Here is a 60,835-nt window from a genome sequence, read left to right on the forward strand (position 1 = left end):
ATCGTTCAAATATCTACAGAGAGAGAAAGCGAGGGGGGGGCACAGAGAGACAGGCAGGTGGGGGGTCGACAGTGGCAGTGAAGGAAATAGCGGAGGACAGAGAGAGAGAAAGAAAGCGAGGGGTGGGGGGAGCGACAGAGAGATTCAGACAGAGGGAGACGTTGGGAGAGGGATAGGGAATGAGATAGTGAGGGAGGGGAAGGAACAGGACAGAAAGGGGAAGGGTGATGGGATAAGGAGATACACAAATCATTCAGCAGCTCCACTGGGAACTGACGGTAAATACAAAACACTCACCCTGAAAGCAGCCGCGGTCCAATCAGTGGGACGGCGAGAGAAACCGAAAGCTCGTTCGGAGGCAGGAGCTTTTATTTCCAGCCCCTTGTCTCCCCTCCTCCCTCCGAATACCATTCCGACACTGTCCCCATACACCAAGCACGAGGCCTCCTTCAGCCCCCTGCCCCCTCGGCACTCACCGGCTTCAACTCCAACAGCAACTACTGGCATTCCCCATCACCCCCGAGTTATTGAGGTGTTCGCTCTGTCACCCTGTGACACCAGGTCACTGACAGAGAGAGATGGAGCACTGATCAAAAGCTCAGAGAACCTCAATGGTCGAGTTTGCAACCTCACACTCAAATTCCTCCACTCTCCCCTCCCTATCTCTAACCTCCTCCAGCGCCTACAACCCTCCCTATCTCTGTAACCTCCCCCAGTCCCTACAACCCTCCCTATCTCTGTAACCTCCTTCAAATACCTACAACCCTCCCTATCTCTGTAACCCCCTCCAGCCCCTACAACCCTCCCTATCTCTGTAACCCCCTCCAGCCCCTACAACCCTCCCTATCTCTGTAACCTCCTCCAATCCCTACAACCCTCCCTATCTCTGTAACCCCCTCCAACCCCTCCCATCTCTGTAACCTCCTCCAGCCCCAACAACCCTGCCTATCTCTGTAACCCCCTCCAATCCCTACAACCCTCCCTATCTCTGTAACCCCCTCCAGCCCCGACAACCCTCCCTATCTCTGTAACCTCCCCAGTCCCTACAACCCTCCCTATTCCTGTAACCTCCTCCAGTCCCTACAACCCTCCCTATTCCTGTAACCTCCTCCAGTCCCTACAACCCTCCCCATCTCTGTAACCTTCTCCAATCCCTACAACCCTCCCTATCTCTGTAACCCCCTCCAACCCCTACAACCCTCCCCATCTCTGTAACCTCCTCCAGCCCCAACAACCCTGCCTATCTCTGTAACCCCCTCCAATCCCTACAACCCTCCCTATCTCTGTAACCCCCTCCAGCCCCAACAACCCTCCCTATCTCTGTAACCTTCTCCAATCCCTCCAACCCTCCCTATCTCTGTAACCTCCTCCAGCCCCTACAACCCTCCCTCTCTCTGCCTTGGAAGGGGGAGCTACTCTCTCTCTCCCCCAACTCAAGATTCTGCTGAAACCTGCCCGAGTTTCTCATCGCCTCTGTTCAACGCGTCCTCGTGCGGCACTGGGTTCAAACTCTGTCCCCAGTGAAGTGTTTTGGAACAGGCACTCAGATCCCCGCCTCCTCCTCACACACCCAGGATTCCCCCATTCCTTACCGTGGAATGTTGTTCTTGGGGTCCTCACTGTCATTGGCCAATCCTCCAAACAGGTAGCATTTGTTTCCAACCAGTGAGAAGCTGTGTCCCAGCCGTGGGCATGGCAACGACCCGTTCTTGGGAGGCTTAGGCTTCAGCTTCTTCCACTCCCACCGACTAGCCTGTGCAGAGAGAAGGGAAAGTCCGTTACCCCCAAGAGCTGGACCTCTCACACATTGGGCTCCCAGCAATTGTATATGCGGCTGTCTCTCCCTCTCTCTATGAGGGCAGCACGGTGGCACAGTGGGTTAGCGCTGCTGTCTCTCAGCGCCCAGGAACCCGGATTCAATTCCGGCCTCGGGTCACCCTCTGTGTGGATGGAGTTTGCACATTCTCCCCGTGTCTGCGTGGGTTTCCTTCGGGTTTCTTCCCAGAGTCCAAAGATGTGCAGGTTAGGTGGATTGGCCGTGCTAAATTGCCCCTTAGCATCAGGGGGACCAGTTAGGGTAAATGCATGGGGTTATGGGGATAGCCCTGGGTGGGATTGTGGTCGGTGCAGACTCGATGGGCCGAGTGGCCTCCTTCTGCACTGTCGGGATTCTATGATTCTCACGCATTAGGCTCCCAGCCATTTCTGTCTGTCTCTTTCCCTCTATCTATGCGGGCGGCACGGTGGTTAGCACTGCTGCCTCACAGCTCCAGGGACCCGGGCTCAATTCTGGTCTTGGGTAGCTGCCTGTGTGGAGTTTGCACATTCTCCCCGTGTCTGTGTGGGTTTCCTCCCACAGCTCAAAGATGTGACATGCTAAATTGCCTCTTAGCGTCAGGGGGATTAACAGGGTAGATACGTGGGATAACAGAGATTGGGCCTGGGTGGGATTGTTGTCGGTGCAGGTTCAATGGGCTGAATGGCCTCCACCTGTACTGTAGGGATTCTATTTGCCGTGTTAAATTCTCCCTTAGTGTAACCCGAACAAGCGTGGGAGTGTGGCGACTAGGGGATTCGCACAGTAACTTCATTACAGTGTTAATGTAACCCTACTTGTGACTAATAAACTTTACTGTGTCTGGCACTATTTTGAAACATTCTCCCGTGTTTGGCCATTGGTCAGGTATTTAATGCATCTGTTGCAAACTTTCAAACTCAATTCATTCACTCTTCAAAAAAAAACTCAAATGAGGGCAGGGGAAGGACAGGAACACGCCTCTCCCTCAATGTGGCTGCGGTCGGAACTTCAAACTCGTTTTAATTACAGTCAGTTCAAAATCTAATTAAATATGGGGGAGGGGATGTTCAGAGGGAAAGTTACCGGTAGATAGCGAGAGAATCGCAACATCGAGGCAGGAAGTACAAGAGGGAGGAAAGACAGGAAGGCAGAAAGCACGTCTGGGGGGTTATTGGAGGGACAGAGAGGGAGACGGATGTAACGGGTGAGGTAGAAGAGAGGTATGTTATTGGGGGGGGGGGGGGGTACAGACAGGGAAGAAGCAAGGTGCATGGTGGGGTCAGAGAGGAGAGAGGGCGGCTGGGGGAGGGGGGGAGGAGGGGGGAGAGAGAGGTCGGGGGAGGGATAGAGCGAGAGGGAGAAGAGAGAGGGAGAAGAGAGAGGGAGAAGAGAGAGGGGGAAGAGAGAGGGGGAAGAGAGAGGGGGAAGAGAGAGGGGGAAGAGAGAGGGGGAAGAGAGAGTGGGAGAGAGAGTGGGAGAGAGAGTGGGAGAGAGAGTGGGAGAGAGAGTGGGAGAGAGAGTGGGAGAGAGAGTGGGAGAGAGAGTGGGAGAGAGAGTGGGAGAGAGAGTGGGAGAGAGAGTGGGAGAGAGAGTGGGAGAGAGAGTGGGAGAGAGAGTGGGGGGGGCAGGGAGAGAGAGTGGGGGGGGGGCAGGGAGAGAGAGTGGGGGGGGGGCAGAGAGAGAAAGAGAGCGGTCAGAGGAGGGATAGAGAGAGAGAGAGAGAGCGGCCTGGTTTTTGGGGGGGGGGGGGGGGGGGGGGAGAGAGAGAGAGAGGTGGGGGGGGGGGGGCAGAGAGAGGTGGGGGGGGGGGGCAGAGGGTGGGGGGGGGGGCAGAGGGTGGGGGGGGGGCAGAGGGTGGGGGGGGGGCAGAGGGTGGGGGGGGGGCAGAGGGTGGGGGGGGGGGCAGAGGGTGGGGGGGGGGCAGAGGGTGGGGGGGGGCAGAGAGTGGGGGGGGCAGAGAGTGGGGGGGGGGCAGAGAGTGGGGGGGGGGCAGAGAGTGGGGGGGGGCAGAGAGTGGGGGGGGGGGGCAGAGAGAGAGTGGGGGGGGGGCAGAGAGAGGGGGGGGGCAGAGAGAGAGTGGGGGGGGCAGAGAGAGAGTGGGGGGGGGGGCAGAGAGAGAGTGGGGGGGGGCAGAGAGAGAGTGGGGGGGGGCAGAGAGAGAGAGAGAGACCGGTCAGGGGAGGGATAGAGAGAGAGAGAGCGGCCTGATTTGGGGGGGGGGGGGGGGGGGGGGGGGTGGGAGAGAGAGAGGGGGGGGGGGTGGGAGAGAGAGAGAGTGGGGGGGGGGGGGGGAGAGAGAGAGAGAGTGGTCAGGGGAGGGATGGGGGGGCGGAATAGAGAGAGAGGAGAGAGAGACGACACACAGCGAGGACAGACCGTGATGGCGAACGAGAGCGAGAGGCCAGAGTGAGCCCGCCGTGTGCCAAGTGCAGGAAGCTGGTACCTGGAGCTCGTACAGGTCGTTGCTGTATTTGCCGTATTCCACCATGCCCCCGAAGACCAGCAGGCGGGTGCCGTCACACACGAAACCGTAGGCGGCGCAGCCGGGCGGAATGTCCCCTCGTACTGCCGGGATAAACCACTGGTTCGTGGCTGTGGGAGGAAAGAGAAAGGGAGGAGGTGAAACTGGAACCTGCGCAGAGAGAGAGAGGGAGCTCAGTAAACCCTGCGACACCCAGCGACAGGGTCGGCTCAATCAACAGTGTGCGCAAGAGCACGTGCGTGCACTTGTGTGTGTCCCTGCACGCACGTATGTGTACGTGGGTGTGTATGCGTGCGCGCGCGTGTGTCAGTGTGTGCGCGCGTGCGTTTGTGTGTGCACATACGTGTATTTTGCTGCCACCTTTCCACACCAGCAGAGATATGTCCCCCCCACCTCCCGCCTTACCTGAGGAAGGATATCCTCGCTGCGGAGGGAGTGCAGCAAAGGTTCACCAGACCGATTTGAAATTCCTTCACCCAGAGGGTGGGGAATGTGTGGAATTTGCTACCAGAGAAAGTATTGCCAAAACGTTGTGTGATTTCAAGAAGGAATTAGAGATCCAGCTCTTGGGGCTAAAGGGATCGAGGGGGGAAAGGAGAGGGATCAGGATATTGAATTCGATGATCAGCCATGATCAAAATGAATGGTGCAGCAGGCTCGAAGGGCCGAATGGCCTCCTCCTGCTTCCATTTTCTACATTTCCCCCCCTCGGTGGGCAAGCCTCGAACCAGGGGGCACAATTTCAAAATCGAGGGGATGCCCCTCAGGATGGAGATGAGGGTTGTGAATCTTTGGAATTCTCTACCCCGGAGGGCTGTGGAAGCTCAGTCACTGAGTGTGTTTGAAGCAGAGGTTGATAGATTTCTGATTAACAGTGACGGAGAGAGTAGCGGCGATAGTGTGGGTAAAGGTGCCTGATCAACCACGATCGTATCAAATGGTGGAGTAGGCTCGACGGGCTGAATGGTCTCCTCCTTCAGCACGGGGGAGACACAGCAGATTTACAGTCAGTTTGTAATGACCCCAAACAAGAGAGTCAGATCAAGGGGGCAATTAAGGATGGGCAACAAATCCCTAATTGCCCCAGCGACCCCCCACATCCCCAGGAAGGAATAAAAGTATCACACAGCTCAAACCTTTCTACAGCACGGGGTTAGATACAGAGTAAAGCTCCCTCTACACTGTCCCCATCAAACACTCCCAGGACAGGTACAGCACGGCGTTAGATACAGAGTAAAGCTCCCTCTACACTGTCCCCATCAAACACTCACAGGACAGGTACAGCACGGCGTTAGATACAGAGTAAAGCTCCCTCTACACTGTCCCCATCAAACACTCCCAGGACAGGTACAGCACGGCGTTAGATACAGAGTAAAGCTCCCTCTACACTGTCCCCATCAAACACTCCCAGGACAGGTACAGCACGGGGTTAGATACAGAGTAAAGCTCCCTCTACACTGTCCCCCATCAAACACTCCGAGGACGGGTACAGCACAGGGTTAGATACAGAGTAAAGCTCCCTCTACACTGTCCCCATCAAACACTCCCAGGACAGATACAGCATGGGGTTAGAGCCATCCAGGTGGCAGCTGCTTTGAGGTTCTCATCCAGCGAGTGGGCAGATTATTGAGCCTCTACCTGTGTGTTCACCCTATCTGTAAACAGACAGCCTCTGGTCTGTGTTTAGGAGCAGATAGTGGGAGTGGTGATGGGAGGGTGGGGGGAGAGACACTGCCTCGTAGTCAATGCGTTCAAAGGAAGGGTTTTGTTCACTGATCAATAGATTTCTGTTTGCTGTGCCAGGAAATAAATACTGGGAGTAAATGAGGCTCCCAGAGCAGGTCAGAGGCTGGGAATCCTGCGGAGAGGAACTCACCTCCTGACTCCCTCCCCAAAGCCTGTCCACCATCTACAAGGCACAAGTCAGGAGTGTGATGGAATACTCTCTCCCACTCGCCTGGATGAGCGCGGCTCCGATAACACTCGAGAAGCTCGACACCAGCGACACCCACATCCTGCTCAGGAATCGAGGAATGATAAAAAGGGAGAGATACAGGTCAGCCACAGTCTAATGGAATGGTGGAGCCATTCCGATGGTCTGAATGGCCTCCTCCTGTGCTTCCTGCTGCTCTCAATGTTCTGCCGTCTGCTCTGTCAACATCCAGGTGGCATTAGGGCAGCACGGTAGCACAGTGGGTTAGCACTGCTGCTTCACAGCTCCAGGGTCCCGGGTTCGATTCCCGGCTCGGGTCACTGTCTGTGTGGAGTTTGCACTTTCTCCTCATGTCTGCGTGGGTTTCCTCCGGGTGCTCCGGTTTCCTCCCACAGTCCAAAGATGTGCGGGTTAGGTTGATTGGCCAGGTTAAAAATTGCCCCTTAGAGTCCTGGGATGTGTAGGTTAGAGGGATTAGCGGGTAAATGTGTGGGGGTAGGGCCTGGGTGGGATTGTGGTCGGTGCAGACTCGATGGGCCGAATGGCCTCCTTCTGCACTGTAGGGTTTCTATGATCCCAGCTCCCAGCGAGAAGAGGAAGTGTTCTCGGATGTCCGTATTTAGGCTGGTCAATCCGAAATGGAGTTGGAGGGGGACACGTTGCCTTCAGCACAGTTCCCCGGGTAGCCACCCTGAAGATGTTTCAGTGCAGTTCCCACACTTATAGACGGCCAGCACAGACTAGCTGACCAAGGAACGGCACAGTGGTTAGCACTGCTGCCTCACGGCACCAGGGACCCAGGTTCGATTCCCAACTTGGGTCACTGTCTGTGTGGAGTTTGCGCGTTCTCCCCGTGTCTGCGTGGGTTTCCTCCCACAGTCCAAAGATGTGCGGGTTAGGTGGACTGGCCGTGCTAAATTGCCCCTTAGTGTCCAAAGACGCGGTTAGGTGGATTGGCCATGCTAAATTGCCCCTTAGTGTCCAAAGACGCGGTTAGGTGGATTGGCCATGACAAATTGCCCCTTAGTGTCCAAAGAAGTAGGTTAGGGGGAAGTAGTGGGGTAAACACGGGGTAGGGTTGCAGGTCCTGGGCAGGGGGTAGGTAAGATGCTCTGTCGGAGAATCGGTGCAGACACAATTGGCCGAATGGTCTCATTCTGCACTGTAGGGATCCTATAATTCTACAGGAGAGTGAAAACTCTGACAATCACAATGTGGTAACCACAACAGCAGGTGTGGGTGGTGTCGCAATGTAGGTGAACCTCGTCAGTAAGTAATCATTATAACTGGACGAGCATATCGAGGTTGTAACTGGGTAACTATATCCACCTGACATCAATGAAGTAATCAGGACTATTAGTTGTAATTGGATATCAATGACTACAGAACAAACATACACGTGATTGGTATATGCGAAAAGATAAGCAAAGGTATAATTGCTCATGCCATGTATCACTCAGTCTGTACACCACCTTGTGGAAGACAGAACTCCTCGCTATTGGACATATAAAGGCCAATTTAAAACTCCAAAAGCTTTGTCTGGTCTATCGAGGTTACGAATTTCGCTGCAGACCAGCCAAATTCCATATCATGTGCAGCAGGGTTGTACCTTGCTCACCTCCACCCCGGAGACTTGAGCACAGAAAGCCCCGGCCAGCAGCAAGCGAGTGCCACACGGTCAGAGGTGCCGGGAGCATCGCTGCGGAAAACACCCAGATCCCCGTCCCCATCGACAGAGCTGTCGCTGCTCTGCCCAGTGCCCCACAGTCGTCCCGTACCTACAGAGCGGACACAGACACCCCCTCATATTCACAATACAGCTACATCTAAACGAGGGTGGGGGGATATCAGGGTCAACACAAGCCTCACGGCCAACAGATCCAAATCTTAGAGAACTCTTTATTCCTGAATTTGAAGGCAAACCTTATAAGTAGGCAAACCTCCAGGTCCAGATGAATTGCGCCCTAGTCTGCTGTGGGATGCGAGGGAGGAAATCACCCAAATTTTCAATTCCTTTCTGGCAACGGGAGAGGTGTCAGACGACTGGAGAACAGCTAATGTGGTGCTGCTATTTAAGAAAGATAAACGAGGGAACTACAGACCAGTGAGTCTCACGTCAGTGGTCGGGAAACTATTGGAGAAACTTCTGGAGGAGAGCATCTATTTCCACTTGGAGGGACAAAGCTTGATCAGGGACAGTCAGCATGGCTTCGTCAGAGGGAGGTCATGCCTAACAAATTTGATTGAATTTTTTGAGGAGGTGGCCAGGTGTGTAGGTGAGGGTAGTGCAGTCGATATAGTTTATGTGGATTTCAGCAAAGCCTTTGACAGCGAGCCACATGGGAGTCTTGTAAAGAAGGTAAATTCACATGGGATACAGGATAATTTGATAAAGTAGATTCAAAATTGGCTCCGTTGTAGGAGAAAGAGGGTGATGACAGAAGGCTGCTTCAGTGACCAGAAGCCAGTGTCCAGTGGCGTACCGCAGGAATCTGTGTTGGGCCCCCTATTATCAGTTATTTATATAAACGATATAGATGACAATGTGGGGGAGTAGGATTAGTAAGTTTGTGGATGTTACAAAGATTGGCCGGGTGGTTAACAATGAGGCGGAGTGTCTTGGGCTACAAGAAGATATCGACAGAATGGTCAAATGGGCAGATAAGTGGCAGATGGAATTTAACCCTGAAAAGTGTGAGGTAATGCACTTTGAAAGGAGTAATTTGACAAGGAAGTATTCGATGAACAGTAGGTCACTAGTAAGTTCTGTGGAACAAAGGGACCTTGGTGTGTTTGTCCACTGAAGGCGGAAGGGCATGTTAATAGGGTGATAAAAAAGACATATGGGACACTTGTCTTTATCAATCGAGGCATAGATTACAAAAGCAGGAAAGTCATGTTGGAGTTGTATAGAACTTTGATGAGGCCACAGCTGGAGCACTGTGTGCAGTTCTGATCACCACACAATAGGAAGGATGTGATTGCACTGGAGGGAGTGCAGAGGAGATTCACCAGGATGCTGCCTGGGATGGAACATTTAGGTTATAAACAGAGGCTGGATAGGCTTGGGTTATTTTCATTGGAGCAGAGAAGACCGAGAGGCGACCTGATCGAGGTGGACAAGATTATGAGGGGCATGAAAATACTTGAAGGGTTTGGGATGGCACAGTGGTTGGTGCTGCTGCCTCTCAGCTCCAAGGACCTGGGTTCGATTCCGGCCTCGGGTGTGTGTGTGTGTGTGTGACGTTTGCGCGTTGTGCCCATGTCTGCGTGGGTTTCCTCTGGGTGCTCTCCAAGGGAGTGGATAGGGAGCAGCTGTTGGAGGGTCAGTCACGAGGGGACACAGGTTCAAGGTGAGGGGCAGGATGTTTGGAGGTGGGGGGCTTTGGGCCCAAGTGCTGGTAAATGAGATTAGGCAGGAGGTCAGGTGTTTCTAATGTGCTGATGCTGACTCGATGGGCCGAAAGGCCTCTTCTGCACTGTAAGATTCTATGATTTACCGATCTCGATCGTACACATGCTCAATGACTGAGCGTCCAGGGGTAGAGAATTCCAAAGATTCACCACCCCCTTGAGTGATGAAATTCCTCCTCATCCTTTATTGCGAGATTGTGTCACCTGGTTCTAGCCCAGTCCCTCCAGCCAGGGCAAACACAAACATCCTGCCTGTATCAACCTTTGAGGTATAGAGTCACTACAGTGCAGGAGGCCATTTGTCCTGAGTCTGCACCAACGTTCTGACGGAACATCCCACCCAGCCGCCACCCCCCCAATCCTGTATCCCCCCACAGTATCCACAGCAATCCCCCTAACCGGCACATCTTTGGACACTAAAGGGCCAATTTATCATGGCCAATCCACCTAACCTGCACATCTTTTGGACTGTGGGAGGAAACCGGAGCACTTGGAGGAAACCCACGCAGACACGGGGAGAATGTGCAGACTCCACACAGACTGTGGCCCAAGGCCAGAATCAATCCTGGATCCCTGGCACCCTGAGGCAGCGGTGCTAACCACTGAACAAAGAACAATACAGCACAGGAACAGGCCCTTCGGCCCTCCAAGCCTGCGCCGCTCATGTGCCCACGAGACCATTCTTTTGTATCCCTCTATTCCCAGTCTGTTCATGTGGCTATCTGGATAAGTCTTAAACGATCCCAGCGTGTCCGCCTCAATCACCTTGCTTGGGAGTGCATTCCAGGCCCCCACCACCCTCTGTGTAAAATACGTCCCCCTGACATCTGTGTTGAACCTTGCCCCCCTCACCTTGAACCCGTGACCCCTTGTGTTCGTCACCTCCGACCTGAGAAAAAGCTTCCCACTGTTCACTCTGTCTATGCCCTTCATAATTTTATACACCTCTATTAGGTCGCCCCTCACCCTCCGTCTTTCCAGGGAGAACAACCCCAGTTTACCTAATCTCTCCTCATAGCTAAGACCCTCCATACCAGGCAACATCCTGGCAAACCTCCTCTGTACTCTCTCCAAAGCCTCCACGTCCTTCTGGTAGTGTGGCGACCAGAACTGGACGCAGTATTCCAAATGTGGCCTAACCAACATCCCATACAGCCGCAACATCATATGCCAACTTTTATATTCTATGCCCCATCCAATAAAGGCAAGCATGCCATATGCCTTCTTCACCACCCTCTCCACCTGTGCTGCCACCTTTAAGGATCTGTGGACTTGTACACCCAGGTCCCCCTGTGTGTCTGTACTCCTGATGGTTCTGCCATTTATTGTATAGCTCCCCCTTACATTAGATCTACCAAAATGCATCACTTTGCATTTATCTGGATTAAATTCCATCTGCCATTTCTCCGCCCAATGTTCCAGCCTATCAATATCCAGCCTATTCTGACAATGTTCATCACTATCCGCAACTCCAGCAACTTTCGTGTCGTCCACAAACTTACTGATCACACCAGCTACATCTTCCTCCAAATCATTTATATATATCACAAACAGCAGAGGTCCCAGTACAGAGCCCTGCGGAACACCACTAGTCACAGACCTCCAACCAGAAAAAGACCCCTCCACTGTTACCCTCTGTCTTCTATGGCTAAGCCAGTTCTCCACCCATCTAGCTAGCTCACCTTTTATCCCGTGAGATTTAACCTTTTGCACCAGCCTGCCATGAGGGACCTTGTCAAACGCTTTACTAAAATCCATATAGACGACATCCACGGCCCTTCCTTCATCAATCGTTTTAGTCACCTCCTCAAAAAACTCAACCAAATTTGTGAGGCATGACCTCCCTTGTACAAAACCATGCTGTCTATCACTAATGAGATTATTCAGTTCTAAATGCGCATATATCCTATCTCTAAGAATCTTCTCCAACAACTTCCCTACCACGGACGTCAAGCTCACCGGCCTATAATTACTCGGGTTATCCTTGCTATCCTTCTTAAATAACGGGACCACATTTGCTATCCTCCAATCCTCTGGGACCTCACCTGTGTCCAGTGAAGAGACAAATATTTCTGTTAGAGGCCCAGCAATTGCATCTCTCGCCTCCCTGAGGAGTCTAGGATAGATGCCATCTGGCCCTGGGGATTTGTCTGTCTTAATGTTTCCTAAAAAACCTAACACTTCCTCCCTTGTAATTGAGATTTTTTCTAACGGGTCAACACATCTCTTTGAGACACTACCAGTCAACATGTCCCCCTCCTTTGTGAATACTGATGCAAAGTATTCATTTAGGATCTCACCTACTTCCTTTGGTTCTAAGCATAATTCCCCTCCTTTGTCCCTGAGAGGTCCGATTCTTTCCCTAACAACCCTCTTGTTCCTAACGCATGTATAAAATGCCTTTGGATTCTCCTTAATCCTGTCTGCCAAGGACATTTCGTGACCCCTTTTTGCCCTTCTAAGTCCCTGTTTAAGTTATTTTCTACTTTCTCTGTATTCCTCCAGTGCTCCATCTGTTTTTAGCTGCCTGGACCTCATGTATGCCTCTTTTTTCTTTTTGATTAGACCCACAATTTCACTGGTTATCCACAGCTCCCGAATCCTACCTTTCCTATCCTTCCTCTTTACAGGTACATGCCTGTCCTGCACTCCTATCAACTGCTCCTTAAAAGACTCCCACATGCCAGATGTGTATTTACCCTCGAACAGTCTCTCCCAATCAACAGCCACCAAATCCTGCCTAATCCGGCTGTAGTTAGCCTTCCCCCAATTCAGCACCTTACCCATAGGACAACACTCATCCTTTTCCATTACTATCCTAAAGTTTACAGAATTGTGGTCACTGTTCGCCACATGTTCCCCCACTGAAACTTTGATGACCTGACCGGGCTCATTCCCCAGTACTAGGTCTAGTATAGCCCCCTCTCTAGTTGGACTGTCAACATATTGTTCCAAAGAACCTTCCTGGACTCATTTTACAAATTCCTCCCCGTCCGGACCCACAGCCCGAAGCGATTTCCAGTCTATGTGAGGGAAATTAAAGTCTCCCACTACAACAACCCTATTTTTTCTACACCTGTCCAGAATCTCCTTACATATCCGTTCCTCAACTTCCCGTGGGCTGTTGGGAGGCCTGTAGTACACCCCCAGCATAGTGACTGCACCCTTCCTGTTTCTGAGCTCCACCCACAGTGACTCGTTACCTGACCCTTCCATAAGTGCGCAAACTGATGATAAAGAACACAAGCTTGCAAAATCAAACAAAAGTTGCAAAAATTTAGCACCAGAAATTTGCAAAAACACAGACGAGAATTTGCACGGACGCCGGCGCCAGGATTCTGCAAAAATGTGGATGCCTGGGGGGGGGGGGGGGGGGGGGGGGTTTGCACTGTGTCAGGCAGAGGGGGTTTGCACTGTGCTAGGCTGAGGGGGTTTGCAGTGTCAGGCAGAGGGGGGTGTGCACTGCGTCAGGCAGAGGGGGTGTGCACTGCGTCAGGCAGAGGGGGTGTGCACTGCGTCAGGCAGAGGGGGTGTGCACTGCGTCAGGCAGAGGGGGTGTGCACTGCGTCAGCCAGAGGGGGTGTGCACTGCGTCAGCCAGAGGGGGTGTGCACTGCGTCAGGCAGAGGGGGTGTGCACTGCGTCAGGCAGAGGGGGTGTGCACTGCGTCAGGCAGAGGGGGTGTGCACTGCGTCAGGCAGAGGGGGTTTGCACTGTGTCAGGCAGAGGGGGTTTGCACTGCGTCAGGCTGAGGGGGTGTGCACTGCGTCAGGCACAGGGGGTGTGCACTGCGTCAGGCAGAGGGGGTGTGCACTGCGTCAGGCAGAGGGGGTGTGCACTGCGTCAGGCAGAGGGGGTGTGCACTGCGTCAGGCAGAGGGGGTGTGCACTGCGTCAGGCAGAGGGGGTTTGCACTGTGTCAGGCAGAGGGGGTGTGCAGTGTGTCAGGCAGAGGGGGTTTGCACTGTGTCAGGCAGAGGGGGTGTGCACTGCGTCAGGCAGAGGGGGTTTGCACTGTGTCAGGCAGAGGGGGTGTGCACTGCGTCAGGCAGAGGGGGTGTGCACTGCGTCAGGCAGAGGGGGTGTGCACTGCGTCAGGCAGAGGGGGTGTGCACTGCGTCAGGCAGAGGGGGTGTGCACTGCGTCAGGCAGAGGGGGTGTGCACTGCGTCAGGCAGAGGGGGTGTGCACTGCGTCAGGCAGAGGGGGTGTGCACTGCGTCAGGCAGAGGGGGTGTGCACTGCGTCAGGCAGAGGGGGTGTGCACTGCGTCAGGCAGAGGGGGTTTGCACTGCGTCAGGCAGAGGGGGTGTGCACTGCGTCAGGCAGAGGGGGTTTGCACTGCGTCAGGCAGAGGGGGTTTGCACTGCGTCAGGCAGAGGGGGTTTGCACTGCGTCAGGCAGAGGGGGTGTGCACTGCGCAAGGCAGAGGGGGTGTGGACTGCGCAAGGCAGAGGGGCTTTGCACTGTGTCAGGCAGAGGGGCTTTGCACTGCGTCAGGCAGAGGGGTTTTGCACTGCGTCAGGCAGAGAGAGGTTTGCACTGCGTCAGGCAGAGGGGGTGTGCACTGCCTCAGGCAGAGGGAGGTTTGCACTGCGTCAGGCAGAGGGAGGTTTGCACTGTGTCAGGCAGAGGGGGGTTTGCACTGCGTCAGGCAGAGGGGGTGTGCACTGCGCAAGGCAGAGGGGGTGTGCACTGCGTCAGGCAGAGGGGGTTTGCACTGCGCAAGGCAGAGGGGGGTTTGCACTGCGTCAGGCAGAGGGGGTGTGCACTGTGTCAGGTTGTGGGGGTTTGCACTGTGCTAGGCTGAGGGGGTTTGCAGTGTGTCAGGCAGAGGGGGTTTGCACTGCGTCAGGCAGAGGGAGGTTTGCACTGCGTCAGGCAGAGGGAGGTTTGCACTGCGTCAGGCAGAGGGAGGTTTGCACTGCGTCAGGCAGAGGGAGGTTTGCACTGCGTCAGGCAGAGGGAGGTTTGCACTGCGTCAGGCAGAGGGAGGTTTGCACTGCGTCAGGCAGAGGGAGGTTTGCACTGCGTCAGGCAGAGGGAGGTTTGCACTGCGCAAGGCAGAGGGGGTTTGCACTGCGCTAGGCTGAGGGGGTTTGCAGTGTGTCAGGCAGAGAGGGTTTGCACTGTGTCAGGCAGAGAGGGTTTGCACTGTGTCAGGCAGAGGGGGTGTGCACTGTGTCAGGCTGAGGGGGTTTGCACTGTGCTAGGCTGAGGGGGTTTGCACTGTGCTAGGCTGAGGGGGTTTGCACTGTGTCAGGCTGAGGGGGTTTGCACTGTGTCAGGCTGAGGGGGTTTGCACTGTGTCAGGCTGAGGGGGTTTGCACTGTGTCAGGCTGAGGGGGTTTGCACTGTGTCAGGCTGAGGGGGTTTGCACTGTGTCAGGCTGAGGGGGTTTGCACTGTGTCAGGCTGAGGGGGTTTGCACTGTGTCAGGCTGAGGGGGTTTGCACTGTGTCAGGCTGAGGGGGTTTGCACTGTGTCAGGCTGAGGGGGTTTGCACTGTGTCAGGCTGAGGGGGTTTGCACTGTGTCAGGCTGAGGGGGTTTGCACTGTGTCAGGCTGAGGGGGTTTGCACTGTGTCAGGCTGAGGGGGTTTGCACTGTGTCAGGCTGAGGGCTAGGCAGAGAGGGTTTGCACTGTGTAAGGATGGGGGAGCTGGTTCTGGGTTTGGCGCCAGTCTGTGGCGGCCGCCATCTTGTCGGGCGTGACGTCACGGAGGCCGCTGCTTCCCCCGGGCGCCGCCATGTTGTTACTACAACAACAACAACAAGGGGAATACCAATGATGTGCAGCCGCCTCCCCCCCTTGCAGGAGGTGGTGGGGGAGGGGAGGATTTTGTTATTGTTGCTTCTCCCTCCCTTTTCCCTTCCTTCCCGATTGTGTGTGTTATTCACCCCACTCCTCCTCTCCCCCCCGGTTACCCGTGTTGTAAACGTGCAGCTCGTCCACGATGCCCTCGTTGCCGCCGCCGAAGACCACCATCAGCTCCTTGATGGCCACGGCCCGGTGCCCGTGGCGGGGCCGGGGGACCGGCCCGCTCGAGCCCGCGACGCGCTTCCACTTCAGCATGGAAGCCGCCATCTTTCGGCGCGCGCAACCTGCCGAGCGAGCGAACTGGCGACCCCGCCCCCACCCGCTCCCCGGAGGAGGAGAGGCTGACGGGAATCAGGAGGACTGACGCCCGGAGCTGGAGGACCCAGCGGGGGAAGAGGGTGATGGGATACAGGAGGAGAGAAAGCAAAAAGGGGGCGGGGCTGGAGGACGCTTCCCTGATCACCGGCCGGAGAGGAGGACGGGAATGAGGAGGAATGCGGCGGGGCGGGGCTGGAGGACCTCCCCCTATTTAGTGTGAGATTTGTTAGGTTAATGGGCTATTTACCTTGTGATTACAGTGAGGAGTGTTAAGTGTGAGATTAATTTGACGATAGCAAGGCTGTTTATTGTGATATTTTAGTCAGGATGGTGGGATTCCCGTGACGACACCGAGCTGTTCAGTTCTCTCCCGCGCAGCGGCCAGGGGAGAGGAGGCGGAGTGGATGATGGGATAGAGGAGGAGTCAGGCTAGGGGGCGGGTCTGGAGGAGGCGAAGTGGATGATGGGTGAGGAGGAGTCAGGCTCGGGGGGCGGGTCTGGAGGACCTTCTCCCACCCGCCTCCACCCTCCCGGAAGCTTGAATCAAAAATATATTCAGAATAAAAATAGAAAATCATGCCTATATGCAAATTATATATTCACAAAAATAAAATATATAATCTACATATCTATCCAACCATTAGATAGTTAGTGAGGGGATTATGGGAAAGTGGAGGAATGCCAGCGAGCGGGACTGGAGAACTCAGCTCAGGCCCCGCCCCTTTCCTCTCGACCTGTCTTCAAGCCGCCAAAATTTAAATGTGTCTTCAGAATAAAATTAGGAAATCATGTTGTGTTTACAAATTGCACACGGGGAAGAAATTAAATGTTACTAATTCGTATGATATCTCAAATGGTAAAACATTACTCAAGGGAAGAGGATGGTGGGGAAGGAGGAAGAGTGAGGACAGGGCGCGGGGCTGGAGGACCTACTACTGGCCTCGCCCTCTCTCTCACTCAATGTTAATCCCGACCTCCCCCCAATCAGATCCATTGGAAAATGATATCTGTACATAAATCATATACTTGGAATAATAAAATATTATGTATGTAGATGTATAAGATACATCTCAATAAAGATTTCTCAGGGGTTTTTTTTTGTTTTTATTCCAATTCAATCAAATCAAGTCCAATTCAGAGCCTCAACAAGTTGAGATATTCCCGATCCAAGCTGACAAGACAGGATCTCACCTCCTGTCTTGGGCTTGATCTGCATGATCCAAGCTGATTGGAGTAGACATAGCTCCTCCTCCAAGGCTTGATCTCATTTGCATCTTAGCCAAAAGGCTGAGATGCCGCTTTTAAAAATTGCTTCAAATGAAGTTAAAATGTAACCTAATGACTTCAACCAAGCCCAGCATGTCGATACTACACTTGATCTTAGCCAAAAGGTCGAGAAGCAATAAAATATTGTGTGTGTAGATGTATAAGATACATCTCAATAAAGATTTCTCAGGGGTAAACAGGCGGAATGACAAAAGGGCGGGACTGGAGGATCGAATCCTGACCACGACCTTTTCCTCTCACTCAACCCCTACAAGGCTGGAATAAAAATGATAAATTTCGAAAAAGAATTTGAAACTGATTTATAGATATATATAAGTATAGCCAAAATTAGGAAAATAATTTGGCACATATATTATGTATATGAGGATGAAATAAAATCAGACAAATAGTTTCGACGAGGGGAATGATGGGAGGCGTGAGGTCAGAGGAGGAGCCGGAGGACCAGAGAATGACCCCGCCCCCTTCCTCTCCCTCCAGATCATATAGAAATCATTTCGGAAACAATTAGAAAATCACACGTTTATTTACAAAGCATATGTTTTGGAAAAACAAAATGTGAAATGTGTGTTACATAGATCAAAGAGTGGACATCATATAGAATAAAAGAGGGGACGAGGAATGATGGGAAAGGGGAGGATTGAAGCAAGGGGGCGGGGCTGGGGAATGAGCCTTGACCACGCCCCCTTCTGTACCTCCCACAATCAAAACCTCTCCCACTTTTCGAGTAAAACCACAAACATTCACACCCATTATATAAAAATAACACATTTAGAAACAAAGATCAATAATAAATAATAGCCTTGTGTAAAATAATAAACATTTACTTGGGTCCCTTCATTTTTTGTACTGGCCTTGGCAGAGCCGGATGTGACGCCATCGCCCAGGGCAACCGCTTAAAAACATATTTTTGAAAACATTTACATGTTGACCGCCTCCCGTCAGATGACATTTATTTTAAATTCTACGGCGGGTCAGGGGAGTCATTGGATTTTATTTTTGGTCGGAGGATTTTGTTGTTTTCCGCCTCGAGGACAGTCCGTTAAAAGAACCGGAAGTGCCGCGCGCTTGGCGCCTCTCAAATTTAAATAAAAACGGTTACTCTGTCGGAATAATTATTGTTTTTTTAAGAAAAGATTGAGCTTTGACTACACGGAAATATCGAAGAGGAGGGAATTGCGGGGAGTTAATAAATTAAATGATTTTAAAACTAAAATAAGATTCGAGCCCCGCCTCCTCGGGGCGCTGATTGGTTCGGCCGTTCGACGGTGATTGGTTCAAACCCGCTGTCAATCACAAGCCCCTCCCATTCGCGGACCAAATTCAAAATCCATCACTGTTCTGTAAAAATGTTTATTGCTCTATTTAAAATTCATCAATTCGTCAAAACCCCGGCGTTGAAAAAGCAGCGAACCAGTCCTATTCTTGAACTGGTGACCGTTTGTTTCAGGGTCGTGACCTCATCCCTGGCCACGCCCTTAGCAACCGTCCTGTCACCATGGTAACGGGCAGCAGCCACACGCCTGGGTCGCAGGTTCCAACCTTGGACCACCTCCGGCTCAGTGGGGGGAAAGAGGCCAAAAATTGCTGACGTGTGACAATCAGCATGGCTGGAGAGGGGCGGAGGAGGCGGCGGGGCAGGATTGCGGGTCGGGAAGCTCGGGAGGGATTGACGTCGTTGGACGCCGGACAAAGCGACGGGCGTTAACGGCAACATTAAGGACCAAAGGAGATGCTAATGGCGGCACAACGGCAAAAGACCACAAGATAAAGGAGCAGAAGGGCGGCACGGTAGCACAGTGGTTAGCACTGCTGCTTCACAGCTCCAGGGACCTGGGTTCGATTCCCGGCTTGGGTCACTGTCTGTGTGGAGTTTGCACATTCTCCCCGTGTCTGCGTGGGTTTCCTCCGGGTGCTCCGGTTTCCTCCCACAGTTCAAAGATGTGCGGGTTAGGTTGATTGGCCGTGCTAAAATTGCCCCTTAGTGTCTTGAGATGGGTAGGTTAGGGGGATTGGCGGGTAAATGTGTGGGGGTAGGGCCTGGGTGGCATTGTGGTCGGTGTAGACTCAATGGGCCGAATGGCCTCTTTCTGCACTGTAGGGTTTCTATGATTTCTAATTAGGCCATTCGACCCATCAAATCTGCTCCGCCATTCGATCATGGCTGATAATTTTCTGAACCCCATGAGGAACATAGGAATTAAGAGCCGAAATAGGCAACTTCAGCCCTTTGAGCCTGCTCCAGCGTTCAATCAGATCATGATTGATCTCTCCCTGGTCTCAAATCCACCTCCTCATCTGTTCCCCGTACCCCCTTTCACTTTTTAAAAAAAGAAATACATCTATCCCCTTCTTGAAACCATTCAATGATTCAGACTCCACCGCGCTCTGGGGCAGCGAGTTCCACAAAACCATCGCTCTCTGTGAGAAGTAGTTCCTCCTTATCTCAGTTTTAAATCTACCGCCTCTCAATCTATACCTGTGACCTCTTGTTTGAGATTTCCCCATAAGAGGAAACATTTGGTCTAGTTACCTCATCAAACCCTTTTAAAATTTTATATACCTCGATCAGATCCCCTCTCATCCTTCTAAATCTCAGCGAGTATAAGCCCAAACTGTTCAATCTCCCCTCATACGTCAGCCCCTTCTCCCCTGGAATCATTCTCCCATCTTTTCCCTATAATCTTTCACCCCCATACCAACCAAGAACCTATCTATCTGTCTTAAATACAGTCGATGACCACTCCAAATACGACAAGCTTTTCATTCCCGGGATCATTCTCGTGAACCTCCTCCGAATCCTCTCCAGGGTCAGCACATCCTTCCTTAGATCTTAGCTAACATGGCGGAATGTGTGTCGTGACATGCTCCTTTGTTGGGGTGGGAGGGGGATGGTTTCACGGGTCGCATCAGGTCAATCATGGAGGGGGATTGTTGGAGTGGACAGTTGGGAGTCCGGGAGTTGTTGAGGTTTACAAGCTCTCTTGTGGCTGTTTTTTGTTTTTCCCAAGTGAACCTCGGGAAGGTTCAAATAGGGAAGACAAATAGTGGTATCGTCGCTAGACTATTCATCCAGAAACTCGGCTAATCGTCTGGAGACCCGGGTTTGAATCCCGCCACGGCAGATGGTGGAATTTGAATTCAATTGAAACTAATATACCTGGAATTAAGAATCTACTGATGACCATGAAATCATTGTCAGAAAAATCCATCAGGTTCACTAGTGTCCTTTAGAGGAGGAAGTCTGCCGTCCTTACCCAGTGTGGCCGACATGTGGTTGACTCTCAACTACCCACTGGCAACTAGGGATGGGTAATAAATGCTGGCCAGCCAGCGACGCCCATGTCCCACGAGTGAATTTAAAGAAAACCCAATGATCTGTCTTATTGTTTGTCAATTTTTCACCGCCATCAACAGCAAATACAGATTCTATGAAGAACAAGTGACAGACAGCCCTGTGGGGGGGCGGGGCTGGCATTGAGCCAAACAAAAGAGAAACAGGGTCGAGATGGAGGTGAAAGGTCACAGTCAACCTTGGTCTTTATTGCCTGACTGTGGTTTTCTTGGGATCTTGTTGTGCAGAACATAGGAATTAGGCACTGGAGGAGATTACAGAGATAGGGAGGGTTGTAGGGGCTGGAGGATGTAACAGAGATAGGGAGGATTGTAAGGACTGGAGGTTATAGAGATAGGGAGGATTGTAGGGGCTGGAGGAGGTTATAGAGATAGGGAGGGAAGTAGGGGCTGGAGGAGGTTACAGAAATGGGGAGGGTTTTAGGGGGCAGAAGGAGGTTACAGAGATAGGGAGGAGTGTAGGGGCTGGAGGAGATTACAGAGATAGGGAAGGGTGTAGGGACTGGAGGAGATTACAGAGATAGGGAGGGTTGTAGGGGGCAGGAGGAGGTTACAGAGATAGGGAGAGTTGTAGGGGGAGGGGTTACAGAGATAGGGAGTGTTGTCGGGGCTGGAGGGGGTTACAGAGATAGGGAGGGTTGTAGGGGCTGGAGGAGGTTATAGAGATAGGGAGGGAAGTAGGGGCTGGAGGAGGTTACAGAAATGGGGAGGGTTTTAGGGGGCAGAAGGAGGTTACAGAGATAGGGAGGAGTGTAGGGGCTGGAGGAGATTACAGAGATAGGGAAGGGTGTAGGGGCTGGAGGAAGTTACAGAGATAAGGAGGGTTGTAGGAGCTGGAGGAGATTACAGAGATAGGGAGGGTTGTAGGGGGCAGGAGGAGGTTACAGAGATAGGGAGAGTTGTAGGGGGAGGGGTTACAGAGATAGGGAGTGTTGTAGGGGCTGGAGGGGGTTACAGAGATAGGGAGGGATATAGGGGCTGGAGGAGGTTACAGAGATAGGATTGTAGGGGCTGGAGGAGGTTACAGAGATAGGGAGGGTTCTTGGGGGCAGGAGGAGGTTACAGAGATAGGGAGAGTTGTAGGGGAGGGGTTACAGAGATAGGGAGTGTTGTAGGGGCTGGAGGGGGTTACAGAGATAGGGAGGGATATAGGGGCTGGAGGAGGTTACAGAGATAGGATTGTAGGGGCTGGAGGAGGTTACAGAGATAGGGAGGGTTGTAGGGGCTGGAGGAGGTTACAGAGATAGGGAGGGTAGTAGGGGCTGGAGGAGGTTACAGAGATAGGGAGGGTAGTAGGGGCTGAAGGAGGTTACAGAGATAGGGAGGGTAGTAGGGGCTGGAGGAGGTTACAGAGATAGGGAGGGTAGTAGGGGCTGGAGGAGGTTACAGAGATAGGGAGGGTAGTAGGGGCTGGAGGAGGTTACAGAGATAGGGAGGGTTGCAGGGGCTGGAGGAGGTTACAGAGATAGGGAAGGGTTGTAGGGACTGGAGGGGGTTACAGAGATAGGGAGGGTTGCAGGGGCTGGAGGAGGTTACAGAGATAGGGAAGGGTTGTAGGGGCTGGAGGAGGTTACAGAGATAGGGAGGGTTGTAGGGGCTGGAGGAGGTTACAGAGATAGGGAGGGTAGTAGGGGCTGGAGGAGGTTACAGAGATAGGATTGTAGGGGCTGGAGGAGGTTACAGAGATAGGGAGGGTTCTTGGGGGCAGGAGGAGGTTACAGAGATAGGGAGAGTTGTAGGGGAGGGGTTACAGAGATAGGGAGTGTTGTAGGGGCTGGAGGGGGTTACAGAGATAGGGAGGGATATAGGGGCTGGAGGAGGTTACAGAGATAGGATTGTAGGGGCTGGAGGAGGTTACAGAGATAGGGAGGGTAGTAGGGGCTGGAGGAGGTTGCAGAGATAGGGAGGGTAGTAGGGGCTGGAGGAGGTTACAGAGATAGGATTGTAGGGGCTGGAGGAGGTTACAGAGATAGGGAGGGTTGTAGGGGCTGGAGGAGGTTACAGAAATAGGGAAGGGTTGTAGGGGCTGGAGGAGGTTACAGAGATAGGGAGGGTGTAGGGACTGGAGGGGGTTACAGAGATAGGGAGGGTTGCAGGGGCTGGAGGAGGTTACAGAGATAGGGAAGGGTTGTAGGGACTGGAGGGGGTTACAGAGATAGGGAGGGTTGCAGGGGCTGGAGGAGGTTACAGAGATAGGGAAGGGTTGTAGGGGCTGGAGGAGGTTACAGAGATAGGGAGGGTTGTAGGGGCTGGAGGAGGTTACAGAGATAGGGAGGGTAGTAGGGGCTGGAGGAGGTTACAGAGATAGGGAGGGTAGTAGGGGCTGAAGGAGGTTACAGAGATAGGGAGGGTAGTAGGGGCTGGAGGAGGTTACAGAGATAGGGAGGGTAGTAGGGGCTGGAGGAGGTTACAGAGATAGGGAGGGTAGTAGGGGCTGGAGGAGGTTACAGAGATAGGGAGGGTTGTAGGGGCTGGAGGAGGTTACAGAGATAGGGAGGGTAGCAGGGGCTGGAGGAGGTTACAGAGATAGGGAGGGTAGTAGGGGCTGGAGGAGGTTACAGAGATAGGGAGGGTTGTAGGGGCTGGAGGAGGTTACAGAGATAGGGAGGGTTGTAGGGGCTGGAGGAGGTTACAGAGATAGGGAGGGTTGTAGGGGCTGGAGGAGGTTACAGAGATAGGGAGGGTAGTAGGGGCTGGAGGAGGTGACAGAGATAGGGAGGGTAGTAGGGGCTGGAGGAGGTGACAGAGATAGGGAGGGTTGTAGGGGCTGGAGGAGGTTACAGAGATAGGGAGGGTTGTAGGGGCTGGAGGAGGTTACAGAGATAGGGAGGGTTGTAGGGGCTGGAGGAGGTTACAGAGATAGGGAGGGTAGTAGGGGCTGGAGGAGATAACAGAGATAGGGAGGGGTGTAGGGGCTGGAGGAGGTGACAGAGATAGGGAGGGTTGTAGGGGGCAGGAGGAGGTTACAGAGATAGGGAGAGTTGTAGGGGGAGGGGTTACAGAGATAGGGAGTGTTGTCGGGGCTGGAGGGGGTTACAGAGATAGGGAGGGTTGTAGGGGCTGGAGGAGGTTATAGAGATAGGGAGGGAAGTAGGGGCTGGAGGAGGTTACAGAAATGGGGAGGGTTTTAGGGGGCAGAAGGAGGTTACAGAGATAGGGAGGAGTGTAGGGGCTGGAGGAGATTACAGAGATAGGGAAGGGTGTAGGGGCTGGAGGAAGTTACAGAGATAAGGAGGGTTGTAGGAGCTGGAGGAGATTACAGAGATAGGGAGGGTTGTAGGGGGCAGGAGGAGGTTACAGAGATAGGGAGAGTTGTAGGGGGAGGGGTTACAGAGATAGGGAGTGTTGTAGGGGCTGGAGGGGGTTACAGAGATAGGGAGGGATATAGGGGCTGGAGGAGGTTACAGAGATAGGATTGTAGGGGCTGGAGGAGGTTACAGAGATAGGGAGGGTTCTTGGGGGCAGGAGGAGGTTACAGAGATAGGGAGAGTTGTAGGGGAGGGGTTACAGAGATAGGGAGTGTTGTAGGGGCTGGAGGGGGTTACAGAGATAGGGAGGGATATAGGGGCTGGAGGAGGTTACAGAGATAGGATTGTAGGGGCTGGAGGAGGTTACAGAGATAGGGAGGGTAGTAGGGGCTGGAGGAGGTTGCAGAGATAGGGAGGGTAGTAGGGGCTGGAGGAGGTTACAGAGATAGGATTGTAGGGGCTGGAGGAGGTTACAGAGATAGGGAGGGTTGTAGGGGCTGGAGGAGGTTACAGAAATAGGGAAGGGTTGTAGGGGCTGGAGGAGGTTACAGAGATAGGGAGGGTGTAGGGACTGGAGGGGGTTACAGAGATAGGGAGGGTTGCAGGGGCTGGAGGAGGTTACAGAGATAGGGAAGGGTTGTAGGGACTGGAGGGGGTTACAGAGATAGGGAGGGTTGCAGGGGCTGGAGGAGGTTACAGAGATAGGGAAGGGTTGTAGGGGCTGGAGGAGGTTACAGAGATAGGGAGGGTTGTAGGGGCTGGAGGAGGTTACAGAGATAGGGAGGGTAGTAGGGGCTGGAGGAGGTTACAGAGATAGGGAGGGTAGTAGGGGCTGAAGGAGGTTACAGAGATAGGGAGGGTAGTAGGGGCTGGAGGAGGTTACAGAGATAGGGAGGGTAGTAGGGGCTGGAGGAGGTTACAGAGATAGGGAGGGTAGTAGGGGCTGGAGGAGGTTACAGAGATAGGGAGGGTTGTAGGGGCTGGAGGAGGTTACAGAGATAGGGAGGGTAGCAGGGGCTGGAGGAGGTTACAGAGATAGGGAGGGTAGTAGGGGCTGGAGGAGGTTACAGAGATAGGGAGGGTTGTAGGGGCTGGAGGAGGTTACAGAGATAGGGAGGGTAACAGGGGCTGGAGGAGGTTACAGAGATAGGGAGGGTTGTAGGGGCTGGAGGAGGTTACAGAGATAGGGAGGGTAGTAGGGGCTGGAGGAGGTGACAGAGATAGGGAGGGTAGTAGGGGCTGGAGGAGGTGACAGAGATAGGGAGGGTTGTAGGGGCTGGAGGAGGTTACAGAGATAGGGAGGGTTGTAGGGGCTGGAGGAGGTTACAGAGATAGGGAGGGTTGTAGGGGCTGGAGGAGGTTACAGAGATAGGGAGGGTAGTAGGGGCTGGAGGAGGTAACAGAGATAGGGAGGGGTGTAGGGGCTGGAGGAGGTGACAGAGATAGGGAGGGTTGTAGGGGGCAGGAGGAGGTTACAGAGATAGGGAGAGTTGTAGGGGGAGGGGTTACAGAGATAGGGAGTGTTGTCGGGGCTGGAGGGGGTTACAGAGATAGGGAGGGTTGTAGGGGCTGAAGGAGGTTACAGAGATAGGGAGGGTAGTAGGGGCTGGAGGAGGTTACAGAGATAGGGAGGGTAGTAGGGGCTGGAGGAGGTTACAGAGATAGGGAGGGTAGTAGGGGCTGGAGGAGGTTACAGAGATAGGGAGGGTTGTAGGGGCTGGAGGAGGTTACAGAGATAGGGAGGGTAGCAGGGGCTGGAGGAGGTTACAGAGATAGGGAGGGTAGTAGGGGCTGGAGGAGGTTACAGAGATAGGGAGGGTTGTAGGGGCTGGAGGAGGTTACAGAGATAGGGAGGGTTGTAGGGGCTGGAGGAGGTTACAGAGATAGGGAGGGTTGTAGGGGCTGGAGGAGGTTACAGAGATAGGGAGGGTAGTAGGGGCTGGAGGAGGTGACAGAGATAGGGAGGGTAGTAGGGGCTGGAGGAGGTGACAGAGATAGGGAGGGTTGTAGGGGCTGGAGGAGGTTACAGAGATAGGGAGGGTTGTAGGGGCTGGAGGAGGTTACAGAGATAGGGAGGGTTGTAGGGGCTGGAGGAGGTTACAGAGATAGGGAGGGAAGTAGGGGCTGGAGGAGGTTACAGAAATGGGGAGGGTTTTAGGGGGCAGAAGGAGGTTACAGAGATAGGGAGGAGTGTAGGGGCTGGAGGAGATTACAGAGATAGGGAAGGGTGTAGGGGCTGGAGGAAGTTACAGAGATAAGGAGGGTTGTAGGAGCTGGAGGAGATTACAGAGATAGGGAGGGTTGTAGGGGGCAGGAGGAGGTTACAGAGATAGGGAGAGTTGTAGGGGGAGGGGTTACAGAGATAGGGAGTGTTGTAGGGGCTGGAGGGGGTTACAGAGATAGGGAGGGATATAGGGGCTGGAGGAGGTTACAGAGATAGGATTGTAGGGGCTGGAGGAGGTTACAGAGATAGGGAGGGTTCTTGGGGGCAGGAGGAGGTTACAGAGATAGGGAGAGTTGTAGGGGAGGGGTTACAGAGATAGGGAGTGTTGTAGGGGCTGGAGGGGGTTACAGAGATAGGGAGGGATATAGGGGCTGGAGGAGGTTACAGAGATAGGATTGTAGGGGCTGGAGGAGGTTACAGAGATAGGGAGGGTAGTAGGGGCTGGAGGAGGTTGCAGAGATAGGGAGGGTAGTAGGGGCTGGAGGAGGTTACAGAGATAGGATTGTAGGGGCTGGAGGAGGTTACAGAGATAGGGAGGGTTGTAGGGGCTGGAGCAGGTTACAGAAATAGGGAAGGGTTGTAGGGGCTGGAGGAGGTTACAGAGATAGGGAGGGTGTAGGGACTGGAGGGGGTTACAGAGATAGGGAGGGTTGCAGGGGCTGGAGGAGGTTACAGAGATAGGGAAGGGTTGTAGGGACTGGAGGGGGTTACAGAGATAGGGAGGGTTGCAGGGGCTGGAGGAGGTTACAGAGATAGGGAAGGGTTGTAGGGGCTGGAGGAGGTTACAGAGATAGGGAGGGTTGTAGGGGCTGGAGGAGGTTACAGAGATAGGGAGGGTAGTAGGGGCTGGAGGAGGTTACAGAGATAGGGAGGGTAGTAGGGGCTGAAGGAGGTTACAGAGATAGGGAGGGTAGTAGGGGCTGGAGGAGGTTACAGAGATAGGGAGGGTAGTAGGGGCTGGAGGAGGTTACAGAGATAGGGAGGGTAGTAGGGGCTGGAGGAGGTTACAGAGATAGGGAGGGTTGTAGGGGCTGGAGGAGGTTACAGAGATAGGGAGGGTAGCAGGGGCTGGAGGAGGTTACAGAGATAGGGAGGGTAGTAGGGGCTGGAGGAGGTTACAGAGATAGGGAGGGTTGTAGGGGCTGGAGGAGGTTACAGAGATAGGGAGGGTAACAGGGGCTGGAGGAGGTTACAGAGATAGGGAGGGTTGTAGGGGCTGGAGGAGGTTACAGAGATAGGGAGGGTAGTAGGGGCTGGAGGAGGTGACAGAGATAGGGAGGGTAGTAGGGGCTGGAGGAGGTGACAGAGATAGGGAGGGTTGTAGGGGCTGGAGGAGGTTACAGAGATAGGGAGGGTTGTAGGGGCTGGAGGAGGTTACAGAGATAGGGAGGGTTGTAGGGGCTGGAGGAGGTTACAGAGATAGGGAGGGTAGTAGGGGCTGGAGGAGGTAACAGAGATAGGGAGGGGTGTAGGGGCTGGAGGAGGTGACAGAGATAGGGAGGGTTGTAGGGGCTGGAGGAGGTTACAGAGATAGGGAGGGTAGCAGGGGCTGGAGGAGGTTACAGAGATAGGGAGGGTAGTAGGGGCTGGAGGAGGTTACAGAGATAGGGAGGGTTGTAGGGGCTGGAGGAGGTTACAGAGATAGGGAGGGTTGTAGGGGCTGAAGGAGGTTACAGAGATAGGGAGGGTTGTAGGGGCTGAAGGAGGTTACAGAGATAGGGAGGGTTGTAGGGGCTGGAGGAGGTTACAGAGATAGGGAGGGTTGTAGGGGCTGGAGGAGGTTACAGAGATAGGGAGGGTAGTAGGGGCTGGAGGAGGTAACAGAGATAGGGAGGGGTGTAGGGGCTGGAGGAGGTGACAGAGATAGGGAGGGTTGTAGGGGCTGGAGGAGGTTACAGAGATAGGGAGGGTAGCAGGGGCTGGAGGAGGTTACAGAGATAGAGAGGGTAGTAGGGGCTGGAGGAGGTTACAGAGATAGGGAGGATTGTAGGGGCTGGAGGAGGTTACAGAGATAGAGAGGGTCGTAGGGGCTGGAGGAGGTTACAGAGATAGGGAGGATTGTAGGGGCTGGAGGAGGTTACAGAGATAGGGAGGGTAGTAGGGGCTGGAGGAGGTAACAGAGATAGGGAGTGTTGTAGGGGCTGGAGGAGGTTACAGAGATAGGGAGGGTTGTAGGGGCTGGAGGAGGTAACAGAGATAGGGAGGGTTGTAGGGGCTGGAGGAGCTAACAGAGATAGGGAGGGTTGTAGGGCTGGAGGAGGTTACAGAGATAGGGAGGGTAGTAGGGGCTGGAGGAGGTTACAGAGATAGGGAAGGGTGTAGGGGCTGGAGGAGGTTACAGAAATAGGGAGGGTTGTACGGGCTGGAGGAGGTTACAGAGATAGGGAGGGTAGTAGGGGCTGGAGGAGGTAACAGAGATAGGGAGGGTAGTAGGGGCTGGAGGAGGTAACAGAGATAGGGAGGGTTGTAGGGGCTGGAGGAGGTAACAGAGATAGGGAGTGTTGTAGGGGCTGGAGGAGGTTACAGAGATAGGGAGGGTTGTAGGGGCTGGAGGAGGTAACAGAGATAGGGAGTGTTGTAGGGGCTGGAGGAGGTTACAGAGATAGGGAGGGTTGTAGGGGCTGGAGGAGGTAACAGAGATAGGGAGGGTTGTAGGGGCTGGAGGAGGTAACAGAGATAGGGAGGGTTGTAGGGGCTGGAGGAGGTTACAGAGATAGGGAGGGTAACAGGGGCTGGAGGAGGTTACAGAGATAGGGAGGGTTGTAGGGGCTGGAGGAGGTTACAGAGATAGGGAGGGTAGTAGGGGCTGGAGGAGGTGACAGAGATAGGGAGGGTAGTAGGGGCTGGAGGAGGTGACAGAGATAGGGAGGGTTGTAGGGGCTGGAGGAGGTTACAGAGATAGGGAGCGTTGTAGGGGCTGGAGGAGGTTACAGAGATAGGGAGGGTTGTAGGGGCTGGAGGAGGTTACAGAGATAGGGAGGGTAGTAGGGGCTGGAGGAGGTAACAGAGATAGGGAGGGGTGTAGGGGCTGGAGGAGGTGACAGAGATAGGGAGGGTTGTAGGGGCTGGAGGAGGTTACAGAGATAGGGAGGGTAGCAGGGGCTGGAGGAGGTTACAGAGATAGGGAGGGTAGTAGGGGCTGGAGGAGGTTACAGAGATAGGGAGGGTTGTAGGGGCTGGAGGAGGTTACAGAGATAGGGAGGGTTGTAGGGGCTGAAGGAGGTTACAGAGATAGGGAGGGTTGTAGGGGCTGAAGGAGGTTACAGAGATAGGGAGGGTTGTAGGGGCTGGAGGAGGTTACAGAGATAGGGAGGGTTGTAGGGGCTGGAGGAGGTTACAGAGATAGGGAGGGTAGTAGGGGCTGGAGGAGGTAACAGAGATAGGGAGGGGTGTAGGGGCTGGAGGAGGTGACAGAGATAGGGAGGGTTGTAGGGGCTGGAGGAGGTTACAGAGATAGGGAGGGTAGCAGGGGCTGGAGGAGGTTACAGAGATAGAGAGGGTAGTAGGGGCTGGAGGAGGTTACAGAGATAGGGAGGATTGTAGGGGCTGGAGGAGGTTACAGAGATAGAGAGGGTCGTAGGGGCTGGAGGAGGTTACAGAGATAGGGAGGATTGTAGGGGCTGGAGGAGGTTACAGAGATAGGGAGGGTAGTAGGGGCTGGAGGAGGTAACAGAGATAGGGAGTGTTGTAGGGGCTGGAGGAGGTTACAGAGATAGGGAGGGTTGTAGGGGCTGGAGGAGGTAACAGAGATAGGGAGGGTTGTAGGGGCTGGAGGAGGTAACAGAGATAGGGAGGGTTGTAGGGCTGGAGGAGGTTACAGAGATAGGGAGGGTAGTAGGGGCTGGAGGAGGTTACAGAGATAGGGAAGGGTGTAGGGGCTGGAGGAGGTTACAGAAATAGGGAGGGTTGTACGGGCTGGAGGAGGTTACAGAGATAGGGAGGGTAGTAGGGGCTGGAGGAGGTAACAGAGATAGGGAGGGTAGTAGGGGCTGGAGGAGGTAACAGAGATAGGGAGGGTTGTAGGGGCTGGAGGAGGTAACAGAGATAGGGAGTGTTGTAGGGGCTGGAGGAGGTTACAGAGATAGGGAGGGTTGTAGGGGCTGGAGGAGGTAACAGAGATAGGGAGTGTTGTAGGGGCTGGAGGAGGTTACAGAGATAGGGAGGGTTGTAGGGGCTGGAGGAGGTAACAGAGATAGGGAGGGTTGTAGGGGCTGGAGGAGGTAACAGAGATAGGGAGGGTTGTAGGGGCTGGAGGAGGTAACAGAGATAGGGAGGGTTGTACGGGCTGGAGGAGGTTACAGAGATAGGGAGGGTTGTAGGGGCTGGAGGAGGTTACAGAAATAGGGAGGGTTGTACGGGCTGGAGGAGGTTACAGAGATAGGGAGGGTTGTAGGGGCTGGAGGAGGTTACAGAGATAGGGAGGGTTGTACGGGCTGGAGGAGGTTACAGAGATAGGGAGGGTTGTAGGGGCTGGAGGAGGTTACAGAGATAGGGAGGGTTGTACGGGCTGGACATTAGAGATAAGGAGATCAGTGCTGAGATCAGCGCATGCGCAATGGCCCCGCACTGACAGCCACCTGATTGCTGGCCGGTTCTCCGCCCCCACTCCCCGATTGCTGACTCCCCCTTTCCTGGGCCCAGCCCGACCCCCCCCCCCCCCCAGCGTGCCCTGATCTACAGCAACACCCACATATATCCCCCCCCCCCCCCCCCGATTACTGGCCTCCTTCCACCCCTACCCATCACCTCCTAGGGTCTGCCCCAATAGGTTCTGTTCCCTGGCACTGTCCTATGGCGATGGGCAGTGCCAAAGTGTCCCCTGGGTATTGGCACTTTGTCCCTTGGGCAGTGCCAGGAGCACAAGCTGGCACTGCCAGGGTGCCAATGTCCAAAGGGCCACCTTCCTGCCGCTTGACCCTCTGGGGTTACCCCCCCCCTCCCCCACCACCTTCACTCCAGCGGGGTCAGGCCGCTGGTTCCCCGTTAGTGGGGAGCTACCGTAATCCTCACTGGAGTGAAACTCTCTGGCGTGTGGGGGGAGGTGTGTGGTGATGATTAGTGGGTCTGGAGACTTCAGCCCCGGGCCCACCAATCTCATTTAAATTACATTTGAATGACCATTTTAATGGTCTCTGCACCTCCCGCCGATTTCCAACATGGAACAGACACCGCCGGAAATCCGGCGCTGGGAGGCGCTAGCAGGCCATGAAAACACTTAGTGCAGCAGCAGCGGAGAATTGCACTCACTCTCTCTCGCACACTCACTCAAGCAAAGTCTGAAACGGGAGAATCGGTTAAAGAAAGTCCTGCAATGTTGGTCTGAAGAATCGGATTATCTCCTCCGGGACTACTTAGCGTCTTTGAATGGTCAGTATTTAAAAACTCTGCGGCCTTACTTCATTAGTAAGTGTGTAGAAACTGTGTGCCAAAGAAGCAAATCCACGTGTTTCCCAACTGGAAACCATGGATGAACAGGGATATCCACTGTTTGCTGAAGTCCAGGTCTGAGGCATTCAAGTCAGGCGACTTGAAAGCCGGGTATGATCTCAGGAGATCCATCAAAGATGCCCAAAGACAGTACCGGACCAAGCTAGAGTCCCAGGCTAGCCACAGGGACCCCCGCCGACTATGGCAAGATCTGCAAGGCATAACAGGCTACAAGATGAATGGCATCGTGTAAAATCGCCGGCTCCAACTCACCCCTCCCTGATGAATTCAATGCATGCTACGCCCGTTTTGAGCAAGAGGTTAGTGAGACCCTGGGTGAACCTAGATCTGAGCTCACCATTGTAGATATCAGAGCAGCTTTCTCTAAGGTCAACCCACAGAAAGCGACTGGCCTGGATGGGGACCCGGACGAGCACTCAAATCCTGCACTCACCAGCTGGCGGGAGTATTCGCAGACATCTTCAACCTCTCTTTATAACAATCGGAGGTCCCTATCTGCTCCAAGAAGACAACCATCATCCTGGTACCAAAAACCAAGCAGCGTGCCTTAATGACTATCAGCCGGTGGCTGACATCCATCATTATGAAGTGCTTCGAAAGGTTAGTCATGGCACAAATCAATTCCGGCCTCCCGGACTACCTGGATCCACTACAGTTCTCCTACCGCCGCAACAGGTCCACAGCAGACACCATCTCCCTGGCCCTACACTCAATCCTGGAACATCCAGATAACAAGCTCACCCATGTCAGACTCCTATTTATTGACTACAGCTCAGCTTTCAACATTATTCCTCCAAAATTCATCTTCAAACTCCGTGTCCTGGGGCTCGGCTCCTCCCTCTGTGACTGGATCCTGAACTTCCTAATCCACAGACTGCAATCAGTAAGGATAGGCAATAACACCTCCTCCACGATCATCCTCAACACCGGTGCCCCACAAGGCTGTGTTCTCAGCTCCCTACTATACTCCTTGTACACCTCTGACTGTGGCCAAATTCCCCTCCAACTCGATTTTCAAGTTTACTGATGACACCACAGTAGTGGGTCGGATCTCAAACAATGACGAGACAGAGAACAGGAATGAGATAGAGAATCTGGTGAACTGGTGCGGCAACAATAATCTTTCCCTCAATGTCAATAAAACAAAGGAGATAGTCATCGACTTCAGGAAGCATAGTGGAGAACATGACCCTGTCTACATCAATGGGGACGAAGTAGAAATGGTCGAGAGCTTCAAGTTTCTAGATGTCCAGATCACCAACAACCTGCCCTGGTTTCCCCATGCCAATGCTATAGTTAAGAAAGCCCCACCAACACCTCTACTTTCTCAGAAGACTAAGGAAATTTGGCATGTCAGCTACGACTCTCACCAATTTTTACAAATATACATAGAAAGCATTCTTTCTGGTTGTATCACAGCTTGGTATGGCTCCTGCTCTGCCCAAGACCGCAAGGAACTACAAAAGGTCGTGAATGTAGCCCAATCCATCACGCAAACCAGCCTCCCATCCATTGACTCTATCTACACTTCCCACTACCTCGGAAAAGCAACCAGCATAATCAAGGACCCACGCATCCCGGATATTCTCTCTTCCGCTTTCTTCCATCGGGAAAAAGATACAAAAGCCTGAGGTCACATACCAATCGACTCAAGAACAGCTTCTTCCCTGTTGCCATCAGACTTTTGAATGGACCTACCTCGCACTAAGTTGATCTTTCTCTACACCCTAGCTATGACTGTAACACTACATTCTGCACTCTCTCCTTTCCTTCTCTATGAATGGTATGCTTTGTCTGTATAGCGCGCAAGAAACAATACTTTTCACTGTATACTAATAAATGTGATAATAATAAATCAAATCAAACACACTCTCACAGGAGTTTGGCAGGGTGGTTAGCATTGCTGCCTCACAGCGCCAGGGACCCAGACTCAATTCCAGCCTCGGGTCACTGTCTGTGTGGGGTCTGCACGCTCTCCCCATGTCTGCCTGGGTTTCCTCCGGGTGCTCCAGTTTTGTCCCAGTCTGAAAGATGTGCGGGTTAGATTGGTTGGCTATGCTAAATTGCCCCTAGTGTCAGGGGGATTAGCAGAGTTATGTGTGGGGTTACAGGAATAGGGTGATATTGTTGTCGGTGCAGACTCGATGGGCCGAATGGCCTCTTTCTGCACTGTAGGGATTCTATGATTCCATAAACACACATACAAGTGGAAACATCTTCTCTACGTTGTCCCTGTCGAAACCCCCTTCACTATTTTAAAGACTTCCATTAGTCTTCCCCCACCCTTCTAAAGTTAAAGTTTATTTATTAGTCACAAGTAGGCTTACATTAACACTGCAATGAAGCTACTGTGAAAATCCCTAGTTGCCACACCTGTTCGGGTACACTGAGGGAGAATTTAGCACGGCCAATGTACCTAACCAGCGTGTCATTGGAGCGTGGGAGGAAACCCACGCAGACACGGGGACGTGAAACTCCGCACAGTGACCCAAGCTGGGAATCGAACCGGGTCCCCGACGCTGTGAGGCAGCAGTGCTAACCACTGTGCCACCTTATCTTAGTAAGAAGTCCCACAACACCAGGTTAAAGTCCAACAGGTTTATTTGGCAGCACAAGCTTTCAGAGTCTCAAGCTCCTTCCTCAGGTGAGTGGGGACTTGTGTTCACAAACAGGACATATAAAGACACAAACTCAATTTACAAGATAATTATTTGGTTTATTTGCTAGCACGAGCTCTGGGAGCGCTGCTGAGTGGAGGTAGGTTCACAAACAGGGCATATATAGACATAGACTCATATACAGGGCACTTTAAAGACTTGATTACCTGTAAAGACTCGCATTCCAACCATGATCTTGCAATTCTGGTCACCCTATTATAGAAAGGATATTCTTAAACTAGAAAGAGTGCAGAAAAGATTTACTAGGATGTTACTGGGACTTGATGGTTTGAGTTATAAGGAGAGGCTGGATAGACTGGGACTTTTTTCTCTGGAGCGTAGGAGGCTTAGGGGTGATTGTATAGAGGTCTATAAAATAATGAGGGGCATCGATCAGCTAGATAGTCAATATCTTTTCCCAAAGGTAGGGGAGACTAAAACTAGAGGGCATAGGTTTAATGTGAGAGGGGAGATACAAAAGGGTCCAGAGGGGCACTTTTTTCCACATAAGAGGGTGGTGAGTGTCTGGAACAAGTTGCCGGAGGCAGTAGTAGAGGTGGGTTCAATTTTGTCTTTTAAAAAGCGTTTAGACAGTTACAGGACCATAAAACATAGGAGCAGAATTATGCCACTCGAGTCCCTCCGCCACTCATTCACGGCTGATATTTTTCTTATCCCCATAACCCCTGATTAATGAAGAACCTATCTTTCTTAAAGACACTCAATGAGCTGGCCTTAACAGCCTTCTGCGGCAAAGAGTTCCACAGATTCACCACTCCCCGGCTGAAGAAATTCCTGCTCATGGGTACGATGGGTATAGAGGGATATGGGCCAAACGCAGGCAATTAGCTTCGGGGTTTTAAAAAGGGGGGCGGCATGGACAAGTTGGGCCGAAGGGCCTGTTTCCATGCTGTGAGCCTCTACACATGCCGCGTTTGTGAAGCCAACTCTCCAAGTCAGCTGGTGAAGGGGCAGCGCAGGAAGTTAGACGATGCCAAACAAACCTGTTGAAGCTGCTCCTGGGCCTGGCGAAACGCGCCACTTACCGGTCCAGGCAGCGGGCGATCGAGGGGGCCGTCCATCCTGACAGTCTGCCCCTCTACCGCGGCTATCTTCAAGGCCAGGTGTCCCTGGAGAGGGAGCATGCGGTGTCCACGGGCACGGTTGACGCCTGGTGGGCACCGCAGGGGGTTGGGGTTGCGTTATCGACCCGAATAATCACATTTGATGTTTTTAAGTTTCCTTTGATATTTGTTCGGGCTGTTTCCCCCCCCTCTCCTTGTGGGGAGCGGCCCCCCTTTCACTTTGTCCTGACTTGAGTTTGTTTATGTGGTTTGACCTTAAAAAGAGGCCAAACAAACCTGTTGAAGCTGCTCCTGGCGAAACGCGCCACTTAGAGGTCCAGGCAGCGGGCGATCGAGGGGGGCCTTTCTGCTGCGGCTAGGTGTCCCTGGAGAGGGAGCATGCGGTGTCCACGGGCACGGTTGACGCCCGGCGGGCACCACAGGGGGGGGTTGGGGTTGCGTTATCGACCCGAATAATCACATTTGATGTTTTTAAGTTTCCTTTGATATTTGTTCGGGCTGTTTCCCCCCCCCCCTCCTTTTGGGGAGCTGCCCCCTTTCACTTTGTCCTGACTTAACTGGAGTTTGTTTTATTTGGTTTGACCTTAAAAAGAGGCCAAACAGACGTGTTGAAGCTGCTCCTGGCGAAACGCGCCACTTACAGGTCCAGGCAGCGGGCGATCGAGGGGGGCCTGTCTGCCGCGGCTAGGTTCGCGGCCGGGTGTCCCTGGAGAGGGAGCATGCGGTGTCCACGGGCGCGGTTGACGCCCGGCGGGCACCGGAGGGGAGGGGGTTGCGTTATCGACCCGAATAATCACATTATCATTTGATGTTAAGTTTCCTTTGATATTTGTTCGGGCTGTTTCCCCCCCCCCCCCTCCTTGTGGGGAGCGGACCCCCCTTTCACTTTGTCCCGACTTAACTGGAGTTTGTTTTATTTGGTTTGACCTTGAAAAGAGGCCAAACCAGAGGGTGTTGGACTTTAAACCTGGTGTGTGTGTGTGTGTGGCTGGGTATTTAAGGGCGGGTGGACGGTAATTGCAGCTTTAAGAGCAGCGGGAGGCGGGAAGGTCGGGCAGAGCCCGCGGGAGGAATGGGGCTGATGTCGGCGGCCAGGCTGGGGCCCCGGGCCCAGGCTTTCCTGCACGTCCTGCTGCTGCTGGGGGCGTGCGTGGCGGCGCTGGCCACGGGCCTGTTCGACGGGGTGTGCACCGAGCTGGGGTACGGACACTACGCCGAGAGGCCGCGGGCCGGGCTGCCCCGCTGGCTGGCCATGCCCTGCAACTCGCTGGTCAACCTGGGCTACATGGCGGTGGGGGCCTACTGGCTGCGGCGGCCCGCGGAGCGCGGCGAGCCCGAGGCCCGGGCCTGGGCCTACCACCGCGCCGTCTTCGCCTGGATGGCGCTGGCCTACGGGCCGGTGCAGTGGGCCCGGCTGACGGCGCAGAGCCAGCGGAGCGCCGCCCTGGACCAGTGGCTCACGCTGCCCTTCTTCGCCTGGGTGCCGGCGTGGGCGGCGCTGCTGCTCCCCCGGGCCCCCACCCCCGGCCGCCTGGCCCTGGCCTCCCAGGCCGCCTCGGTGGCCAGCTACGGCCTGGCGCTGGCCCACTGCCGCGGCTTCGAGCTGGCGCTGGCCGCCCACGTCCTGCTGGCCGCGCTGGCCGGCCTGGCGGCCCAGGCCCGCCTGGGGGACCCCGCCTCCCGCCTCCTGCTGGCCCAGGCCCTGGCTTCGTGCGCCGGCTTCGTGGGCCTCAAGCTGCTGGAGTGGCCGCTGTCGGCGCGGGGCCTCCTGCCCCAGCCCCTGTCCGGCCACTTCCTGTCCAAGCTCTGTGACATCATGCAGATCCACCTCAGCATCCGCTTCCTGGAGCGCCTGGGCCGCCGGCAGGGGGAGCGCCTGGGCCGCCGGCAGGGGGAGCGCCTGGGCCGCCAGCAGGGGGAGCGCCTGAGCCACCGGCAGGGGGAGCGCCTGAGCCACCGGCAGGGGGAGCGCCTGGGCCGCCAGCAGGGGGAGCGCCTGAGCCAGTGATGGCGGACAACAAGGGGACTGGGGCATCCCCCTCCATCGAGCAAACCACCAGCACCTCGGCCTCCTGGGCCCTCCGTTGGACTCCTTCGGACTCGACGCTGCAAACTTTCCGCTCGGTAATGGAAACCGACCAAGGAGGAGGCCACTCTGCCCCTCCAGCCCGCTGCTGTCCCATTTGATTATATTTCTGATTGTAACCTCGACCCCAGATTGCCCCCTTCCGTGCCCCCGTAACCTTTCACCCCCTCCCCGTAACCTTTCACCCCCTCCCCGTAACCTTTCACCCCCTCCCCGTAACCTTTCACCCCCTCCCCGTAACCTTTCACCCCCTCCCCGTAACCTTTCACCCCCTCCCCGTAACCTTTCACCCCCTCCCCGTAACCTTTCACCCCCTCCCCGTAACCTTTCACCCCCTCCCCGTAACCTTTCACCCCCTCCCCGTAACCTTTCACCCCCTCCCCGTAACCTTTCACCCCCTCCCCGTAACCTTTCACCCCCTCCCCGTAACCTTTCACCCCCCCTAATCTTTCACCCCCCCCCAACCTTTCACCCCCCCCCCCCGTAACCTTTTCACCCCTCCCCGTAACTTTTCACCCCCCCATAACCTTTCAGCCTACCCCCCTCTTTCCCCCCCCCCCCTCCCCCCTGCCCTTGTTAATCCACTATCTCTCCGCTGGATAACAGCAAGTTTCCGCAGACGCTGGAATCTGAAACCAGAAGAGAAAAATGCTGGAAAAAACCCAGCCGGTCGGGCAGCGTCTGTGAGGAGAGGAGAAAGCTGACGTTTCGAGTGCAGACGACCCTTTGTAATCTATCCGCCTCGGCCTTAAAAAGATTCAAAGACTCTGCTTCACTCGCCATTTCACAGAATCATAGAATCCCGACAGTGCAGAAGGAGGCCATTCGGCCCATCGAGTCTGCACCGACCACAATCCCACCCAGGCCCTAACCCCATATCCCCATGTATTTACCCTAGCTAGTCCGCCTGACACTAAGGGGCAATTTAAAGACGCGCTGGTTAGGGTGCATTGGCCGAGCTAAATTCTCCCTCAGTGTGACCCGAACAGGCGCCGGAGTGTGGCGACTCGGGGATTTTCACAGTAACTTCATTGCAGTGTTAATGCAAGCCTACATGTGACACTAATAAATAAACTTTGAATTTAGCATAGCCAATCCCCCTAACCTGCACATTTTTCGGACTGTGGAAGTAAACCGGAGCCCCCGGAGGAAACCCATGCAGACACGGCGGGGAGAGCGTGCAGACTCCACACAGACAGTGACCCAAGGCGGGAATCGAACTCAGGTCCCTGGCGCTGTGAGGCAGCTGTGCTAAACCACTGTGTTACCGAGGAAGAGAGTTCCAGCGACTCAGCACCCACTGAGAGAAAACATTTCTTCTCATCTCCATCTACAATAGGCGACCCCATGATTTTTAAACAGTGACCCCCCCTCCCTCCGCCACCTGACCCCCTCCCCCCCTCCCCCCTCCCCCCTCCCCCCTCCCCCCTCCCCCCTCCCCCCTCCCCCTCCCCCCTCCCCCTCCCCCTCCCCCCTCCCCCCTCCCCCCTCCCCCTCCCCCCTCCCCCTCCCCCTCCCCCTCCCCCTCCCCCTCCAGTTCTAGATTCTCCCACAAGAGAAAACATCCTCTCCACATCCACCCTGTCAATTGCGACCTCCCTCCAAGACCTCTTGAAGGACAGAGACATCCGGGAAGGACAATTTACAGATCAGCCTTTTCGATAGCACACCTGAAAGGATGGAAGATAACCCCCCCTTGAGCGCAGTGGGACCTGCCGGGGTGTCAGCCAGGAGGGCAATAACTACAGACTGTGCCTTAATGGATAAATATTGGGGGGAAAACATACCCCAGTGAGAATCACCACCTGAAGAACTTGATTGAAGGCAATTGAGAGAACTGTATTAGTTTGGTAATTCTGCATTTCACACTTAATGTGCCAGACGTTCCATTGTAACTATATAATCCCTCATTTTTTAATTCATAAGGATATGCATTTGCTCTGTGTGCTAATCGAAATCTTTAAATGAAATTATGTGTTATTTTCTGATGCGATTTGACTGATAACATAAATCTAGACACAAATCGGGGCGGCACGGTGGTTAGCACTGCTGCTTCACAGCTCCAGGGTCCTGGGTTCGATTCCCGGCTCGGGTCACTGTCTGTGTGGAGTTTGCACATTCTCCCCGTGTCTGCGTGGGTTTCCTCCGGGTGCTCCGGTTTCCTCCCACAGTCCAAAGATGTGCGGGTTAGGTTGATTGGCCAGGTTAAAAATTGCCCCTTAGACTCCTGAGATGCGTAGGTTAGAGGGATTAGCGGGTAAAATATGTGGGGGTAGGGCCTGGGTGGGATTGTGGTCGGTGCAGACTCGATGGGCCGAATGGCCTCCTTCTGCACTGTAGGGTTTCTATGATTCTATAAATCGACACCGTGGAGCAGTGTGGGGCCGGGAGAGGTGTTTCAAATCTTCTTGTGTGTGGGTGCTGTCACTCTGTGATTTGACTGATACTGATACACACAGACACGCAAATCATAGAAACCCTACAGTGCAGAAGGAGGCCATTCGGCCCATCGAGTCTGCACCGACCACAAACCCACCCAGGCCCTACCCCCACATATTTTACCCGCTAATCCCTCTAACCTATGCATTTTAGAATTCTAAGGGGCAATTTTTAACCTGGCCAATTAACCTAACCCACACATCTTTGGAGTGTGGGAGGAAACCGGTGCACCCGGAGGAAACCCACGCAGACACGAGGAGAATGTTCAAACTCCACACAGACAGTGACCCGAGCATCGAACCCGGGACCCTGGAGCTGTGAAGCAGCAGTGCTAACCATTGTGCCACTGTATGCTCACACACACAAACACACACTCGCACAAAAATAGTCACACAGACAAAAACACTCATATACACACACACACCCTTACTCACACACACCCTGAAACAAACACTGTCACACACATGCATATGGTGTTCCCCATGGCGTCCGCTGTCCTTATCCTAGGGGGTAGGGGTGGTGGGTTTGGGCGGCGCTGTCGAAGGAGCCTTGGCGAGTCGCTGCGGTGCATCTTGTAGACGGTACACACTGCTGCCGCTGTGCGTTGGTGGTGGAGGGAGTGAATGTTGAAAGTGTCTCACAAAACCTCCAGCCGAAGAACACACTAAAATCGACGAAACCGACAAGAAAAGATGATATGCAGAGACAGCTAGTGTCGCTGGAGTAGTTATCCAGAGCCCCGGGGCTAATGGGGGACACGGGTTCAAATCCTACTGGTGGACTTTGAATTCAGTCAATAACATCTGGGGTTATAAAGCCAGTTTTAGTCATGGGGAGTGTGAATCGATTGTCGTAAAAACCCATCTGGTTCACTAATATCCCCTTTAGGGAAAAGGAAATCTGCCGCCCTGACCCCGGTCTGGCCTACACGGGACTCCAGACCCCCCCCACACACAGCAATGTGGTCGACTCTGAACTGCCCCTGAGAAATAGGCCCCTCCCATGGTAGCAAAGTTCATCAGACGGACTGTAGACATTCAAGAAGGGGCAACAGATGCAAGCCTAGTCAAAAGAGTGGTTATCACTGTTAACTCACAGCGCCAGGGACCTGGGTTCGATTCCGGCCTTGGGTGACTGTCGGTGTGGGGTTTGCACAGTCTCCGCTGTGTCTGTGAACGTTTCCGCCGGGTGCTCCGGTTTCCTCCCAGAGTCCAAAGAAATGCTGGTTAGATTGATTGGCCGTGCTAAATTGTCCCTCAGTGTCGGGGGAATTAGCTGGGTCAATACATGGGGTTACGGGGATAGGACCTGGGTGGGATTGTTATTGGCATAGACACAACGGGCCGAATGGCTTCCTTCCCTCCTGTTGGGATTCTATGCAAGATGCAATGTGGTTAAAAATGAGAGCAAAGAAACACAGAGGGGGGAGACTGGAGAGTGTTGGAGTCTCCTCAGAGCAGAGATGCTGAGGGAGGGCAGGTTTAATCGAGGTGTTCACTATCACGAGGGGGGTTTGGACGGAGTAAATCCGGTGAGAGTCAACACGCTTCGGGGGGGGGAAGAAAACGCGATGGCTCGTGATCCCCCCCGCCGCCATTTTGGGACGTCCCAAAGCTTCTCACACCGTTGACAGAGCACCTTTTGTCCATTCGAAGTGGCTTCTTTCATTCATTCGCTGTGGCTTCTTAGGAAATGCGAGAGCCAAGTGACGCACAGCAAGATCCCACAGACAGCGCGATGATAAATCACCCAGACCATCTATCCTCTCAGTGATGTTTAAGAAGGTGTTTCAGAAAAACACTGGAAACACCAGAAGGGACAGAGCTATGGACCAAGAGCTGGATAACGGGATTAGAATTGATATGTGTTTGGACAGCACAGCGACAATGGGCCGAAGGGCCTCCCCTGTGCTGTAAAATTCTGTAACTCTGGTGTTGGTTGAGGGGGATTCAGTATAAATACTTCATAAATATATACATTATATTTTAAATATAAAGTTCATACCTCAACTAACCTTTCACCTGGCCCTCTGACAGTGCGGCGCTCCCTCAGCACTGACCCTCCCACAGTGCGGCGCTCCCTCGGCACTGACCCTCCCACAGTGCGGCGCTGCCTCAGCACTGACCCTCCCACAGTGCGGCGCTCCCTCGGCACTGACCCTCCCACAGTGCGGCGCTGCCTCAGCACTGACCCTCCCACAGTGCGGCGCTCCCTCAGCACTGACCCTCCCACAGTGCGGCGCTCCCTGAGCACTGACCCTCCCACAGTGCGGCGCTCCCTGAGCACTGACCCTCCCACAGTGCGGCGCTCCCTGAGCACTGACCCTCCCACAGTGCGGCGCTCCCTCAGCACTGACCCTCCCACAGTGCGGCGCTCCCTCAGCACTGACCCTCCCACAGTGCGGCACTCCCTCAGCACTGACCCTCCCACAGTGCGGCACTCCATCAGCACTGACCCTCCCACAGTAGGGCGCTCCCTCAGCACTGACCCTCCCACAGTGCAGCGCTCCCACAGCACTGACCCTCCCACAGTGCGGCGCTCCCTCAGCACTGACCCTCCCACAGTGCGGTGCTCCCTCAGCACTGACCCTCCCACAGTGCGGCGTTCCCTCAGCACTGACCCTCCCACAGTGCGGCGCTCCCTCAGCACTGACCCTCCCACAGTGCGGCGCTCCCTCAGCACTGACCCTCCCACAGTGCGGCGCTCCCTCAGCACTGACCCTCTCACAGTGCGGCGCTCCCTCAGCACTGACCCGCCCACAGTGCGGCGCTCCCTCAGCACTGACCCTCAGCACTGACCCTCCCACAGTGCAGCGCTCCCTCAGCACTGACCCTCCCACAGTGCAGCGCTCCCTCAGCACTGACCCTCCCACAGTGCGGCGCTCCCTCAGCACTGACCCTCCCACAGTGCGGCGCTCCCTCAGCACTGACCCTCTGACAGTGCGGCACTCCCTCAGCACTGACCCTCCCACAGTGCAGCACTCCCTCAGCACTGACCGTCCCACAGTGCGGCGCTCCCTCAGCACTGACCCTCCCACAGTGCAGCGCTCCCTCAGCACTGACCCTCCCACAGTGCGGCGCTCCCTCAGCACTGACCCTCCCACAGTGCGGTGCTCCCTCAGCACTGACCCTCCCACAGTGCGGCGTTCCCTCAGCACTGACCCTCCCACAGTGCGGCGCTCCCTCAGCACTGACCCTCCCACAGTGCGGCGCTCCCTCAGCACTGACCCTCCCACAGTGCGGCGCTCCCTCAGCACTGACCCTCCCACAGTGCGGCGCTCCCTCAGCACTGACCCTCTCACAGTGCGGCGCTCCCTCAGCACTGACCCGCCCACAGTGCGGCGCTCCCTCAACACTGACCCACAGTGCGGCGCTCCCTCAGCACTGACCCTCAGCACTGACCCTCCCACAGTGCAGCGCTCCCTCAGCACTGACCCTCCCACAGTGCAGCGCTCCCTCAGCACTGACCCTCCCACAGTGCGGCGCTCCCTCAGCACTGACCCTCCCACAGTGCGGCGCTCCCTCAGCACTGACCCTCTGACAGTGCGGCACTCCCTCAGCACTGACCCTCCCACAGTGCAGCACTCCCTCAGCACTGACCGTCCCACAGTGCGGCGCTCCCTCAGCACTGACCCTCCCACAGTGCAGCACTCCCTCAGCACTGACCCTCCCACAGTGCGGCGCTCCCTCAGCACCGACCCTCCCACAGTGCGGCGCTCCTTCAGCACTGACCCTCCCTCAGTGCGGCGCTCCCTCAGCACTGACCCTCTGGCAGTGTGGCCCTCCCTCAGCACTGACCCTCCCACACTGTGGCGCTCCCTCAACACTGACCCACAGTGCGCCGCTCCCTCAGCACTGACCCTCTGACAGTGCAGCGCTGCCTCAGCACTGACCCTCCCACAGTGCGGCGCTGCCTCAGCACTGACCATCCCACAGTGCGGCGCTCCCTCAGCACTGACCCTCCCACAGTGCGGCGCTCCCTCAGCACTGACCCTCCCACAGTGCGGCGCTCCCTCAGCACTGACCCTCCCACAGTGCGGCGCTCCCTCAGCACTGACCCTCCCACAGTGCGGCGCTCCCTCAGCACTGACCTTCCCACAGTGCGGCGCTCCCTCAGCACTGACCTTGGTTAATGTTGAGCTGTATTACAGGACTCCTGATAACTACTAATTAATCACAGGGCTCTCCACTGATAACTTTCCCACCTCCTGTTGATGGAGTGTCACCTTTGTAAAAGCTTCAGGTTCGATGGAAATCGAAGAATTATGTGATTCCTTGAGAGATCTTTGCCAAATGCTCTTCTCACATTCTTACTGTCGGATTGAGTGCTCCCTCCTGTGTTCACTAGTACTGCGAGGAAGGGATGGCAGCAACACAGGAGGCCTCTGTCCCCCTCTGTCAGGGTTGGTGCTGGTGTTCTGTCTGACCCCAGCAAGGGGAACTTCCTCGCTGGAACTCCACGTCTGTCCTTCATCAGCTGTGCAAAGCCTGCCCAGAGAAAACACGCTGACAGTTCCCGTGAGATCTCCCTGCTCCGCAACTTCCCCCCTCCATTTTTCCTTGTCTCTCCCTCACCCCTCACTACTTAAAGCAACACTGCAGCGCACACTTAACTCGGTCAAAACTGCAGCACCAGACAAACCTGGAGTAACTCCTCAGAGGCCAGTGTCCCTTCACCAACTTCCCTTTATTTTCAAACTCTTCCACTCCTTAGAGTGCTTCAGGTACACAGCCAGAATCTGGAGTGTCAGTAGCTCTGACACTCCCTCTAAATGTGGAGATGCCGGCGTTGGACTGGGGTAAACACAGTAAGAAGTTTAACAACACCAGGTTAAAGTCCAACAGGTTTATTTGGTAGCAAAAGCCACACAAGCTTTCGGAGCTCCAAGCCCGCACTCACTCTTTCACACACACACTTTCTCGCACGCGCACGCACTCTTTCACACACACACTTTCTCACATACACACTTTCTCACATACACACTCTCTCACACACACAATCACTCTGATACACACTCTCTCACATACACACTCTCTCTGATACACACTCACACACACACTCTCTCACACACACACTCTCTCTCAGATACACACTCTCTCACACGCACTCACTCTGATACACACTCTCTCACATACACACTCTCTCTGATACACACTCACACTCTCTCTCACATACACACTCTCTCACATACACACTCTCTCTCAGATACACACTCTCTCTCAGATACACACTCTCTCACATACACACCCTGATACACACTCTCTCACACACACACTCTCTCTCACATACACACTCTCTCACATACACACTCACTCTGATACACACTCTCTCACATACACACTCTCTCTGATACACACTCTCTCACACACACACTCTCTCACACACACACTCTCTCTCAGATACACACTCTCTCACACACACTCACTCTGATACACACTCTCTCACATACACTCTCTGATACACACTCTCACACACGCACACTCTCTCTCACATACACACTCTCTCACATACACACTCTCTCAGATACACACTCTCTCTCAGATACACACTCTCTCACATACACACTCTGATACACACTCTCTCACACACACACTCTCTCTCACATACACACTCTCTCACATACACACTCTCTGATACACACTCTCACACACACACTCTCTCTCAGATACACACTCTCTCACATACACACTCTCTCTGATACACACTCTCTCACACACACACTCTCTCTGATACACACTCTCTCACATACACTCTCTGATACACACTCTCACACACGCACACTCTCTCTCACATACACACTCTCTCACACACACACTCTCTCTCACATACACACTCTCTCACATACACACTCTCTGATACACACTCTCACACACACACTCTCTCTCAGATACACACTCTCTCACACACACACTCTCTCACATACACACTCTCTGATACACACTCTCACACACACACTCTCTCTCAGATACACACTCTCTCACACACACACTCTCTCTTTCTTTCATACACTCTCTCACACACACACTCTCTCTCTCACACACACACTCTCTCTCTCACACACACTCTCTCACACACTCTCTCTCTCTCACACACACTCTCTCTCTCTCTCACACACTCTCTCTCTCTCTCTCACACACTCTCTCTCTCATACACTCTCTCACATACAGTTAACACAGCTAACTCTCTCCATCGCCATCAGCAAACACCCACAGCCAGAACACATTGCACAGACACCAGGGCTCCAGCAGGTCAAAGCCACCCTGTCATACCTCCCCATCCAGGAAACATGAGTGTTGATACCCCACAGTGCCAGCCCTTTGAAGCATGGAGCAAACACAGTGCCTGGAGCTCCAGCGATGTCCTCCCCAGCAGCCCACACACCTCGCTGAGTCCCAGCTCCCCACTCCCCATAAACAAACTCCCAGCAATCAGCAACAGTGACTGTTGCCCAGTGCAGTCGCTATGACACATCCTAAACGGTGATTGTCCACGGAATCAGTTCCTGCCTGCGTACAATCCTGCGATTTGCCGATAAGATAGGAATTTGCCGTGTCCACACGGAGAGGAAGTGTGGGGAGATAAATAGGACCGTCGCTCGCTCTCGTTCAAACTCCTAGACCTCGAATCTTTCCGTGCGACCCACCCCGGGCTTCACGGATAAAAACTGGGACATCCTTGTCCAACTCGCTGGCTACACGGCCCCAGAGAGACCGAGAGGATAGTCAGGCATCAGCTCATGTCCCCGATCTGAATTCCAGTGAACTTGGTACAAAGTGAGTCCATAGCGGAACAGAGGAGAGAAATCATCGCTTTAAACACTGCGTAACTGACACCTTGGTGAGTGAGTTACAGACTGGAATCTAATCGAGGGGTTCGGGGTGGTTTATATATAGAATAACAGGTACCCGGGAGTGAGTTACAGACTGGAATCTAATCGAGGGGTTCGAGGGTGGTTTATATATAGAATAACAGGTACCCGGGAGTGAGTTACAGACTGGAATCTAATCGAGGGGTTCGAGGGTGGTTTATATATAGAATAACAGGTACCCGGGAGTGAGTTACAGACTGGAATCTAATCGAGGGGTTCAGTGGGTTTATATAGAATAACAGATACCCGGGAGTGAGTTACAGACTGGAATCTAATCGAGGGGTTCAGTGTGGTTTATATACAGAATAACAGATACCCGGGAGTGAGTTACAGACTGGAATCTAATCGAGTGTTTCAGGGTGGTTTATATATAGAATAACAGATACCCGGGAGTGAGTTACAGACTGGAATCTAATCGAGGGATTCGGGGTGGTTTATATATAGAATAACAGATACCCGGGAGTGAGTTACAGACTGGAATCTAATCGAGTGTTTCAGGGTGGTTTATATATAGAATAACAGATACCCGGGAGTGAGTTACAGACTGGAATCTAATCGAGAGATTCGGGGTGGTTTATATATAGAATAACAGGTACCCGGGAGTGAGTTACAGACTGGAATCTAATCAAGAGATTCGGGGTGGTTTATATATAGAATAACAGATTCCCGGGAGTGAGTTACAGACTGGAATCTAATCGAGTGTTTCAGGGTGGTTTATATATAGAATAACAGATACCCGGGAGTGAGTTACAGACTGGAATCTAATCGAGGGATTCGGGGTGGTTTATATATAGAATAACAGATACCCGGGAGTGAGTTACAGACTGGAATCTAATCGAGGGGTTCGGGGTGGTTTATATATAGAATAACAGATACCCGGGAGTGAGTTACAGACTGGAATCTAATCGAGGGGTTCGGGGGGGTTTTATATATAGAATAACAGATACCCGGGACTGAACTACAGACTGGAATCTAATCGCTGGGTTTGGGGTGGTTTATATATAGAATAACAGATACACAGGAGTGAGTTACAGACTGGAATCTAATCGAGGGATTCGGGGTGGTTTATATATAGAATAACAGATACCCGGGAGTGAGTTACAGACTGGAATCTAATCGAGGGATTCGGGGTGGTTCATATATAGAATAACAGATACACAGGAGTGAGTTACAGACTGGAATCTCATCGAGGGGTTTGGGATGGTTTATATATAGAATAACAGATACCCGGGAGTGAGTTACAGACTGGAATCTAATCGAGGGGTTCGGGGTGGTTTATATATAGAATAACAGATACCCGGGAGTGAGTTACAGACTGGAATCTAATCGAGGGGTTCGGGGGGGTTTTATATATAGAATAACAGATACCCGGGACTGAACTACAGACTGGAATCTAATCGCTGGGTTTGGGGTGGTTTATATATAGAATAACAGATACCCGGGAGTGAGTTACAGACTGGAATCGAATCGAGGGGTTCGGGGTGGTTTATATATAGAATAACAGATACCCGGGAGTGAGTTACAGACTGGAATCTAATCGAGGGGTTCAGGGGGGTTTTATATATAGAATAACAGATACCCGGGACTGAACTACAGACTGGAATCTAATCGCTGGGTTTGGGGTGGTTTATATATAGAATAACAGATACCCGGGAGTGAGTTACAGACTGGAATCTAATCGAGGGGTTCGGGGTGGTTTATATATAGAGTAACAGATACCCGGGAGTGAGTTACAGACTGGAATCTAATCGAGGGGTTCGGGGTGGTTTATATATAGAATAACAGATACCCGGGAGTGAGTTACAGACTGGAATCTAATCGAGGGGTTCGGGGTGGTTTATATATAGAATAACAGATACCCGGGAGTGAGTTACAGACTGGAACCTAATCGAGGGGTTCGGGGTGGTTTATATATAGAATAACAGATACCCGGGAGTGAGTTACAGATTGAAATCTCTGAGAAATCATAGAATCCTACAGTGCAGAAGGAGGCCACTTAGCCCATCGAGTCTGCATCAACCCAATCCCACCCAGGCTATATTCCCATAATCCCATATATTTACCCTGCTAGTCCCACTGACACTAAGGGAATATTTAGCACGACCAATCCACCTAACCTGCACAACTTTGGACAGTGGGAGGAATCCGGAGCACCCGGAGGAAACCCACGCAGACACGGGGAGAACGTGCAAACTCCGCACAGACAGTGACCCAAGCCAGGAATCGAACCTGGGTCCCTGGCGCTGTGAGGCAGCAGTGCTAACCACTGTGCCACCGTGCCACCCACAGTGGCACAGTTGATGGGTTTGTGAGTGGGGTTTTATATGTAAGATAGTGTTTAGTTGGAAGTATCTGGATATAGTTCCAATTATATAGTTCAAAGACTATTTCCTCGGGTGGATGGAGCTATTACAAGGGGGCATAACTATAGGGTTCGTGGTGGGAGATATAGGAAGGATATCAGAGGTAGGTTCTTTACTCAGAGAGTGGTTGGGGTGTGGAATGGACTGCCTGCAGTGATAGTGGAGTCAGACACTTTAGGAACATTTAAGCGGTTATTGGATAGGCACATGGAGCACACCAGGATGATAGGGAGTGGGATAGCTTGATCTTGGTTTCAGATAAAGCTCGGCACAACATTGTGGGCCGAAGGGCCTGTTCTGTGCTGTACTGTTCTATGTTCTATAGTCACTTTTCATTCTTGGGAGTAATGCTGGGGCAGATGGGGGGAGGGTGATTGCTCCCACGGTGACCCCCCAGTGAATATTCATTGCTCCCTTAGCTTTGTTAACGTGCAGGCTGGCTTGGGGGGGGAATATGGTGCCAATTGGACTGACCCCTTTCTCCCTGCTCCAGCTCTGCCAATGAGGATGAAGTCACTGCCCCTGGCAATGTTCGCCGTGGCGCTCCTGCTCTCCCTCACTGCCGAGGCGGAGGCTGGTGTGAGCTTCCACCCGCGGCTCAAGGGTGATAACAGCAGCGGCAATGCCAAGGTGAGTGCGTTGGTGTCGGAGTAGCTGAGGACGCTGGGGGGTATGCTCGGGGAGGGGGGGGGTACACTCGGGGGGGTATGCTCGGGGAGGGGGGGTACACTCGGGGGGGTATGCTCGGGGAGGGGTGGGTACACTCGGGTGGGTATGCTGGGGGAGGGGTGGGTACACTCGGGGGGGTATGCTCGGGGAGGGGTGGGTACACTCGGGTGGGTATGCTCGGGGAGGGGTGGGTACACTCGGGGGGGTATGCTCGGGGAGGGGTGGGTACACTCGGGTGGGTATGCTCGGGGAGGGGTGGGTACACTTGGGGGGGTATGCTCGGGGAGGGGTGGGTACACTCGGGGGGGTATGCTCGGGGAGGGGGGGTTACACTCGGGTGGGTATGCTCGGGGAGGGGTGGGTACACTCGGGGGGGTATGCTCGGGGAGGGGTGGGTACACTCGGGGGGGTATGCTCGGGGAGGGGGGGTACACTCGGGGGGGTATGCTCGGAGGGGGCAGGGGGGTATGCTCGGAGGGGGCAGGGGGGTACGCTCTGAGGGGGCAGGTGGGTATGCTCTGAGGGGGCAGGGGGGTATGCTCAGAGGGGGCAGGGGGGTATGCGCAGAGGGGGCAGGGGGGTATGCTCAGAGGGGGCAGGGGGGTACACTTGGGGAGGCGGAGGGGGGGTACGCTCGGGGGGGGGGGTGGGGGTATGCTCGGGGGTGCAGGGGGTATGCCCGGGGAGGGCGGGGGATCCGCTCGGGGGATAAGCTCGAAGGAGGTGGGGGGGGTACGCTCAGGGGGGGGCAGGGGGGGTACACTCGGGGGGGTATGCTCGGGGAGGGGTGGGTACACTCGGGTGGGTATGCTGGGGGAGGGGTGGGTACACTCGGGGGGGTATGCTCAGGGGAGGCGGGGGGTACGCTCAGGGGGGGAGGGGGGGTCTACTCGGGGGATAAGCTTGGAGGAGGTGGGGGGGGGGTACGCTCGGGGGGAGGGGGGTCCGCTCGGGGGATAAGTTGGAGGAGGTGGGGGGGTACGCTTGGAGGGTGTGGGGGGGTACACTTGGGGGGTCAGGGGAGGTACGCCTGGGTGGGGCTGGGATAGGTACACTTGCGGGGGGCGGGGAGGTACGCTTGGGGGGGGCCGGGGGGGGTGGTGTAACGCTAGGGACGAGGGTCAGGCTTGGCAGCCAGAGGTGCCAGATCGCTGGCACCACGGTCAAATCGGGTGGTGGGTCGGTGCGGTGGGTGAGGGTTGCCCTTTGTCTCTCTGCCCCAGGTCTAAGGGTGAGGGGTGCCCCCGTTTGATGCCAGCATCCGCGATGAGACGTGGTGAATCTTCGGATGCTCCCCTCTACCGGGGGTCCGTGGTCTCCGTGTGGGACCCGGGTCTCCAGGGACGGCGGGATCCCCCCCCTCCTCCCCATCCCGTCCCTCGGTGCTGACCTGGCAAAATGCCCACCGCTTCATTGCCACCTGTGGGAGCTTGCTGTGCACAATTGGTCACCGCCACGCCCAGGCCACAGAGGCTACCCGCGGGAAGCATTTCATTGGCTGCTGAGGGCATCCGACCTCTGCAGAAGGTCAATTGACCGCCTCGATCAGCAGCCCCGCCCCCGCCCTGGTGCCCAGAGCTGCCCCTCAGTACGTGGTTTCCTGGTGGTAACCGGCCGGAGGTTTGTTGCTCAGGGAGACACTCACCCGGACAAATGGAAGAATACCAAATTTCAGGCGCTCGCGGAATCTCCCTGGCGCCGCAGGCCGATAGTTGCCACTCACGGAGGGGGCGCTGCCGAGTGAACCGACGGCACGGGTGAAGTTCAGGGAGGGGGCAATTCTCGATGTGTCGGCCATGCGTCCAGTGATTGGCTGATCCAATCAAATGACGTGTTCCTTCAGTTGTGCGTGGTCACTGTACTTAGCTGGCCCTCGCTCGCAACGCCCCCAAAACAGACCGGTTATGATGTGACTGGGCAGCACTGGCTGAAGAATCCTGAGTGCGCTCATCATTACACTAACAACCAATTTAAGATGATCAGTCGAAGCGTGGCTCATTTTTTGTGCTCAGCGCAACAACCATCAACGCAGAGGGACTTGTATCTTGCAAACAAAAGGGCCATGATCAAACCTTGCGCCATTTTTCTGTGGCAACTCCCCAGCAGTTGAGTGTGCCCTATTGCTTTCCTCTTGCGGTATAAATTGTTGAGCGAGTCTGGGATTTGGTACTCTTGCATTTGTCCTGAGCTTCACGGGGCCACAAGCCTTGGAGACGTGACCCCCTCTTCGGCGAGGTTGATAAGGCTGTGCGGCGGAGCCTGACAGTGTAACGACAATGTTGTTCCCACCCCCCCACAGAAATCCAGCCCAAAGCGCCAGCTCTGCGAGGATGTGGCCTTACAGGTGGAGGAGGGGCAAAGCGACTCCGCGGTGGCACAGGTGAGTCTCCCAAGCCCGCGTGGTAAAGAAAAACCACGACAATCCCAATCGTGACGCGGACCCACGCCAAACCTTCCTCAAGAGCTCAGCCGGAAGTTCCGGTCGCCATATTACAGCAAGGATAGCGAGAGGGGGGAGGAGGAAGGGAGGGAGGGGGGTGCGGAGATTGGCAAGAAAATGACCCCAGGACTGTGTGGGCTTACACATCATGAAAGGATCGACAGGCTGGGGTCTCCATTCTGTTGAAGAAAAGTAAGGAAATAATGTGGGAATTGTATAAAACACTGGTGAGGCCACAACTGGAATATTGTGCGCAGTTCCGGTCACCACATTATCGGAAGGACGTAATTGCTCTGGACAGAATGCAGAGGAGGTTTACAAGAATGTTGCCAGTGCTCGGAGAGTGTAGCTACGAGGAGAGATTGGAGAGGTTGGGCAAGAAGTCTCACAAACTCCAGGTTAAAGTCCAACAGGTCTATTTGGTATCACGAGCTTTCGGAGCACTGCTCCTTCATCCGTGGAGTGGGCCAGTGCTCCAAAAGCTGCCCTCTGGGTGAAAAGGTCTCTCCTCAAATCCCCTCTAAATCTCCTGCCCCCACCCCTCCGCCCCACCCACCCAGCTGACCCAGCACAGTGGCACAGTGGGTTAGCACTGCTGCCTCACAGCGCCAGGGACCCGGGTTTTAATTCCCGGCTTGGGTCACTGTCTGTGTGGAGTCTGCACGTTCTCCCCGTGTCTGCGTGGGTTTCCTCCGGGTGCTCCGGTTTCCTCCCACAGTCTGAAAGACGTGCTGGTTAGGGTGCATCGGCCGTGCTAAATTCTCCCTCAGTGTACCCGAACAGGCGCCAGAGTTTGGCGACTAGGGGATTTTCATTGGAGTGTGAATGTAAGCCTACTTGTGACACTAATAAATAAACTTTAATCTTAAATCTATCCCCCCTGGTTACTGACCCTTGCATGGGGGACCTCGATAAGGTCCCCCATGCAAGACCTCTTGAGAAAGTGAGAGGGCATGGGATCCAAGGGGCTGTTGCCTTGTGGATCCAGAACTGGCTTGCCTGCAGAAGGCAGAGAGTGGCTGTGTAGGGGTCTTTCTCTGCATGGAGGTCAGTGACCAGTGGAGTGCCCCAGGGATCTGTTCTGGGACCCTTGCTGTTTGTCATTTTCATAAATGACCTGGATGAGAAAGTGGAGGGATGGGTTGGTAAGTTTGCTGACGACACCAAGGTAGGTGGTGTTGTGGATAGTTTGGAGGGATGTCAGAAGTTGCAGCAAGACATAGATAGAATGCAAGACTGGGCGGAGAAGTGGCAGATGGACTTCAACCTGGATAAGTGTGTAGTGATCCATTTTGGCAGATCCAATGGGATGAAGCAGCAGTATAATATGAAGGGTACCATTCTTAGCAGTGTAGAGGATCAGAAGGACCTTGGGGTCCGGGTCCATAGGACTCTTAAATCGGCCTCGCAGGTGGAGGATGCGGTCAAGAAGGCGTACGGCGTACTAGCCTTCATTAATCGAGGGATTGAGTTTAGGAGTCGGGAGATAATGCTGCAGCTTTATAGGACCCTGGTTAGACCCCACTTGGAGTACTGCGCGCAGTTCTGGTCACCTCATTACAGGAAAGATGTTGAAGCCATTGAAAGGGTGCAGAGGAGATTTACAAGGATGTTGCCTGGATTGGGGGGGCATGCCTTATGAGGATAGGTTGAGGGAGCTTGGTCTCTTCTCCCTGGAGAGACGAAGGATGAGAGGTGACCTGATAGAGGTTTACAAGATGTTGAGAGGTCTGGATAGGGTAGACTCTCAGAGGCTATTTCCAAGGGCTGAAATGGTTGCTACGAGAGGACACAGGTTTAAGGTGCTGGGGGGTAGGTACAGAGGAGATGTCAGGGGTAAGTTTTTCACTCAGAGGGTGGTGGGTGAGTGGAATCGGCTGACGTCGGTGGTGGTGGAGGCAAACTCGTTGGGGTCTTTTAAGAGACTTCTGGATGAGTACATGGGATTTAATGGGATTGAGGGCTATAGATAGGCCTAGAGGTAGGGATATGATCAGCGCAACTTGTGGGCCGAAGGGCCTGTTTGTGCTGTGGCTTTCTATGTTCTATGTTCTATGACCCCTCGACTAAGGGGAAAAGTTTCTTTCTATCCACCCTGTGTCCCTCATTATTCTGTACACCTCGATCAGGTGCCCCCTCAGCCTTCTCTGCTCTGAGGAAAACAACCCCAGTCTAACCAGCCTCTCTCCATCGCTGAGACGCTCCATCCCAGGCAGCATCCTGGTGAATCTCCTCCGCACCCTCTCCAGTGCAATCACATCCTTCCGATAGTGTGGAGACCGGAACTGCACCCAGTGCTCTAGCTGTGACCTAACCAGCGTTTTATACCAGCTCCATCACAACCACACTGCTCTTATATTCTATACCTTGGCTAAATAAAGGCAATTATCCCCATTTACCCTCTTAACCACCTTATCTACCTGTCTTGCTGCCTTCAGGGATCGATGGACATGCACCCCGAGGTCCCTCTGTACTTCCGAGCATCCTACTGTTCACTGTGTATTTCCATGCCTTGTGAGTCCCCAAAAGGGGAGAATTTGCAAGGAAAAGTATTTTGGGGCCGGGAGGGTCAGTGTGTGACTATTTTGATAGCTCCCCTAAAGGAGACGGCACAGATACGATGGACTAAATGACCTCCTTCGGCACAGAGATGTTAGGATCACGGTGGCACAATGGTTGGCACTGCTGCCTTACGGCGCCAGGGACCCGGGTCCAATTCCGGCCTCGGGTCACTGTTTGAGTGGAGTTTGCACGTTCTTCCCGTCTCTGTGTGGGTTTCCTCTGGGTGCTCCGGTTTCCTCCCACAGTCCAAAGATGTGCGGGTTAGGGGGACTGGCTATGCTAAATTGTCCCTTAGTGTCCAAAGATGTGCAGGTTAGGGGGACTGGCTATGCTAAATTGTCCCTTAGTGTCCAAAGATGTGCAGGTTAGGGGGACTGGCTATGCTAAATTGTCCCTTAGTGTCCAAAGATGTGCAGGTTAGGGGGACTGGCTATGCTAAATTGTCCCTTAGTGTCCAAAGATGTGCAGGTTAGGGGGACTGGCTATGCTAAATTGTCCCTTAGTGTCCAAAGATGTGTGGGTTAGGGGGACTGGCTATGCTAAATTGTCCCTTAGTGTCCAAAGATGTGTGGGTTATGTGGATTGGCCATGCTAAATTATCCCTTAGTGTCCAAAGATGTGCAGGTTAGGTGGATTGGCCATGCTAAATTATCCCTTAGTGTCCAAAGATGTGCAGGTTAGGTGGATTGGCCATGCTAAATTATCCCTTAGTGTCCAAAGATGTGCAGGTTAGGTGGACTGGCTATGCTAAATTATCCCTTAGTGTCCAAAGATGTGCAGGTTAGGTGGATTGGCCATGCTAAATTATCCCTTAGTGTCCAAAGATGTGCGGGTTAGGTGGATTGGCCATGCTAAATTGTCCCTTAGTGTCCAAAGATGTGCAGGTTAGGTGGATTGGCCAGGCTAAATTGCCCCTTAGTGTCCAAAGATGTTAAGGTTAGGGGATTAGTGGGACAAATGTACGGGGCTATGGCAGAGGTTGGGCCTTGGTAAGCTGCTCTGTCGGAGAATGGGTGCACTCGATGGGCCAAAAGGCCTCCTTCTGCATTGAAGGGATTCGATTCTATAAAACGTCAATACTACCTGTCCTGTCAGGTGAAGTAAAGGAAGCACCCCCTCGTTCCCGCCCCCTCGTCCCCGCCCCCTCATCCCCACCCCCTCGTCCCCACCCCCTCGTCCCCGCCCCTCATTCCCACCCTCACGTCCCCTCACTGACCTGAGACCTTGTGATGTTTTATTGAGTGTTGCGCTGACGTGTTGCCGCTCCCTCGGGGCTGTCTCTGTTCCTGCTGATGGTGGGGTGTCTTTTCAGGCTGGGCTACCGTCACAGTTGGAACTAAGGACGAGCAAGGCAGACTCCACGCAGTACGGGGAGCAGATGTTGCAGATGCTGAGTGCCCTCCTGGGCTCAGACGGTGAGTCCTCCCTCCGCACACACACACCTCTCGCCTCCCTCCCCCCTTCTGAATTCTCTCCCAAAGGAGAGAGACTTTTGGAACCTTTCACCCCAGCGAGGTTCGGCGTTCCTTCGTGGGTCTGCGCACTAGCCTGGGCGCTTCACGGGCTGCCGGGAGATCACCCTGCATCGCAATTTGCAAGACATTAATTCAAATAAATTTGCAAATCGATTGCTTCCGTCTCACTGGCTCCAAGGACGTGACCTGCCTCAGATGATGGTCAGGCTTCGGGAAGTCAGGAGGTGTGTTACTCTGTACTAATCTGCATTAAGATCATAATCTTAAATGCGGAGAGTAACTCACCTCCTGACTCCCCCCAAAGCCTGTCCACCATCTACAAGGCACAAGTCAGGAGTGTGATGGAATACTCTCCCACTCGCCTGGATGAGCGCGGCTCCGACAACACTCGAGAAGCTCGACACCATCCAGGACAAAGCAGCCCCCCCCCCCGCTCGATCGACACGCTAACCACCCCACCCTCAACATTCACTCCCTCCACCACCGACGCACAGCGGCAGCAGTGTGTACCGTCTACAAGATGCACCGCAGCGACTTGCCAAGGCTCCTTCAACAGCACCGCCCAAACCCACCACCTCTACCCCCTAGAAGGACAAGGGCAGCAGACACCATGGGGAACACCCACCGCCTGCAAGTTCCCCCCCCTCACCCCCCCATCAACACACACACACACCATCCCGACTGGGAAATATATCGGCCGTTCCTTCACTGTGGCCGGGTCAAAATCCTGGAGCTCCCTCCCTAACAGCGCTGTGGATGTACCTACACCACACGGGACTGCAGCGGGTTCAAGATGGCGGCTCACCCACCGCCTTCTCAAGGGGGCAATTAAGGACGGGGGGGTAAATGCTGGGCCCGGCCAGCGACGCCCACATTCTGGGAATGAAATAAAAAATGAAGTTTTTCTCAGTCAATATGATTGTGAAACTCCTCAAGATGTGTTTGCCATGTTAAAGGCTGCTTGTAAATACATACTGTGTCTCCCTCACACCACCACTCCCACTGTTGTGAGGGGAATTGAAGAGAAAAGTAGAAAGGTTATGCTTCAGTTCTACAGGGTGTTGGTGAGACCACATCTGGAGTATTGTGTATAGTGTCAGTGAGACCACATCTGGAGTATTGTGTACAGTATCAGTGAGACCACATCTGGAGTATTGTGTACAGTATGGGTGAGACCACATCTGGAGTATTGTGTACAGTATCGGTGAGACCACATCTGGAGTATTGTGTACAGTATGGGTCAGACCACATCTGGAGTATTGTGTACAGTATCGGTGAGACCACATCTGGAGTATTGTGTACAGTATCGGTGAGACCACATCTGGAGTATTGTGTACAGTATCGGTGAGACCACATCTGGAGTATTGTGTACAGTATCGGTGAGACCACATCTGGAGTATTGTGTACAGTATCGGTGAGACCACATCTGGAGTATTGTGTACAAAAAAACAATACAGAACAGGAACAGGCCCTTCGGCCCTCCAAGCCTGTGCCGCTCATGTGCCCAATGAGACCATTCGTTTGTATCCCTCCATTCCCAGTCTGTTCATGTGGCTTTCTAGATAAGTCTTAAACGATCCCAGCGTGTCCGCCTCAATCACCTTGCTTGGCAGTGCATTCCAGGCCCCCACCACCCTCTGTGTAAAATACATCCCCCTGACATCTGTGTTGAACCTTGCCCCCCTCACCTTGAACCTGTGACCCCTTGTGTTCGTCACCTCCGACCTGGGAAAAAGCTTCCGACTGTTCACCCTATCTATGCCCTTCATAATTTTATACACCTCTACTAGGTCGCCCCTCATCCTCCGTCTTTCCAGGGAGAACATCTCCAGTTTACCCAATCTCTCCTCATAGCTAAGACCCTCCATACCAGGCAACATCCTGGTAAACCTTCTCTGTACTCTCTCCAAAGCCTCCACGTCCTTCTGGTAGTGCGGCGACCAGAACTGGACGCAGTATTCCAAATGTGGCCTAACCAACGTTCTATACAGCCGCAACATCATATGCTAACTTTTATATTCGATGCCCCGTCCAATAAAGGCAAGCATGCCATATGCCTTCTTCAACACCCTCTCCACCTGTGCTGCCACCTTTAAGGATCTGTGGACTTGTACACCCAGGTCCCTCTGTGTGTCTTACTCCTGATGGTTCTGCCATTTATTGTATAGCTCCCCCTTACATTGGATCTACCGAAATGCATCACTTCGCATTTATCTGGATTAAATTCTATCTGCCATTTCTCTGCCCAATGTTCCAGCCTATCAATATCCTGCTGTATTCTCTGACAATGTTCATCACTATCCGCAACTCCAGCAATCTTCGTGTCGTCCGCAAACTTACTGATCACACCAGCTACATCTTCCTCCAAATCATTTATATATATCACAAACAGCAGAGGTCCCAGTACAGAGCCCTGCGGAACACCACTAGTCACAGACCTCCAACCGGAAAAAGACCCCTCCACTGTTACCCTCTGTCTTCTATGGCTAAGCCAGTTCTCCATCTATCTAGCTGGCTCACCTTTTATCCCATGAGATTTAACCTTTTGCACCAGCCTGCCATGAGGGACCTTGTCAAACGCTTTACTAAAATCCATATCAACATCCACGGCCCTTCCCTCGTCAATCGTTTTAGTCACCTCCTCAAAAAACTCAACCAAATTTGTGAGGCATGACCTCCCTCGTACAAAACCATGCTGTCTATCGCTAATGAGATTATTCAGTTCTAAATGCGCATATATCCTATCTCTAAGAATCTTCTCCAACAATTTCCCTACCACGGACATCAAGCCTATAATTACCCGGGTTATCCTTGCTACTCTTCTTAAATAATGGGACCACATTTGCTATCCTCCAATCCTCTGGGACCTCACCTGTGTCCAGTGATGAGACAAAGATTTCTGTTAGAGGCCCAGCAATTTCATCTCTTGTCTCCCTGAGGAGTCGAGGATAGATGCCATCCGGCCCTGGGGATTCGTCTGTCTTAATGTTTCCTAAAAAACCTAACATTTCCTCCCTTGTAATTGAGATTTTTTCTAACGGGTCACTGGTTACAGTATCGGTGAGACCTCATCTGGAGTATTGTGTACAGTATCGGTGAGACCACATCTGGAGTATTGTGTGCAGTATGGGTGAGACCACATCTGGAGTATTGTGTACAGTATGGGTGAGGCCACATCTGAAGTATTGTGTACAGTATGGGTGAGGCCACATCTGGAGTATTGTGTACAGTATTGGTGAGGCCACATCTGGAGTATTGTGTACAGTATGGTTGAGGCCACATCTGGAGTATTGTGTACAGTATGGGTGAGACCACATCTGGAGTATTGTGTACAGTACGGGGTCTCCTTATTTAAGGAAGGATGTGAATGTGTTGTGAGTGGTTCAGAGAAGGTTTCCCAGACCCATCCCTGGAATGGGCGGGTTGTCTGATGAGGGAAGTTTGGACAGGTCAGGCTTGTATCCGCTGCAGTTTAGAAGAGTAAGAGGCGACTCGATCCAAACCTTTCAGACCCTGAGGGGGTTTCTTGACAGGGTGGATGTGGAGAGGATGTTTCCTCTTGTGGGAGAATCTAGAACTTGGTGTTGGGGATGGGGGTCGCCCAGTGCAGGTGGAGATGAGGAGAAATGATTTCTCTCAGAGGGGGCTGAGTCTCTGGAACTCTCGTCCTCAGAAGGGGGAAGCAGAGTCTTGGAATCTTTTTAAGGCAGAGATGGATAGATTCTGGATTAACGAGGGGGTGGAAGGTTATCGGGGGTTCGGCGGGAATGTGGGGTTACAATCAGACATGATCTTATTGAATGGGAAGCAGGCTCGAGGGGCCGAATGGTCTCCTCCTGATTGGTCTGGTTTGTTCCAAACCTTCATCTCAGGTGAACACATTCAGCGATAATTTCTAAAACAGAATTGGCGGAGTTGCTCAGGCCGGGGGAATTTGCAGGGCTATGGGGGAGAAGTACATAAGAACTAGGAGCAGGAGTAGGCCATCTAGCCCCTCGAGCCTGCCCCGCCATTCAATAAGATCATGGCTGATCTGAAGTGGATCAGTTCCACTTACCCGCCTGATCCCTATAACCCCTAATTCCCTTACCGATCAGGAATCCATCTATCCGTGACTTAAACATATTCAGCGAGGTAGCCTCCACCACTTCAGTGGGCAGAGAATTCCAGAGATTCACCACCCTCTGAGAGAAGAAGTTCCTCCTCAACTCTGTCCTAAACTGACCCCCCTTTATTTTGAGGCTGTGCCCTCTAGTTCGAGTTTCCTTTCTAAGTGGAAAGAATCTCTCCACCTCTACCCTATCCAGCCCCTTCATTATCTTATAGGTCTCTATAAGATCCCCCCCTCAGCCTTCTAAATTCCAACGAGTACAAACCCAATCTGCTCAGTCTCTCCTCATAATCAACACTCCTCATCTCTGGTATCAACCTGGTGAACCTTCTCTGCACTCCCTCCAAGGCCAATATATCCTTCCGCAAATAAGGGGACCAATACTGCACACAGTATTCCAGCTGCGGCCTCACCAATGCCCTGTACAGATGCAGCAAGACATCTCTGCTTTTATATTCTATCCCCCTTGCGATATAGGCCAACATCCCATTTGCCTTCTTGATCACCTGTTGCACCTGCAGACTGGGTTTTTGCGTCTCATGCACAAGGACCCCCAGGTCCCTCTGCACAGTAGCATGTTGTAGTTTTTTTCCATTTAGATAATAATCCAATTTGCTATTATTTCCTCCAAGTGAAAGGAGAGGGAGAGACTTTTGGGTAGCTGTAATGAAGAGCTGGCAGGGACGTGAGGAGCCGAATGGCAGTTCTGTTCTGCAATCCCTTCGGGACTGGTGCGTTTGCTTTAAGTTTCCTCTCCTTCTC

At 53.7% G+C, this 60,835-nt stretch overlaps 3 protein-coding genes and 1 non-coding gene across 5 annotated transcripts; 2 read left to right on the top strand and 2 right to left on the bottom strand.

Moving 5' to 3' along the window:
* Window positions 1–6: 6 nt before the first annotated feature.
* On the bottom strand, window positions 7–15,733 carry hcfc2 (host cell factor C2; the record flags this gene model as incomplete). Its single annotated transcript, XM_078207374.1, has 4 exons — window positions 15,550–15,733; window positions 4,242–4,390; window positions 1,593–1,753; window positions 7–13 (listed from the first exon to the last, which is right to left on the bottom strand). Coding segments are annotated over exons 1-4 (477 nt in total), but the record flags the coding sequence as incomplete, so codon positions are not given.
* A 1,239-nt stretch (window positions 15,734–16,972) lies between these two features.
* LOC144489509 (U2 spliceosomal RNA) lies at window positions 16,973–17,164 on the bottom strand. The gene has a single exon (XR_013496989.1). It is a non-coding gene; the product is annotated as a U2 spliceosomal RNA (small nuclear RNA).
* A 16,744-nt stretch (window positions 17,165–33,908) lies between these two features.
* Window positions 33,909–37,539, top strand: tmem187 (transmembrane protein 187). Of its 2 annotated transcripts, XM_078207373.1 has the most exons (2): window positions 33,909–36,936; window positions 36,985–37,539. In XM_078207373.1, the coding sequence occupies exons 1-2, from the start codon at window positions 36,133–36,135 to the stop codon at window positions 37,066–37,068; spliced, it is 888 nt and encodes a 295-aa protein (XP_078063499.1). In that variant the 5' UTR covers window positions 33,909–36,132; the 3' UTR covers window positions 37,069–37,539. The 2 variants fall into 2 exon arrangements, with proteins under 2 accessions (XP_078063499.1, XP_078063497.1); XM_078207371.1 differs by having other exon boundaries at window positions 33,909–37,539.
* Window positions 37,540–45,732: 8,193 nt separating this feature from the next.
* Window positions 45,733–55,902, top strand: LOC144489508 (uncharacterized; the record flags this gene model as incomplete). Its single annotated transcript, XM_078207375.1, has 4 exons — window positions 45,733–46,422; window positions 49,310–49,446; window positions 51,785–51,865; window positions 55,800–55,902. Coding segments are annotated over exons 2-4 (313 nt in total), but the record flags the coding sequence as incomplete, so codon positions are not given.
* Between the last annotated feature and the right edge of the window lie 4,933 nt (window positions 55,903–60,835).

The sequence above is a fragment of the Mustelus asterias genome, unplaced genomic scaffold (genome assembly GCF_964213995.1).
Source record: "Mustelus asterias unplaced genomic scaffold, sMusAst1.hap1.1 HAP1_SCAFFOLD_2256, whole genome shotgun sequence".
NCBI classification, from domain to species: Eukaryota; Metazoa; Chordata; class Chondrichthyes; order Carcharhiniformes; family Triakidae; genus Mustelus; species Mustelus asterias.

Excerpts from the sequence above, each read along its gene's own strand:
- tmem187 (XM_078207371.1), top strand. The coding sequence starts at position 36,133 with ATGGGGCTGATGTCGGCGGCCAGGCTGGGGCCCCGGGCCCAGGCTTTC.